Source organism: Pinus tabuliformis, chromosome 9, assembly GCF_031772625.1.
Source record: "Pinus tabuliformis cultivar Carrire ecotype Pingquan chromosome 9, CPIR1, whole genome shotgun sequence".
Lineage (NCBI taxonomy): Eukaryota > Viridiplantae > Streptophyta > Pinopsida > Pinales > Pinaceae > Pinus > Pinus tabuliformis.
In genome coordinates, this window is record NC_142307.1 from 88,177,580 (window position 1) to 88,249,668 (window position 72,089).

General features: G+C 38.6%; 2 non-coding genes across 2 annotated transcripts; both read left to right on the forward strand.

The window, feature by feature from the left end:
* Nucleotides 1–35,238: 35,238 nt before the first annotated feature.
* Nucleotides 35,239–35,311, forward strand: TRNAA-UGC (transfer RNA alanine (anticodon UGC)). The gene has a single exon. It is a non-coding gene; the product is annotated as a tRNA-Ala (tRNA).
* An 11,288-nt stretch (nucleotides 35,312–46,599) lies between these two features.
* TRNAF-GAA (transfer RNA phenylalanine (anticodon GAA)) lies at nucleotides 46,600–46,672 on the forward strand. The gene has a single exon. It is a non-coding gene; the product is annotated as a tRNA-Phe (tRNA).
* Nucleotides 46,673–72,089: the final 25,417 nt, after the last annotated feature.

Below are 72,089 nucleotides of genomic sequence, written 5' to 3' on the forward strand. Positions count from 1 at the left end.
TTGGTCTGAGAAGTTAAAGGATGCATTATGGGCTTACAGAATAACATGGAAAAATACAACTGGGTTTAGTCCATATCAGTTGGTCTATGGGAAAGAAGCCTTATTGCCTATTGAGTTCCAGATACAAACATTTAGGCTAGAAGCTGAATTGGGCATAGACTTGACAGAAGCACAACAACAAAGGATCATGGAGCTGAATCAATTGGATGAGCATTGTCAGCAAGCTATAGAGCATACAAGATTGGTACAAGAGCAAAGAATGAAATGGCACGACAGATATATTAAAACCAAGACATTTCAGAAGGGAGACTGGGCCTTATTATTTGACTCCAAGTTCAAGGATTTCAAGGCAAAATTTACCACACATTGGCTTGGGCCATATGAAATCGAGGAAATCTTTGATAATGGAGCAGTGAAGATAAAGACCATTGACCAGGACCCCACCTCATTTGTTGTAAATGGTCATAGGCTGAAAGTTTATCATCAGCCTATTAGTAAAGAGACATTCATGAAACAACTGGTAGAAGAATCAGAACTGGAAATTATGGCTCTGCCATCTTCCAGTTCAGAAAAAGAATAAAGCAATAGATATATATATAAAAAAATAATAATAAAAAAAAGAAATATATAAAAAAAAAAAAACAAAACAAAAGAGAAAAATAAATTGTTTGCTGGTGAAAACCAGGCAACTGGCACTAAGCAAACACGAATTCATAGGGGAAAACCAGGGAAACCTGGACTCTATGAATTCACTATTCTTGTTTTACTATTCTCACATCATTTCAATGCAGGACCTTTCCACAATTGACTTGAGGACAAGTCAAACATTCAACAAGGGAGAGTCTTGAAGCAAGCTTTTAGCTGTTACAGCTAAGGTATTATGTTGATCACTTTGGACCTGAAGCAAATTTGTTGCAGCAGAACCTGAAGGGACCTGAGTTGAAACATTATTCAGTGGGACCTGAAGCAAACTTAGATTGCAGCAGATCAAATCATTCCAGAAGTATTGCAAAGGGACCTGAGATAAAATAATATTGCAGTGGGACCTGAAGCAAACTTGTTGCAGCAGCACCAGAATAGAATCGACACAATATTTCAGAAGCATTGTAGAGGGACCTGAAATGAAAAATTATTCAAAGGGACCTGAACAATTCAAGAAGCGGAGCATAGTGAACACGAAGCAGTAATAAAAAGTCTACTATCCACAACATTTTCGATTCCATTCCACCTGAACAAACAGCATTCAACATTCAACCTGTACAAACAACAGCAAGGGAGTATATTCATAAGCCATTTTTGTGCTTGAAATTCAAATTTTTTTTAGAAACTTCTAGTTTTGATTTAATTGAAGTAAGTATCTGCAAATATTCATTAATATTCATTCCCAGTATATACCCTACATTCCCTATTCATATTCCATTTCATTTCATTCACATAAACTTTCCCTAGATAGTTTCTTTAAATGCAAAGAGATCACACTGGGACCACTCTTTTCACCTGCACATGAAGTCAAGCATTAGAATGATTATAATTTTAAACATGACCCCATGGTCATTTTAAAATTATAAAAACTATGTTATAAGAATATGCGCTAAAGTTATTAAAGCATTGAACATAAACATTATAGGTTATAAGGTGCTAAAGTGATTTCAAATGAGCATAACCTAATAATGTTTCAAAAGACATATAGAATGCGCATATATTAAAGGAAATGGGTATGAAAGGCATTGCGCAAATAATATAAAGACATATTTATATACCCTAAGGCGCATATCCAAATAATCAACAGCATATAACATAGTAATATAAGGACCGCGGGCAATGTAATGGTGATAGAAATGAGGCCGTGAACATGCAATATAATGGTGATATAAGTGAGGCCGTATGCATTCAACGGCAGTGGTAAGTGAACTATGGCGTATATATATATTGCAACATATATCAAATGCACCAAACCGTAACATTCCCATACGATAGTAAAGGAGCAATAAGACATAAACAAAGATATGACCAAAACTATGATATAACAGTGCGCATGCAAACGTTATATAGTTAAGTCATAAACCTTATGAATACATCGTATGGAATGGAGGAAACGAGTTTACGGCATAATTGCACACGCCATATGATAATAATCACACAGTGGTGCTACAGCCAGGTAATATGAACGATAATAATCACGTTATATCATTATCGTGAAAGGTATGGAAGCGGCCGTAATACAACAATGCAGCAGTAGTGAATGGAATAAAGACCCATATTCACCACGCAGCCCAACAGCTCAACACAGAATACGGTAGGTGACACGGTGTTACACCAGTCAGAGGGTATTGGTTGATGGAAACGGCGGAGAATGAGTAATTCAAACAGCCATACGGCCATCCTCATTGCTCAGTCGGGAGACTGAGTCAATGAGGACGGCCAGCTACCAACGTCTACCAACAATGAACCGCAGGGTATACGGAGAAAACGGTCATGAAATAACCATCCCTGCGTTGATTCAAACCACCATTTCCTCATTGCCGAGAGCTCAGAGAGTCGGGTTTGTGCCAAAAACAAAGCAAAAGGCGGAAGGAGTGAGTTGAGAGGAATTTTAAAGGGAAATTCTGAGGCGAAGAAGCCGAGTTTGGCAAACAAACAAGGTGAGAACTTGAGTGCTTTTCGCTCGGCGACTGTAGATAAGATTGAGTCCGCCATTACTCACACAGTTTCATTGTTTGACACCAGTGCGACTGTCCAAGAAAGAAGGGATTCGAAGGTTTGTTTGCGTCCCACGCGGCCAGTGACAGCCAGGTAACCCTAAAAATCCGGGATAACTCTTTGTATACAGCACGTAGGGAAGGATTGATTAAATGTTAATGCATAGACTGTGGCGTGAAAACAATAATAATCGGCCAAGCATTTAAAATCACTGGTTGCATGCATTACACGATAGAGGGAAATGAGAAATCAAATGCATCCAACACGGTGAGGTGGTTTAAATGACTGAGCGTGAGGGTTGTTGTATTTATAACCACTGTTTGTTTGAACTATAGTTATATCTATTTGTTTGCCGAGAGCCGCCAAGTCTTCAAATGCATATGTATATGTTTTCAATATGCGCCATTGTCATCGGCTGTCAAACAAGTCATGAGGGTTTGTGAATACATGGTTGCACCGAACAGAATGTCGACATATGCATTAAATTGAGATTTTAAAAGTGCTGTTGTGTGTATATATGAGTTGTAACGCATTGGTATATGCCGTGGGTATTGTCAAAAAGAACAAAGGAATGCTGTAAGGGGTGCATGTCAAAACGAGTCTTCAACCATGTTCATGTTTCACTGTGCGCATATATTCATATATTTGTGCCATTAAAATGCATAGGATTGTCTGCAAATTTGTTGCATTGACTGCAAATCCTAATTGAAATCGACTTTGCATTATTTTGTGCCTTAAGGCCGAGGGTTTCATTGACTGTGTTTCTTTAAAAAATTGTTTGCCATTTGTTTTGAGCAGTAAGAATATGAGGCCGAGCGCATGTGAATAGCCCTCTAGGCTCAAAACGTTGTCTGCAATTTTTATATACAATGATATTTTTGTGAAATGATGAGAGGGTTTAGGCCGAGAGCAAGTTGCTTGTATACACAGTCATGTTTTTAAAATTTTGAAAGGCCAGTGCAATTTGCGCATTAAACACAGTCAATATTTGTGAATTTTTGAGAGGCCGAGAGCAATTTTTGCATTATACAGTCATGTTTTTTTTCATTGTGAATAAACAAGGAATGTTTTGAGGAACTGTTAAGAGGCCGAGAGCAAAAATTTCCATTGTGAATACACAGAGAATGTTTGAGGAAGCCGAGAGCAAAAATTTTTCTTATGTTTTTATTTAAATACACAGTAACACATGTTATTTTGATTGGGAAAACATGGTTAATTCTATATGTGTATTTACTTTTCAAAAACATACAGAGGGCAGTATATTGATAATGGATATTCAGGTGTGGTGTGCCTTGAAACAGGGGTTTGAAACAGGTTTATACAGAGGAAAGACAACAGAGATTTAAAGTTGAATCAGAGAGGGTAGGTAAGCCTCATTGCTTCTACAATTTCATTTAAAAACAATCATCATTATCCTTGTCAAAATGAAGTTAGTAACAGCAGAAGATTATATTTATTGGTTCACAGAAATCATGACAAACCGGGTAGAACCAAGATTTCAAATAGAGAGTTGGAGCAAAGAAACTGTAGAAAAATTGTATCAGTCAGGAATGATAGGATTTCTACAGAAGTTTAATGGTCATTCAGAACAGATAACTAAGGAGTTTATCAATAATTTCAGTCAAGACAAAACTCAAGTAGGTGAACTCAGTATCCTCGTAACTCAGGAGTTCTTATCCAAAGCCTTAAAGTTGCCTATGATAGGAGAAAAATATCATAAGGGTTTGCATTTCAAGGAGAAATCATGGACTTTCTTCCTTGAAAAGAACAGGAAAGGCACCTTTGATAGAGCTAAGGGGATACCCCGGGAATGGTTCAATGAACCATGGGGAGAACTAGTTATGGTTATTCAGAAATTTTTGACTTGTGACCGACAGTATAGCATTGCTCATCTATACCATGTTAGATTGTTGCAGCACATAAAAGGAGATGGTAGAATAAACTTGCCATATTTTCTATATAAAAGTCTTGTCAAAATGGTTGAAACAGTGAAACAGGAGAATAAGCCAAAGGCAACACAGGTATATCATCAGGGGTTAATTAAAATCTTGGTAGAATATCAGGTGAAATCAAAGGGGTTAGAATGGAAGGAATTTATGCATAAAAATCATTTCACTGAACAATTTGTTGATATACAAGACAAAGTAGAGCAAGAAGATAAAAGCATGATGAACTCTCCCTTCTATCCTAGAACCAGAGCTAGAAATATGGCCATGCATGAGATTGATACATCTGTTATGTCTGTTCCTAGGACTAGGAATTCTATTGATTTTGAAAAGGAGGTAGAAGCATATTCTCCTAGGAAACCAGAAGAACAGGATATAGCACAAGAACCCCTTGAGAGAGATTCCATATTTGATAATGATGCAGGAGAATCATTGATGAAAACCACCCAGGATTTTGAAAAGGAACTGAATTTGGCCAAGATCCAAGACTTAACAGATCAGCTAGGAATAAGTAAAATTGTTGAGAGGCAATTAAAATCAGAGAATAAGGCACAGAAAAAGGATAATGCAAAGTCAATGAAAACAAATGAACAATTACAAGAAGAAATAAGCAGGTTGCAAAAGAGAAATGATTTGCTTTCCAAACAGGCATTCCAGTGGTTAAAAGATAAAAACATGTGGAAAGCTAAATATGAAAAGCAGAAGGTTAAAGCAGCAATGTTAAAGGCCAAACAGGAATCAGAATTTGATTGTGTGAACAGGGAAACAGATACAGGTACAGCATCTACTTCAGAGGGCAGAAGGTCCAAGAGGAGCAAGCAAGCATGGGGACATGCTTGATCATAAGCATGGGAGAGATGTTGGGCTTCAGTTTTGATCTCATTTTGCTTTGATAAACTTATCTAGTTATCCATTTATCCCTCATTTTCACTTCATCCATCTCATTTTAATGAATATTTGATGTCTAATCAGGTATTTAGCTTTAATTTATCAATTTCTAAAGTTTTTATTAAAGTTTGATTTTAAGTGCAATTTTGGCAAATTCAGAAATTCCCGTAATCACTTCATGTTGGATATGGATGCAGGCCACTTCAGCACGAATGGGATGCATGAATAGGAAGATTAGGAACTAGGACCAAGCCACCTATGCTTGGTTCCAATAGAACGAGTTTTCTTATGCCTTTTTGGAGCTAGTCAATCATGACTAGTCATCCAGAAATCCCATCTAAATAGGGTTGTTTTGGGATTCCATGATATTAGTCATATTTCTTGGGATGATGGAGTTGGATTCGACTTGAATAGGTGGACTAAAGTAGATATGATTGTTAGAGTGATTTTAGATCAGTTGGTTTCATGAACTCATTATTTAAAGAGCCACACTTTGATGGCTCAACACACTTGACATATGATACTATTATGCTGTAATATTTTTGGTTTGAAGACTTGAGTTGGAGACTTATGTTACTTTCATTTTGCTGATCAATACATGGATCTTTTTCTGATCTAAAGATTCTGATATCATCTTCATAAGTGTGCAAGGCAAGGGTGGAGGGCCCCCACTCCAAGCTAAGTACACCTCCAAGTTAGACTAGTTTTATTTCATTGCAAATCTGGTTGATGATAGCTTTAGTTTTTTAAAGTCTTATTTCAGATTGCATCATGGTTATGAATAGTGATTGATTTCATTTGTTAATGGTTTATTCATCATCTAATTGAGTTGGAAAACAAGTGTTCAAGTTGGGCATTCTCTCTATGAAATGGTGAATTAGAATTAGTCTCTTTCATTTACATGCAAATGGTTTGTTTTCATTTAGATTTATATCTTGAGATGAATGAGTTATTATGGAAAGCTTTGAGTGTCTCTTAAGTTAAGAGCCTTTTTCATGTATGATTTATGCATCTTGAGTCTTTGATTATAATCTCTAATTCATTGAAGTAATACTTGAGGTGGAAGTAGATTTCTTGAGTCAAGAACTCTTCCAAAGTTACCTCTTTTAAGCTGATTGAATCAAGAGTTTTAAGATATATTTCCTCTTAGTTTTTAATCATTTATCTTTCAAGAATTGATTATATTAGATCTTCACAAATAGTGGTTTGCCTCCAAGAATAAAACAACCCGGATTGATAGTAAATAATTGTGTTAATTTAGGAACATAAATTAGCTCAACAGTATGCCTCAAACCTCCTGTGACCCCCTCCCCCGCTACACAATCGGCGTAATGAAGGGGGGCACCGCCCTCGCTCTAACCCCCGGGTTAACTACGTGGGCTAGTCATGGAAACAATATAACACAACTCAACATTCTCCCACTTGTTGTTTTCTTTCTACAGGGGGCCACAAGAGAGTTTAGTCATTTTTCCAGCCCTGAAACGCCCATAGTCTCTCTACATCAAGAGAACTTCTCACAGCTCACAGATTTGTCAATGCATATGGAGTATTCTTCTAAGTGTCCACCTTTACCAGCAACACCTTTTTGTCTTCTATCATATCCCTTACAAAGTGATACTGAACATCAATGTGCTTTGTCTTTGAATGATATGCAGGGTTCTTTGCCAAGAAAATTGCACTTTGGCTATCACAGTTTATCCGTATAGCTCCTTGTACTAACCCCATACTTGAACACAATCTCTGCAACCAAAATGCTTCCTTGCTTGCATGAGTGGCTGACATGTCTTCTGCCTCTGTAGTTGATAGTGCCACTACAGATTGTTTCTTACTCATCCAACTGACTGCACCTCCAAATAGGTTAAACACATACCCACTTGTAGATATTCTCTGATCCAAATCTCCAACCCAGTCTGCATCAACAAAGCCATGAATATCCAACATTATATCCAATCCTGATCTTCCTTGGTAGCACAAACCATAATCACTAGTGCCATGCAAATACCTAAAAACCCGCTTCACTGTTGTCCAGTGCTCCTTCCCTGGTTTTGACATAAACCTGCTCAATACTCCCACTGCATGTGCAATTACTGGTCTAGTACAGACCATTGCATACATCAAGCTACTGACTGCACTTGCATATGGAACATGGGACATGTCCTCTTCCTCTTCTTGTGTCTTGGGACACTGTTCAGCAGATAACCTCACACCTACAGGAATAGGAACCTTCACCGGTTTATTATCCTGCATATTAAACCTCTGCAGTATTGTATCGACATACTTCCTCTGGTTTAACTAGAGCTTCCTCTTTGCCCGATCTCTTTTAATTTCCATGCCCAAAATATAGTTTGCAACACCAAGATCTTTCATGTCAAACTTAGAGGACAATTGGGTCTTCAAATCCTGGATAATTTCTTTGTCATTTCCAACCAGCAACATATCATCCACATACATGACCAAATAATAGCACGATCACCAATTAATTTAAAATACACACAGTGATCTTCTTTGCTTCTGGTGAAGCCAAGTCCCCGTATAAATGTATCAAATTTCTGATACCACATCCTTGGTGACTGTTTTAACCCATATAGAGACTTCTTTAACTTGCATACTAGTTCTTTCTTACCCTTCACCACAAAGCCTTCAGGTTGCTTCATTTAGATTTCCTCTTCCAGATCCCCGTGAAGAAATGTTGTCTTCACATCCATCTGTTCTACCTCAAAATAAAAATTAGCAGCAACAGATAAAAGTAATCTAATAGAAGTTACCTTGGCAACAGGAGAAAAAATATCACCAAAATCAATTCCCGGCACTTGGGAATAACCTTTTGCTACCAACCGAGCTTTGTATTTCTCCACTTTTCCTTCTGCATTTGTCTTCTTTTTGAACACCCATTTTCTACCAATAGGTTTCCTTCCAGTCAGCAACTCCACCAGATCCCAAGCCTCATTTTTGTGCAAAGATGCCATTTCGTCAACCATGGCCTCTTTCCAAAGTTTTCCATCCTCTGAATCCACTGCTTCCTTCACAGTTATGGGATCATCATCAGTAACAGACAAAGAAAAATTTGAACAGAAAGCAGATGGACTATACCTTTCTAGCTGCCTTCTTTCTCGAACTGATCTTCTCACAGCCGGAGTTTGTGGCTCTTCATCTTCTGATTCCTCCTCTACTGTAGAGTCTGATTCTTCCTCCTTTAGCTCAAACTCTATCTTCTTAGGTTCCTTTGGTTGGACTTCATGTTTAATAACATCTTTCACCTCTCTGAAAACCACATCTCAGTTGTACACAACCTTCCTTGTTACTGGGTTCCAAAGCTTATAACCCTTTAAACCATCCTTAAACCCAATAAAGATACACTTTTTCGATTTACTATCCAACTTGGTTCGTTTCTCCTTTGGAACATGTACATATGCATCACATCCAAATACCCTTAGATGTGAAAGATAGGGTTTCTTACCAATCCATACCTCTTATGGAGTCTTATCCTCCAACACTAATGAAGGTGACTTGTTGACTAGGTAACATGCAGTATCCACCGCCTCTACCCAGAATTCTTGTCCTAACCCAACACCACTGAGCATGCTTCTTGCCCTTTCCATAAACGTCTTGTTTATTCTTTCTGTAACTCCATTTTGCTGAGGTGTATATGGAGTAGTATTCTGCCATGCTATACCACACTTCTTACAAAATTCTTCAAATTCCTTACTGCAAAACTCTCCACCGTTATTTGTCTTGAGCACCTTTATCTTCTTTCCTGTCTGGTTTTCCACCAGAGCCTTAAATTCTTTAAACCTATCAAAGACTTCAGATTTCTTATTAAGGAAATATATCCATGTATTCCTTGAGAAGTCATCTATAAATGATACATAGTACACAAACTTACCCAATGATGGAACCTTCATAGGTCCAAACACATCACTATGCACAAGCTCTAATATTTGTTTCGCCCTCTTACCACCAGATGGGAAACTCACCTAATTCTACTTCCCATATACACAATTTTCACAGAAATCAAAATCCAGAGAGCTATTACTCATACCTTCTACCATACCTTTACCATGAAGTATCGAAGGCCCTTCTCTCCAATATGTCCAAGCCTTTGATGCCACAGCATGGTCTTCTCTCCAGAGACCACTAGATTTTCTGCTCCACTTTCAGGAACCACAGAACTGTTGCACCCATCAACAACAATGCTACCTTGCAGCTTGTACAGAGTTCTAGTCCGAACTCCCCGCATCAATACCAATGCTTCTCGAACCATCTTGCAGGTATCCTTCTCGAACACTGTTTTTACACCTGCATCATCCAACTTGCTTACAGAAATCAGATTTCTGGCCAATGCAGGAATATGCAGAACACCCGAAAGTGTTCTAACCCTTCCACCTTGCAACTTCAATTTTACTTTTCCGCGACCAACGATTCTAGCCTTCTTATCATCCCCCAAGAAGACATCACCACCATCGTATTTCTCATACTCGCAGAACCACTCTCTATGGGGAGTGAAGTGAAAGGATGCACCTGAGTCAATCAACCATGCCTCATGATCTACATGTGTACTTGAAGAAGCCAAGTACACATCCCCACCTTCATCTGAGGTGGTTTTTGCCTCTGCAGAAGGAGCATCATCAGATTCCTTTCCTTTGTCAGGAGCTTTAGATTTACAGTCCCTTTTGTAGTGCCCTTCCTTTCCACATTTCCAGCACACCACCTTTACATGTTATCCTCGAGCTTTAGATCTCCCACTCGATGACTTATTTTTGTTTCTGTTCTGGGACCGTCCTCGTACAGATAAGGCATCGTCATTCTAGCTCTCCATATTTTTCCGTCTCATCTCCTCCATCAGCAAGGATGAGACTATTTCATCAAACTGCAAGGCAGTTGCATTGCTACCTATTGCAATAACCAAACTATCCCATGAATCTGGTAGAGAACACAACAAACTGATGCACTTATCTTCATCTGAAATTTTAATATCAACAAATGCTAACTGACTTATCACAATATTAAATGCGTTCAGATGCTCTGTCACCGAGTCTCATCTTTCATCCTTAGGTTATACAACTTTTTCCGTAGGAACAGTTTATTCACCAGAGACTTAGATTGGTACAAAGTCTCTAACTTTTCCCACAAGGCCTTCGTCATAGCTTCCCCTAATACATTCAGCAATACTGAATCTGAGACACATAATCATATTGTGCTCTTTGCCTTCCGATCCAACTTCTTCCATTCTTCATCGGACACTCCCATTGGTTTAGTACCTGAATCTACCACGATCCACTAATATTTATCCACCAACAGATCCTCCATCTTGAGTTTCCACAACTCAAAACTCTGACCATTAAATTTCTTGATCTCTATCTTTCCACTGCTCGCCATCTTCTTTCACCACCAGAATTGATCTCACAGATCTCCCACTGAACGGGGTCTACCACAGGCCCAAGCGAAACCCCTCAGCAACAAAGGCGTCCCCTTGAAGCCAAGACTACTTTGATACCAAATGTAGGTTTTAACCTGTTACACTAAAAAATGTCACCATGACTATTTACAGTTAGTATGGCTCAATCAACAGTCATGCTACCCTCTTAGGCAAGTCTTATGCCTCTGCTCTCCATGTCAAACTCCAAAAAGAGAGAAAGTCTTTTGTAAATGTATTTATCTCTGGGGACGCAGGTTCTCTCAACCTTACCTGCGGGGACGCACCCAATGTTCACAAAATCTGCGTCTTTGGATGCTCTGTATGTAAAGGGGCAAGTGTGTCCCCCTGTAAAGGTCAAAATGCACGAGTTTCATCTTTAAAAAGTTACTTGTGGTCATTTCTAGAGCATTCTAGAAGGTTGTTCGACATGTATTGAGCGCCTCCAGATGGTTCATGCACTCCTACCAAAGAGGAACTTATCCCATCAATAAGGGAGCTATCCCACCCAAAGAGGGGATTATCCCATTGATGGTGGACCTGATTAACTTCCTCTTGAGCACTATAAATACAGGCATTGGGCCAGAAGGAGGGGAGGTTGGAAGCTATACATTTCTATGGGTAGATGCTGCTGGAATTAGGACTCCCATTTAGAAGCTTGTGAGGAGAGATTGCCATCTTTGCTTGTTCTATTTGGAAGTGGGTGAGCTTTGTCAAAGTAAAGGAGAACTCTTGATGGACCCTGGGAGGGACTTGCACAACACCAAGGCTCAGGTTGTATTTGTTCCTTTTGTTACCTATTAATGCAAATGAGTCCATTCTTCTCAATAACTTGTTATTTATGAGTTGTTTCATGTACTCCTTGGTCTATGTGTTAAATATGTTTTATTCTATGAGATTATCAAGTGCTATTTAATCGTTTGATTGTTAGTGTATGCAGGTTTCAAAGTGAAGGAGGAGCTCATCCGGATTAGAGGAGCTGGACTGCTACAACAGCGTTGGATTACAGGTAGGATCTAAACACTTGATTTCCCATATAGTAAATGCATGTTTAGAGAAGGATTGCTCTTGTTTGTCTTGTTTGTCACTAGAGAGTCTTAGGCTCCTAGGGAGGTTGGTTGTGTCCGCACAATCGACTCTTTCCGCCTGACAAATTGGCGACTCCGCTGGGGAATCCATTAATGTGAAAGTCTTTTCCTTTGTATGAACTTTGCTCTGAGAAAATTGGTTTATTTTTCTGGTTTTTGACTCTGTGACTTTGTTTTTGGGTGGCTTAGCTTAGAGTTAGATTCCTTTAGTTTTTCTTGAATTTTCCAGGAGGACGCACCCTATGAGCATTACACAGTGTGTCCCTGGACGCACTGTCACTGTGTACACAGAGCGGGCCCGCACCTGTTCTAACGGGTTGCCTGCGTCCCCTGCTAAAATTTGAGAAAATTCCTTTTTTGCATTTTTTCTCTTAGATTTTGCTTTTTCTTAGTTTTTACTGCCCAGATTCATTAGTCTCTTGTCAAAGATCTTCACCTGAACTTGTTTCGATAGCATTGAGTGTTTTAGTGGATTTCATAGAAGTTTAAGCCCTAGGGTTTGATTTTTGAGTAGGTCTTGTAGTGACTTTGGCGGTAGAAGTTGTCAAGCCTTAGATCTCTCTGGTTTTGTCAACATTCTTAGAAGTCAGGCCTGTCATAAAGTCTACCTGTGTGAGCAACTTACCATTGAGCTGTCTCTTTGGCAAATTTCGAAGTACTTGTTGATTAAGTCTTGAATTCCATTTTACAAAAAGAACAAAAAGATTTGAGTTTTGTTTTGACTAGTCTTTTGATTCTGCATTAGCTAGTCCTTGATTTGATTTTGGTCAAGTAAAACAACCTACAATCATCTTTGTGAGCTTTTGCCTTGTTAGGTTTGCTTAGAGTAATTTCCTTTTTGATTTGCTTGTGAGTCAAGTTTTCATAGTTTTTATAGCTTTTAAGATTGATTTTCGTTACAATAGATTTATATGCTTTATTAAAAAGAGAAAATGCAAAAATATCTCCTTTGAAAAGTTTTGTTTCAAGTAGCTTTGAAAAGTTTTGAAAGAAAAAGAGTTTTTCGTGCACGTAAGGAGTGGTCATGTTTGTATGCTTGAAAAGATAAAGAGAATTGTTTCTTTGATTGTCTTTATTAAGAAAGTTTTTTCTATAAAATTTGCATCTCTCAACTCTCTTAGTTAAGAATTTCAGTGAAAAAGGAAAAATAGCGTAAATCATCTTAGGTGCATCTTTGTAGTGGTTTGAGTCGAGTCTACACACCATTGGTTTCACTTCCGCTACCTTTTGTCGTTAAGAAAAAACCATAAAATTAACGCTTAAAGTAAAATCGACGTAGTAATTTTTATTTACTAGGGCTCTGAAACACCAATTTAGATCAGGCTAGTGTCTTGGAGTAGGTGAGTAATTAACTCTCCAAGACAACAAAACCAAACAAGTAGCTTATCTTGTGATAGATTAAATCCAATTGTCTCATTTGTACTCTGGGAAAGCTCCTCTTAAAGGAGAAGCACGAGCTCGTGTCCGAACCAGTGAGGGGATCAATCCCCCCTCGTTGGGAACGACGCCAGACACGCACGTATTACAAATGGTAAACCTCGGATTAACCATTGTCGAGGAGCCAGGGGTCACTTGTCGGTAAACCTTGGATTATTGTCAAGGAGCCGGCAAGGGGATTGAGCTTGATACTCTGCCCTTGCGTGCTGTCGGAGTTTAGACTGTTCCCCCAGGTGCATTTGTTGCGGTTGGTAACCTTAGTGACCATTATCTTTAGGATTCTACCGAGGTGACGGTGGAGGGAAGATCCCACTGTACCTGGAGCAAACGCCGGCTAGACTCACTTGGATTTTCTGGGGGGTTCACTTCACTCGAGACGGTTAAAGTGGAGGAACTTGGTCCAATCTATTCATTAAGCAGGTTGCCGGGGTAACTGTTCCACCCGCCACTTCTGTACTGAATCCGGCGAGGTTGGATTTCATCACCAACTAGCGCTTTCGGTCTGGAAGGCTACTGTTTGTGCTTGGTTTGACGCCCTAGATTCTTTAGGCGTGTGATTCAAATTTGATTGGTTCTTTAGAGACTTTAGGTGGTTTGATTTGAAATTTTACTTTGTTTTCGTGTGTAGTAGTTAAAAGTTTTTAGCTGTGGCGGAATTACTGAGACAGTCCCGTAGACTTCGGGGCAAGTCTCCTGAGATTGTTACCAGAACAGATTTGTTAAGAAAACTCCGTAGATCGCGGGGTGGATCTCCTGAAGACGTTCCGGGTCAGTACGAAGGGTTGAAGGTCCTTGTAACTCCCCCTAGTGGCAGTAGAGTAGGTTCACCTGAAGAAGGAGAATCTTCCTTGGTAGTCCATCCAGATTACCAAAGTTTAGAGACAAGTTATAATCCCGAAGCTGTTACAGTTTCTGAGCTTGTTGGTAGTTTTTCGTCTACTAGTGATACAGGCGAAGAACCTGAAATATCTGAACCTGTTACTCCGACTTCTAGTGTTCCAGATTCACCGAGAATAGAAAGAATTATCACCGAAAATCTTCCTACTGGTTTGATTGCTATAGAAGAACTTGCTCCAGAGGAAGAAATAGGCGTCTCTAACCTTGAAGGTCAACTTACTATTGATCTAAGGGAGCGTGAATCTATCTTTTACAGTCCTCCTAGAAGTACTACTTGGTACCTTTCGTTAACCAATTATTTAGACAACTCAGGGGTAGGTTTTTCTACACCTCGTACTCCTTTTCCACCTGGAGGTATTTATACTCCTGTAAATATGTCTGGTCAGTCGTCCGTGTTTACTCAAAGTCCTGAATCTTTCTTACACGGCGGTCCTTCTGTTCCCACCGGGTATCAATCACTTTCTGGTACCTTTGCGGGGGCATCTCCTCAACCCGTTGATCATGGGTTATTAGCTGGAAACAGTGGTAATATACCATTGGGTGTAGGATACATTTACATGATGTCAGGTTCAGTTCCCATTTCCCAACCTCAAGGTGGCCAATTACCGCCTGGGGGGCAACTGCAGTTAACACCTGGGGGGCAACCTCAAGGTACACAAATCGTGTCTGGGGGGCAACCTCAAAGTCAGTATGTACCTATGGTGCAATACATGCCTCAAGGTCAACCCCAGCCTCAATATGTACCCCAGGGTCAACCTCAGTATCAATATCAACCTCAAGGATGGCAACCTCAAGGGTATCAACCCCAAGGCTATCAACCTCAAGGGTACCAACCTCAAGGTCAAGGTCAACCCCAGTATCAGTATTTACCTCAAGGTTATCAACCTCAAGGTCAATACTCGAGTCAAGGTTATCAACCGCCTCAAGGTCAGTCATATGTTCCAAGTACGGGAACTGCACCTTACAATTATCAATCCTACCCTCAATCCGGTTATGGATCTCAGTATCCTCAACCTGTTACGGGTCAATACCCTGGAATGTTAGTGTGGGATCCATCACAGGGTCAACAGGTGTTGCAGCCAAGTATACAGTTGGTTCCTCAAGCTGGACAACCCGTAGTTTCTGGTCCACCCCAGCAACCGCAACCTGTCCAGTCAAATGTTCAAACTTCTGTAACTTCGGTAGTTACTCAGCCGCCAATCGCACCTAGTACTCCATCTCAAACGGCTGCTGCAACTACCGCTACATCTGCCACACTTACTTCTGGAGTATCGACGGCTCCTGTTTCTACTGTCCCTGTAACCACGCCTCAGACATCTTTACCGTTGTCTGGATCTACGATTCAAACCACGGTCCAGATGCCTGTAGGTCAGCCTGGTATAAGTACGGTTGTCACTACTCAACCTCAATTTGTTCAACCACCGTACCAGGGACAGTACCAACATGGGCAAGCTGTCCAACAGCCGGTTTACCAGTATCAACCGTATCCTGGGTACACTTATCAACAACCTCAACAACCCCAGTACGGTCCGGTTAATCCTGGTTTTCCAGGAGGATATAATATCCCTAATGCGATTCCTGTTCCTAGTTATCCTGGATATCCTCCTCCTGGGACTGGTCTTGTGACCCAGAGTTTTAGAGATCCTAACCGGCAGTTACCGTTTATCGCAACTTTGGATTTACCAGACTTGACGCGCCTAACGAACGATCCAATTCAATATCTTCAGTTCTGGCCGCCAATGCCAAATAAGTTGCCCAGTGATATACCCAAGTTCGAAGGTAAGTCTGGAGAGGATCCGTCCAATCACGTGATGACTTACCACCTCTGGTGTGCTTCAAATTCTATCTCGGATGATTCGATCCGCTTACGTCTTTTCCAGCGTACACTCATTGGTCTCGCGGCCAAGTGGTACATTGAGTTACCACGGGCCTCTTTTTACAATTTTAGCCAGTTAGCTACCTCGTTCCTAACTCACTTTCAGTTGCCGGTCAGATACGATAACGGCACGGAGTTATTAACTTCACTAAAACAATCGACGTCCACGTATATTTCTGATCACATTCATGAGTGGAGACGTCGAAGAAGGCTAGTGAAAGTTTTTATCCCGGACCAAATCTTAGCTGAATGGTTTGTCAAATCATTATTACCGAAGATTACAGAAGATGTGGCTAAGGCCGGAGTAGTTACTGAGGAGCAAGTCATTGCTCAGGCGCAATACCTTGACTTAGTTTACACTCAGTCGGGTACGTTACACGAGAAGATTCTGGATCTTCCAAAGTCGAATCAAATCGTTGCTGCTCCTTCGGGATCTCATGCCGCTGATGGTATGATTGGTATCGTGAATACAAAGAGCAAGAAGAAGTCTTCCAAGGCTTCAACTACTCCTATTATCACTTTGCCTGATTCCCCGACAGGAGAGTCTTCTCCTGAACTTACCGCCGATATTCACGCTGTAGAGTCATCTACGGCCAAATCAAAAAACGGTGGAAAGAAGAAAGGAAAGAAGAAGGCTAAAGCAGACAAGGCTCCGAAGGAGAAATTAGAAAAGTCGGAAACCAATGACGAAAAACGTAAACCTCGATATCCTTGTCTTATTTGTGAAGAGGATCATTTTACGAGAGATTGCCCTCATCGGGCCGAGGTTGTGAAAATAGTCAAAGGTTCTCCCACTCCTGCTGTGTTAAAAAATCCATTTCCGGAGCAGGAGAATAAGATGATAGGTTCTTCCTCGAATGCCAGTGAAGAACCCATTTTGATGATGTCTCATGTGAGGATTGTGACTCGATCGCAAGATTATGGTAGTAAGGCTCCTGTTGATGGTAAGGAAGCAGAATCTTCTCATTCTAACCCATCAACCTCAGCTCCTGGTTCCGATCCACTACAGATCGAAAAACCTAACCCGGACTTAGTAATTAAACCGCCCACCAAGGGTGTACTTCGAAGGTCTGCTTTCAATCCACATGCGAGAGCAGCCCAGAATTACAACATTGTTGAGGACTTAGCTGTTTCACCCTCAGCAATGTCGGCGTTAGAAGTGCTGCAATCATGCCCAGCACAACGAAAATTACTTTTGTCGGCTATCGGAGCTGTTGATGTTCAGGACCCGAACCTGATAATTTTCGATCTAGAAAATAGTACACCACGTCTCCCCCATCAAATGGCTTTCCAAATTCTAGTGATAGTCAAAAACAGGCCTATTCATCGGACTGTGATTGATGAGGGAGCCTCTACGTGTATTATGTCGATTCAATGTTGGAGATCGCTTGGTTCTCCTTCGTTGAACCAATCCCCCACCATCCTTAAGGCCTTTGATGGCCGTGGGTTCCATCCGTTTGGTATTCTACAGGAATTGCCTATAGGGGTAGAAGGTAAAACCGTTAGTCTGGATGTGGAAGTGGTTGATGCCCCTCTAGACTACAACCTTCTTTTGGGTCGAAGTTGGTCATATGCTATGACAGCGGTCGTTTCATCGGTCTTCAGAGTAATTAAGTTTCCATATAACGGTAAGATCGTGACCATTGATCAGCTGACATACTTTTCATCCGACCCAGCCTCTTCAGAGAGTATCCAGCATGTCGGTAAGACGACAATCCCTTATAGGGACGTTGGCGTAGGTTTAGTTAAAGATTCCGGTTTACTGGGAACTTTTCCTTTCCCTCCAATCAACGCAGACCCTTCATTTGCAACAATTCATATGATTACATCAGAAAACATTATTTATGATGATCCTTGGATTGTCCCATCTGAATCTGAGATAGACTCATTCGGTGATGCTATGCCTTTGAGTCCATATGAAATTGCTTATGAAGCCGTCATGTCTTTTACCGACTCGCGTTCAACCCAAATCGACCAAATGAATGTGGTCAGTGAAGAATCACTTTTCCCCTCAACCTTAGAACGGATAGCGTTTCCCGAAGTCGTGTCATCTGACGAACAACTTCGCGAAATCCTAAGTGTAGACGATCTACCATGGGAAGATCTCCATCACAGATCTTCGTTTTTACCTAAGGATGATGCTTTTGAAAATGATTTTTCATCTATCTTTACCGCTGAATATGTCAAAGACGCTCAGGATCCAACGAAACATTCTGATTCAGAGTTGAATTTAGGGAATATTTCTCGTACTATTCCCATTGATATTTCAGTGAAGCCCAGAATTGAGGAGAACATTCATATAGGTGCCGCATGTACAGAAGATGAAATCCAAACTTACAAGGCCCTATTCCAAGAATTCCGCGATGTGTTTGCCTGGTCTTACGAGGAAATGCCGGGAATCGATCCTGCCATTGTTGTTCATGAAATAAAGACCTACCCGGATGCTAAACCCGTCCGGCAACGGTTGCGTCAGATTCACCCTCGAAAAGCGGCTGCGATTAAAGCAGAAGTCGAAAAGCTGTTGAAAGCAGGTTTCATTTATCCGATCCCGTTAACGGATTGGGTATCGAATATTGTTCCGGTCAACAAGAAACAAGGAACAATAAGAATCTGTATCGACTATAGGGATATCAATCGAGCTTGTCCAAAAGACAACTATCCTACGCCTTATATCGATCAAATTATTGATGATTGTGCCGGAAGTGAAATGTTTTCCTTTATGGATGGTTTTTCGGGCTATAATCAAATCAATATTCTACCTGCCGACCAACCAAAAACAGCATTCATTTGTCCATGGGGGACATTTGCTTATTGCAAATTACCTTTTGGGCTTAAGAATTCCGGGGCCACTTTTCAACGGGCGATGTCTTACGCATTTCATGACATCAAGCACATTGTGCAACCGTACCTCGATGATTTGCCTGCTCATTCTTTACATCGAGCTGATCACCTTGTCCACCTACGAGCAATCTTTATGAGGTGTAGGCATTATCGAATTCGGTTGAATCCCCACAAGTGTGTTTTCTGTATAGAAACAGGTCGATTGCTGGGATTTGTTGTTTCAAAAGCCGGCATTCGCGTCGATCCCTCGAAGGTCGAAGCTATCATCAAATTGCCTCCTCCTTCGAGTTTGCGCCAACTCCAAAGTTTGCAAGGGAAAGCGAACTTTTTACGCCGATTCATCCCAAACTACGCCGAGGTCACTAAAGGTTTTACACGGTTGTTGAAACAGAACGCACAATTCTTTTGGGACGAGATTGCCCAACAATCTTTTGATGCACTTAAACACGCGTTGACCCATGCACCGTTGTTGCATCCTCCCAACTACAACCAGGACTACTTCTTATACCTCGCAGCTTCGCATTCCACCATTGGAATGGTGTTAGTTCAAGAAGATGAATTCGGAGCGGAACATGTGATATATTATCTTAGTAGGACCTTAAATCCCACTGAGTTAAAATATTCGCATGTGGAGAAATTGGCCCTGGCAGCCGTTCAAGCTGTCCAGCGTTTTCGTCACTACATTCTTCTCCGTAAAACTACAGTTATTTCGGATTGCAACCCTATGATTTATATTTTGACAAAACAACTGCTAGGGGGCAAGTACTCTAAATGGATCGTTATCCTGCAAGAGTTCGACTTGGAGTTCGAGAAGTCCAAGTCTAAGAAATCCTTAGTTTTTGCGGAATTGATGTGTGATTTCCCGTGTGCTGACACAGAGACTGTGGCAGAGGAGTCCATTGCGGACGAATCTTTGTTTCTTATCAGTACTGTAGATCCGTGGTACGGGGATATAATCATCTATCTCCAAACCCAAACCTTTCGGCCTGAAGCTTCAAAGGCGGAACGTCGAAAAATTCGGTTTCAATCCCAGCAATACAAAATTATTGGAGATACACTTTATCGCCGGGGGGCAGACTTAGTTTTTCGACGTTGTTTAACTCACGAAGAGGCTGAGAAGGTTTTGAATGATTGTCACTCTGGAGCATGTGGCGGTCATATGTCTGGGTATGCCACAGCTCAAAAGGTGTTGCGCGCTGGCTATTTCTGGCCGTCTATGTTTAAAGATTGTATCATTGCAGTCCGGAAGTGCCACAACTGTCAAGTGTTTGATCGCAAGATGCGCGCACCACCTGCTCCTCTCCACCCTATAATTGCCGTTGGTCCATTCGCCAAATGGGGTATCGACTTTATTACTTGTAACCCTCACTCGGCCGGGGGGCATGCGTATATCATCCTCGCGGTTGATTATTTTACTAAATGGGCCGAGGCGATGCCTACATTCGACGCAAGCGGCAAAACAGCTGCAGTTTTCGTATTCAATCATATTATAACTAGGTTTGGTGTCCCACAAGCAATCATTACTGACCATGGGAGCCATTTTCGAAACATCATGATGACTGAGCTTACAAGCCAGCTTGGTTTGCGCCACGATAGCTCTACTCCTTATTATCCGCAAGCCAACGGTTTGGTTGAGTCTATCAACAAAGTTCTGGTTATCATGATCCGACGAACCATTGGTATTCATCGGTCGAATTGGCACAACATGTTATTTTCAGCGCTATGGGCATACCGAACCTCAGTGAAAACTTCAACAGGGTTCACTCCTTTCCAGCTAGTTTATGGCTTGGAAGCTGTGTTACCCATTGAATGCGAAATCCCATCACTTCAAATGGCTGTCGAATTACTTCCAGCTACTTCTGAAGAGGAGAAACGTTTATTGTACTTAGCTAAATTAGATGAGACTCGACGTGACGCTACATTGGCAATCGAGACTCACGCGAAGCGAATGAAAGCTCAGTATGATAGAAATGTGACCCCTCGAAGTTTTTCGGAGGGAGACCTAGTGCTATTATATGATCAAGCTAACGATAAGCTAGGTGCTGGAAAATTCGTTCCTATGTGGCATGGACCCTACATTGTAAAGCGAAAGCTAGCAAAAGGGGCTTATGAGCTGGTTGATTTTGATGGGAACTCTTTGGGTAAACCCAAAAATGGACTTTACCTAAAGAGGTATTATGCTTAAATGGTGGGTATGGAGAAATTTTTAGTTAGGTTAGATTTTCTTTCTAGCTAGCGTGTTTGTTAGTTTAGTCAGTGTGCTTAGCTTAGAGAGTGTGTTTTTCGTCGTTATTCTGGCTTATCTTGGTTTTACTCTTGATATTGCAGATGTCGACGCCTCTCCAAACATACATTGGATTTGCTGATGGTGCTTGTCGTAGTACACGGAATATCTCTTCCGCAGCTTGGGTTATCTATTCGCCCTCTGACGAGTTAGTTTCTATGCATGGGGTAAGCCTCGGTCAAACAACGAACAACATTGCAGAATACAATGCAGTGGTTGAATTATTATCCGAATCTATTTCATTTGGAATTCGACGTTTGATAGTGAGGTTAGATTCTGAACTTGTTGTATTACAGCTTAATAGAGTTTATGCCATTAGAAATCCTGTGTTATTAAGGTTGTTTTTGAGAGTGCGTCTCTTGGAACGTGAATTTGATTACATTGAATATCAGCATATTCCAAGGTCTTTAAATACATTAGCAGATGCAATTGCTTCTCGAATGTTGGACAGACATTTACGATAATCATGCAAGTAAATTTAAAAACATTTCATCACATATGTTAAACAAGATAAGCCGGTAATAGTGATATATATATATAGATAGGAGTGTGTCAAAAATATACATCGTCTTCGATCATAGGTTGAAAAACACCTTATGATCGGCAAAAATGATAAGTACAAAAAGCCAAAATGTCATATGTGTCTACAAAAGTGACTAGTCAATCACTGGTGGTGCTCCGTATACGACACCACTACACGGGCTACCTTACACAAAAATCTCCTAAACGGTCCAGGGACTGCGACTACATAGCGCTGAAGTCTGATAGGAATATCATCTATGGTAGTCTCAGGCATATCCGCCGTCAGACGCTCTAGATCCTGCTCCAACTCAGCTAGTGACTCTGCAGCCACGTCCTGTGGGACCGGTACCGGTGCAACTGGATGTCTCCTCTCAAAAGGCCGAAGGTTGGCTGGGCGCTGTGGACCAACATCTGCATTTTAAAAATTTTTACTGTCAGTTTTGAGACGATATATATAAAAAACAAAAAAAAATACATAATTTGAAAACTTGTGAAAAATAAAGTACCTCTGTCATCCCATTGTTCTCCCTGTGGAAGAACCATGTCCGGATCATGTCGAAAATCTACTCCGGCATACGAAAAGTCCTGGATCGAAAAAACCTGGTCCTCTAACCAGTGAAAATAACTATCAGAGAATCGAACAATCGCCGCGCCCTCGTCAGGATGCCAGGCCATCACCGTAACCCATCGTATCAGCTTTGGCTCCCGAGGACCCAAGATATCAACAGTGAGTTGCTGAGGGATCAGCATCGGAACTCTCTCTAAGGCAAAGCTCACGACTAGAGGCCCATATCCAAAGGTCTTCAGTCGTCCGTTCTTTGCCCTAGTCAGTTGGCTCTTCATATTAGCCGACACAGCATCACACCAGTTGAAAATGGTGCCTTGGTAACAATCAATCGCCATCCGCATTTGGGACCTGGAAGCAATATGTAAAGCAGTTGCGCCGCAAATTCTGGTAACCGTGAAAGCTATAACTTTGAGTTCACGCAGAGAGATGTGTTTGATTTCCACGCCTTTCGCATGGTGTGCATTGGGTGTGCACCAATCTGCCCGGAGACTAGCAAGGGATTGGCCACCCGGCCTAGTCCCGGCTAGATTGAGTTGCTCGCCTCTATTCGGCAAGCCAGTGAGAAAGTATATGTCAGAGGGCTCTATCTCGAGCTGGTGCCCTCCAATGTAAAAGCATTGCTCTTGAACGTTCCATCTCTCAACCAGCCATTCCAAGAATCTTACCTGAGCCCTCATGCCAGGTATGGCCCAGTATTTATATAACCCGCATGCTTTTAGGGCATCAAGGGAAGGTTGATGTTCGATTGCAGCTTCATCAACCTCCTCGTGCTCTCTTTCTCTCCAATCCAGCATGGTAAGTGCCCTACACACGAATAAATAGGCATTAGAATTAATTTTAGGAAATTTGAATGGTTGATTTTGGAGTTTGGGGTTTCAAATTCCGCGTTTTGCGGAAGACGCACCCCGCGTTTGGAACACAGGGCGTCAGGACGCAGCTGGCCTGAAGGTGGGCTGCGTCCCCCGACCTTTTTCCTGTACAGGAAAAAGTCGGGGGACGCAGGTCACCCGAAGGGCACCTGCGTCCACCGCAGAGCGCACTTTGAAACCCAAAACCCCCCAAAAAATCAAAACTAAAACCTAAAATACAATTTTAATCGGATGAAATTGAAGAGTAGGATGTTGTAAAATACCTGGAAGAGACGGCGTTCGATTCTGACGGTCGGATTTCCGCAGCAACCACGGGAAGTTTCTTGCCAAAAGCCCTTTTTTCAACCTCAACAGTAAAATGGTAAAAATGACATGGTAAAAAGTCTTTTTATAGGTTTTTTGGATGAATTTGTTCATTTTTCACCATGAAAAGATGTTTTTCGATGTATTTTTGCCTATCTTAAACAGGTATGAGTAATGTGTTGTTTTTGTGCAGGACAAAGGGATTTAGAGGGAAAATTGTCATTTTTCACGAACCAAAATATCAGAGTCATCTTTTAAGCCCTTTTCTGACTCCTAAAAAATGAAAAGATTGCCGAGCGTTTCTTTTACACTCGTTAAAACGGAATTAAAAGACGGTCCCCTTATAGCTCTTTTCTGACCATAAAATCAGGAAAAGATTGCCGAGTTTTTGTCGTTTCAAACTCGATACGGAAATAAAACGACGTGTCCTTGATCGCTTTTTACTTTTCAGGTCAGTGGCACTAATTATGAAAGTACTCCTTGGTCGCAAGATCAAGTGGTTCCCCCAGGTATTATTTTATACTTTTTCGGGCTTGAGGGACACAAATCTACGAAAAAGTTCAACTTGGAGTCTTCTTAAGTTTTTCAGACTCTCTAAAATTGAAAAACGCCGAGTTTCTCCTATACTGGGCTCGTTAAACATTTCACAGTAAAGGACCTGTTCAATTACAAACGGGAACGAACCGCTCCTTCCTAGGGTTCGAATCAAAACTAGGATGGACTCATCCGAAGGATGAGCTTATAATCAAGCATATGTTATCCTCCTCAAGCTTGTTAAAAATAAAGAGGTACTTGCCAGAAATGGTGGGGGAAAAGAGAGAAGAATGAGCCTATTTGTTACCTTTTGTCTCAGAAGAAACTTTATTACCACTCTTGAACACGACACTTTTCATTCACCTGGGTTGGGAAATCCTTTACCTCACAGTTGATCAAACCACTTTGAAAGTCTTCAGCCGGGTTCCGGGGATTAACTTTGAGTTATTCATCACCAAGCCATCTGTCGTGTCGTTATGTCTTCAAGAGGTCTGCAAGCAAAACTTTCATCTGCAAAATACTTGTCATCCATTTGACCATCCCTGAGTCAGTCCTTACAGCAACATTTCTTCAACTTGAACAATGATTTCGTGTTGCGGGCTTGCCTGCAACAGGTCGCTTTCTATCGACATCAGCACATTATCTAGAGAGATGACTTAGAAATCGTCAGTACCTTGAAGTCTGCATGCATCAATGGCAGGTTTCTCGCCTTTGACGTCAGTTTACATCATTGACTTTCGATCGAAGGATTCCGTGAAATGTTCGACATCGACTCATGCATTCACATCTCATGGATTGTACTGGGTACTTTGAGAACCATTGACATTACTGGTGGTCTCTCTCACGCTTGTTAACAGTTTACATCATCGACTGGTAATCAAGTGGTTTCTACCATGTTCGACATCAACTCATTTATTCGCATGGCTAGAATCGTACCAATTCGGGAAGTAGAAATGAAGACCCTGGATCTAGTTTCCACCATCCAGGCTGCGAGGAGTTTTGTATTCATTATCTAAGTAGACTAATCATAAACAGATGGATGCGCCCATACTGTGTCTACAAAAGTCTATGATTATGATGTACTGAAAGATCATTCCTGTATCAGAGTAGTTAGTCTGTTAGTTAAAGTTTTAATCTGAGTATTGGAATGCCTACCTCAGTGATGATATAATCTTATACATGTATTTTGTGTTGAAAATTGCAGGTTCTGACCAGGCTCTCCACGAGATAATCCTTGAAATGATAAAGCGCTTCACCCTTCCTAGATAATACAAACCCTAATCTATTACAGGCTTCGCACTTTAGGGGGCAATCTGTTACACTAAAAAATGTCACCATGACTATTTACAGTTAGTATGGCTCAATCAACAGTCATGCTACCCTCTTAGGCAAGTCTTATGCCTCTGCTCTCCATGTCAAACTCCAAAAAGAGAGAAAGTTTTTTGTAAATGTATTTATCTCTGGGGACGCAGGTTCTCTCAACCTTACCTGCGGGGACGCAACCAATGTTCACAAAATCTGCGTCTTTGGACGCTCTGTATGTAAAGGGGCAAGTGCGTCCCCCTGTAAAGGTCAAAATGCGCGAGTTTCATCTTTAAAAAGTTACTTGTGGTCATTTCTAGAGCATTCTAGAAGGTTGTTCGACGTGTATTGAGCGCCTCCAGATGGTTCATGCACTCCTACCAAAGAGGAACTTATCCCATCAATAAGGGAGCTATCCCACCCAAAGAGAGGATTATCCCATTGATGGTGGACCTGATTAACTTCCTCTTGAGCACTATAAATACAGGCATTGGGCCAGAAGGAGGGGAGGTTGGAAGCTATACATTTCTATGGGTAGATGCTGCTGGAATTAGGACTCCCATTTAGAAGCTTGTGAGGAGAGATTGCCATCTTTGCTTGTTCTATTTGGAAGTGGGTGAGCTTTGTCAAAGTAAAGGAGAACTCTTGATGGACCCTGGGAGGGACTTGCACAACACCAAGGCTCAGGTTGTATTTGTTCCTTTTGTTACCTATTAATGAAAATGAGTCCATTCTTCTCAATAACTTGTTATTTATGAGTTGTTTCATGTACTCCTTGGTCTATGTGTTAAATATGTTTTATTCTATGAGATTATCAAGTGCTATTTAATCGTTTGATTGTTAGTGTATGCAGGTTTCAAAGTGAAGGAGGAGCTCATCCGGATCAGAGGAGCTGGACTGCTACAACAGCGTTGGATTACAGGTAGGATCTAAACACTTGATTTCCCATATAGTAAATGCATGTTTAGAGAAGGATTGCTCTTGTTTGTCTTGTTTGTCACTAGAGAGTCTTAGGCTCCTAGGGAGGTTGGTTGTGTCCGCACAATCGACTCTTTCCGCGTGACAATCGCGTCCATGGTATTGGACGCGATGGTTTTCAGTCCATGGTATTGTATGCGATGGTTTTCGGTCCACGGTATTGGATGCTTCGGCATGTATAAATATGTATTATAACATTGAAAGGAACATAATGAAAAATCAAGCTGGTAATCCCGGTTTTGGGATCCAGGGGAAAATCCGATCCACTAATATTTATCCACCAACATATCCTCCATCTTGAGTTTCCACAACTCAAAACTCTGACCATTAAATTTCTTGATCTCTATCTTTCCACTGCTCGCCATCTTCTTTCACCACCAGAATCGATCTCACAGATCTCCCACTGAACGGGGTCTACCACAGGCCCAAGCGAAACCCCTCAGCAACAAAGGCGTCCCCTTGAAGCCAATACTTCTCTGATACCAAATGTAGGTTTTAACCCCGTATAGAAATTACCTGCATATGAATTCTAAAACACAGAAAATAAACAATGCGAGATCATAACACATAAAACACATATACACAGGGATTTTCCCCTGGATCCCAAAACCGGGATTACTAGCTTGATTTTTCATTATGTTCCTTTCAATGTTATAATACATATTTATACATGCCGAAGCATCCAATACCGTGGACCGAAAACCATCGCATACAATACCATGGACTGAAAACCATCGCGTCCAATACCATGGACTGAAAACCATCACGTCCAAAAACATGTGGGAAAATCATGCACAAAACCATAGGTGGGTCCGCCCAAACTAACATAGGGTCCAAAACCAAAATTTTCCAGGGCGTTGCCCCAGACCCCATAAAGTGGGGTTACGTGTATGCCTCAGACCCCCTATGAACCCCCCCCCCCCCCCCCCACGCTACACAATTGGCGCAATGAAGGGGGGCACCGCCCCTGCTCTAACCCCCCGGTTAACTATGTGGGCTAGTCGTGGAATGAATATAACACAACTCAACAGAGGGTGTTACAGGACCATAAAATATTTGCTTGAGTTTTCACACATGAGATTCGAGATCAAAAGTCTTGAAGGATTCTGGTTTCTCAATATACACCTTCTCCTCAATAACTCCATTGAGAAATGTTGTTTTCACATCCATCTGATGGATCTTCCACCCCATCTATGCAACCAAAGAAAGGATTGATCTGATGGATGAGTACCTTTCTACAGGAGCAAAGGTCTCCTCATATTCAATCCCCTCAACCTGAGAGTACCCCTTGGAAAAAATTATGGCCTTGTACTTTTCTATGCTTTCGTCTGCTACCTACTTCACCTTGAAGATCCATCTCGAACCCACAATTGATTTGTTTGTTGGTCTTGGGAGCACTTCCAAAACACTATTCTTTATAATGGATTTGTACTCCTCCACCATTGCATCAATTCATACAGGTTTCTTTATTGCTTCCTCGAAACACAATGGTTTAGTATCTATTAGATCAGTCATTAGAGCCATGTAGCCAATGTACTGATCGGGTGACCTTCTCTGCCTGCACCGATTTGAAGGGGCACCCACATTCTCCCTCTCATCCTATACAAGTCTCTCAGCTTCTGTGGTTCTCTTCCTACCTTCTCTGGATGGTTTTGCTTGAGTGTCTGTCTCCACTCTCTTCTCCTCAACTTGTGGTCGCTCCACAACATCCTAAGCCTCCTCCTTTGGAGCTAATAGCTCCTCCTCTGGTGGGATCTAAAGCTCTCTCTCAAGAGAGCATCAAATGGCTTTTTCTTCATCAATTTTTATATCTATTCACACAATTGTCATTCTGAGGGATAGAAAATAGACACCGTAATTGTGGGGAGTTTCTGTGTAACCCACAAATACCCCCAACTCTATTGTCATCTCTAGCTTATTCCTTGATTCTTTGGAGACATGGAAATAAACAAGGGCTCCAATAATTCTTAAGTGTGACACATCTATCTTCCTCCTCTGAGAAATCCTCCTCTAGTGTGATCATGCTAAGAATCTGATGAGGACCCATGTTATGCAAATAGACCATTGTGTTGCATGCATCATCCCAAAAGTGCAAGGGTAGGCTTTGGTCATGCAACATTGCCCACGTTGCTCCAACATTGCTATGATTCTTCCTCCCAGCTACCCCATTCTATTGTGGGTTGTGGGGTGTTGTCAACTCTCGTCGAATGCTTTCTTTTGCATAGAAAATTTTAAACTCATTCAACATGTACTCGCCTCCATTATCACTCCCGAGAGCCTTGACATTCTTCTTGTTTCTTTCTCCATCATTGCTTTGAACTCTAAGAAATTGGAGAAAGTATCATCCTTCTTCCGCATGAAGAAGATCCAACACTTATGCGAGAAGTCATCAATAAAGATGACAAAATATTTGTGCCTGATAGTGGAGGCTATCGAGAAAGGTCCACAAACATCAAAGTGGATCCTTTCAAGGAATGCATGTGCTCTGTTGTCTCAATCATTGAAAATGACTTTTGTGTACTTCTCCAAGGTATACCCTTTGCATGTATCCTGCTGCTCTAATTCTCCTTTGGGGGAGGCCTATGGTAATATGCTAGATGATATTCAAAGCTCCATGATGCAAATGGCCAAGTCTTCTATGTCAAAGTTCCATGGCTTCACGACTCCTCACCTTCTCTACCTTTGTGCTCAATGAAGCACAATCGTCCACATCTAGGTTATAGAGGTTTTGCACACGAATCCTGATCTTCTTCACTTGTCACGTGGCTACGTGTCTCAGGAATGCCTTTCCTTTGTTGAATATCACATCATAACCATGGTCTTCCAAAACTGCAACGAAGATAAGATTCTTCTTTAGACCCAAAACAAACATCACATCCTTGAGTCTGAGAGGGGAGCCTGACTCCCTCTGAAAGGTGACTATACCAATCCCGGTCATGTTGTACCTTCCATAATCTCCCATATCGATGTGCATCTAGAGATCTTTCTCCTCCAAATCATTGAACAAATATCTATTCCCATTCACATGGAACGAGGCATCATTGTCCAGGTACCACATGCTTCCCATCACTGTGTTGGCCATGCATGCAATGAGAGCAAAGTCAAGCTCGAACTGTGAAGCCAAATCTTCACATGTTTCTCCTCCTGAGGTCTTATTTCTTGTCTTATTGTGTGAACACTTCATGGCATAGTGCTTGAATTCATGACAGTGAAAGCACTTCATTATGGACAAGTCTTTCTTATTTCCCCCTTGACTAGATTCTGCTTTGGATTGGGATTTCTTCCCTTTCCCTTTCTTTGCCTTTCTAGCCAAGGAATAGTTCTTCTCATCCTTTCCCTTGGATGAAGTCCCATATCTAGTATTTCGCCTTATTTCCTCCTCTACTAGGTGAGACCATAAGCACTCCCAACTTGGTAGTTTCTCCCTGCCATTTACCGAATCTTGATAGCTATGCCAACTCTTGGGAAGGCCCAAAAGGGCCAAAGGTACCAAGTATTCTTCAGGTAAATTAATGCCGACCTTGATAAGTTCATCATGACACTGTGTAAACTTTCTCAGATACTGCAGAATTGTGTCATTCTTCTACATCTTGATTTTTCGAAGTTTGTCCTTGAGTGCCAGCTTCATGTGGTCCTTGTTATTCTCAAACAATTATGTAAATTCTTTCCACATCGCAAATGAAGTCTCTTTTTTGTGGAGATTCAAGACAATATAATCTCGTACTCCCTTCAATATGATTCTCCTCATTTTGGCCACATCTTTCTTCCATTGAGCAAGATTAAATGGTAGTCTTCCTGGGACTTTAAATTGTCCATTGATTGGGTTAACAAGGAATGCATTTTTGAGATTCTTGAGCTTCACAATTGGATGAACAGGATCAGATCACTGATCAGGTCATTCTCAAGGATATTTTTCTTCCATATATATCATGAACAAAATCAGATAGTGGATCATCTTTCAAAAGAAGCTTCTCTTCTATTCCAGGTGTGATCGAGCATTTTTTATATGAAAATGATTTGTTCTTACTCTCATGTCATATACAGATATAAGGGTTCCATTATTAGTCTATCATTTTGGTATATGTATATCTCTCTCTTTTTTTAAGAGTATAGAGTAAGTACTTTAGTGATATGCAATTATATGTTTATGCTTTTTAAAGTTATGGAAAGTGATAGGAATAGGTATACAGTTAGAGATTAACATAAATATATGTGGGTAAGATGTAGTATTTTTGTCTGGAAATGTTAGTGACGTAGTTGGAATAGCTTAAAACATATGTAGTAAGTTATTTTTTCCTTTTGGAAAAAGAAAGGTACATCAAGGAGTTGAAGCTACGGGTCAATGAATTGAATAGGGATCTCGTAGAGATGGAGGTCAATAAAGGGGAAAACCTTAGTGGAGAAGCCAATTTGGATATGGATTCAGAACCCATGCTGCCCACGGTAAGCATTGGTCACAATGAACTTCTCTATTTCATTTTTTAGACTGAACCTTTGATCTGAAAACAAAATTGTTGAACACCTAGTGACCATGGCGAACGAAGAGAGGACGAGGGGGCCATAGATCCATGTTGCCTGCCAGAAATGGCCCCACTTTCTTGTCACGATCCTGGAGGCTGTGGAAGTGTTAGGCCTCAATGTGTTGTAAGCTCATGTCTCCTGCAAAGATTACTTCATGAATGATGCATTGGGCAGAGAGGTGATAATATTAGTACTTATTTTCTCTGTGCACAAAATCATAAATCTAAAACTAATCTGAAATGCTTTGAAAGTTGAGGAGACTTGAACTTGGTATTTATGAACGAATGCCTTGCAAGACAAGCAAGGCAACACTATGGATCCCAATCTTGTGAAGGCGACACTTCTGCAAGTAATTGACAAGATGAACCCACAAAACGGAGATTGCTCTCCCAACATCGATGTCACTAAGTAAGGAAGAAGTTTGTAATAGTCTTACTAAAAAATGTAGATGGGGAGGTTTTGTTGTAGCTCCAATACCAATTGTTGTAGATCTAACCCAGAAATATTATAGATCTGATATCAAAACATAAGATAATGCAAAGAAACCCAGAAATAATATGAAATGATTCTTTATTGTCAAAACCCTTAAGGTAGGGCAACACCATACATTCACTCCTTAAGGAAGGAGAGCACTCCACAAGCCATATGCCTGTTCATACAATAATACTTCTCTTCATCTTCATATCTCTCCATGTGGAGTCTCTAGCCTCTATATAGGCCTCATACATACAATACCATGGGTCATTACCATGGTTCCATCATACCATCAACTAATACCATGGGCCCATTACATTATTATTAACTACTTGTGGTCCCTTACATGACATGGGTTAACCACCTTATTTATTACTATGGCCCATCCCATTATTACATTATTACCTTGGGTACCTCCCTTGGTACCCCATATTACCCCCTCTAGGTATATAACATTCCACCCCCCTAAGCATGTTTCGTCCCCGAAACATGGGAAAAACACAAATAATAAGATCTACTCAAAAGAGTAGTCCACTGATACCATGCACGTGCATCTAGCCATCCAAGAGAAAGGTGAACCCTCGATCTCGCTGGTGCCTCGCTCGCTTGAGATGGAAGTTGACCGTGGCAGCTCTTCTGTGTTGATGTGTAGTAGGTGGATCGTCTCTCCTTTCTATCCATCATGTGACTACTTGGTTTCCATGATGGTTGTCTTGCGGGGTGATGTGGGTGATGATATGTTGAAGTTTTAACCCACGATGGCTTTTGCTTGACTTCACCCTGTTGTGGTGTCTTCTTTTTCAATATGACTTCAACCACTGAGCCCTCCTCTGATGTATCATCACCTGTAACCTTTTCTTCTGCAGCCTCTATTTGTGTTTGATTGTCGATCATCAAAGGCTCATCATCTGATATGTCAGTCCCTTGAACATCTTCTGCTTCAGCCTCCATGTGCTCTACCTATTTATAGATGGAAATATCCTGTAATGTAATTTTCTTCTTTTTATACCATAGCTTCAAGAATTTCTTCTGTACATTAATATTGATGGTACCCACTGATTCCATCCAAGGGTACCCCAAAACAACATCCATGTTATCCATCTCTGAAGCATAAAATCATGCAACACATATTTATCCATAGAAATCTTCAAATCCTTGTACACTTGAACATCCTCATGATCCACCTGTGTATGTTCAATTTGTTTTGCTGGGACTTGCAATTTTTTTGCCAATTTAACACTGATAAAATTATGTTTACCACTAGGATTGATAGAAACAATGATCTTCTCTTTTTGAATCAATCCATGAACCTGCAATAATGAGACACCAGTAGAAGATAACCCCTTACGTGGCTCATTCTCCTTTTTTCTAGCACGAGACCATTTGTCTAAAAAGACTTTTTCAAATTCTGCATCTGAGAGTTTGATCAACTGTTTGTCATAAAGTGAGAAATACCATTTGTAAGCCTCATCTTTGAAACCAAACCACACTGAATCCCTCCAATGTTTTGCCCATGCGGACTTTTTGTATTTTATGTATTCTTCAATAGTAGGACCATCATCTTTTCCTATAAAATATAGAGTCGCCATGAAGAAAAAATTCACTTACTTGGAGAAAATTTGTACTTGTCACAGTTTCTTCAATATTGCTCAGAATCTCTATTATAACCTGTTTTTGGAAATGGAACAACCATTCTGCATCTGCCCATGTGATAGAAATCCTGATTCAGACACTGGAATTACAGATCTGCGCTGCTACTTTCCCGTCGTCACCCAAAATTTCTAAAAAAGGAGCTGATTTTAAATCAGCGATATCTCCCTCATCCGGACTCCGATTCGACTGATTTGTTTTTTGAAGTTGGGTATTTTTTCTCAAAGAATCCAGATCTACAATTAGATTTTGCAGATCTTGTACCAGGACGTCTAGATCTGCGCTGCAAAATCGCTGCCCTGAAAATTTTCTGCAACCCCACTGATTTTTAGATCAGTGATATCTCCTTCATCCGGACTCCGATTCAACTGATTTTTTTTTTGAATTCAACTATTTTTGCACAAAGAATCCAGATCTGTAATTATATTTTACAGATCTTGCACCAAAATGTACAGATCTGACCTGCAAAGTCGCCGCCCCCGAAACCCTGCAAAAAAAAATAAATAAATTAAAAAAAATAAAAAAAAAAATTCTCCACTGTTTGCCCAAGAAAGTGCTCTGATACCAATTGTTGTGGCTCTGATACCAATTGTTGTGGCTCTGATACCAATTGTTGTAGCTTCGATACCAATTGTTGTAAATCTAACCCAGAAATATTATAGATCTGATATCAAAACATAAGATAATGCAAAGAAACCCAGAAATAATATGAAATGATTCTTTATTGTCAAAACCCTTAAGGTAGGGCAACACCATACATTCACTCCTTAAGGAAGGAGAGCACTCCACAAGCCATATGCATGTTCATACAATAATACTTCTCTTCATTTTCATATCTCTCCATGTGGAGTCTCTAGCCTCTATATAGGCCTCATACATACAATACCATGGGTCATTACCATGGTTCCCTCATACCATCAACTAATACCATGGGCCCATTACATTATTATTAACTACTTGTGGTCCCTTACATGACATGGGTTAACCACCTTATTTATTACTATGGCCCATCCCATTATTACATTATTACCTTGGGTACCTCCTTTGGTACCCCATATTACCCCCTCTAGGTATATAACAGGTTTGGTCTTATAGGTTTTATAATCCAATCTCGGGCAAGACTATGTACGCTTGAGAGTTGTTCCAGAAGCTTTCTCTCCCAACATCGATGTCACTGAGTAAGGAAGAAGTCTGCAATAGTCCCACTGACGAATATAGGTGGGGAGGTTTGGTCCTACAGGATTCATAATCCAATCTCAGTAGGTATGTACACTTGAGAGTTGTTCCAAAAGCTTGCTCTCCCAACATCGATGTCACTGAGTAAGGAAGAAGTCTGCAATAGTCTCGCTAATGGATGTGGGTTTGGAGGTTTGGTTCTACAACTTTCATAGTTACTATGTAAGTTTGAGAGTTGTTCCAAAAGCAATTTCATCAAGTGAAAAAGAAAGTGTTTTCTTACCCAGTAGGTATAGGATCGTCCTAACGAGGAGACATGCTAAAAAAATCCAATCAATTTAGGGCTCATGTGGCCTAGCCTAGGTGAGATCCCCTAGTGACTTTGACCAATTAGATACCTCAGGTCAACGCGGGTCAAACCATAGGAAAAATCTAAAAAATCACAAACAACTTAACAAACAAACAGACACTTTTATTTTAGACCTCTTTCATTCATTTTTAAATTAAAAAATATAAAATATTTTAAATTATTAACGTAAATATATCCGTACACTTCGCTTAAGTGAGAGATTTACTTTTTCAATATTATATCGTTACAAAATTAATTCACTCTCACAAATTGGATTAAAAACCCGCAGCCAGGAAAGGATTTCTTAATTTAAAAGAACCACATGACCCGGACTTTCTATTTTTCTTCACGGTAACATATTATTATTCGCTGCAGGCTGCCATGAGTAACACGGACTCAAGTAATCGGCGTGCCGCTATTATTAATGTTTGCACCTACCTCCGTACGTTTATTTGCGCTATGATTTTCAAGTTTTGACCTAATATTACAAGTAGGTTCAGAATTTCAAATTTATCTTGGAAATTCTCTCTATGTAAAATATTTGGAGTTCCGCGTGAATTTCCGATCGGAATTCAGCGAAAAAAAAAATGTTCAAGTTTTGGTTTTGTTAAAGATTTTCAGTGGGGATGTAGCTCAAACGGTAGAGCGCTCGCTTTGCATGCGAGAGGTACGGGGTTCGATACCCCGCATCTCCATAAATCATCTATTTATTCCGTGTAATACGAATAGTCGTCTTCTCGGTGCGCATGCACCCTAATTTGTCTGTATCGCTCTGAGTACATGACTAAGGCAGCAAACAGAAGCTTAAAATTTTACGATCCACGCTCATAGCTCAGTTGGGGTCGCGTGTTCGATCCACGCTCACCGCATTTTCTTGTCATTAAGGAATCTGAAATCGTTTTTTGTCTGTGCCCACCGTGGATACAGAGTGTTTGAACAAGGTAAATAAAAGTGAAGCCTCGTCATTTTCCGGGCTCAGTTTCACTCAATTTAAAAAAAAATTACAACATATGGTACACTAATTTTGATCTGCTTTTATTTTATGATGGCCAAATATTGTTTCTAATCTAACTGATATCGATTGTGGTGGGTTTCAACGTCTTTGACGGGTTTAAATTGTGGCCAAATACAGTTTCTAAACTAACTGATACCGACTCTGGTGGGTTTCAATTTCTTTGATGGGCTTAGACTATCACTGCATGGAGGCGCTGATTTATGAATGATGAATTTACTTATATGAAAGTAACACAACATACAAATATATATTCACTGTTACGTTTATACATTATGTTTTACTTGCTCAACCATAGAGCCTAATTTCAAGATCATCGATAGAATGGAACCTGTGATCTCTCAAATAACAGAGGTGTTTTAACAACTGGGACTTGACCGACTGAGTCTCGACCAACTAAACTAACCCCTTGAAGCTACAATTATAATGTTATTTATATAAATAAAATTTCATTAATTATGATTTAAGTTTAATTATTTGTAAATTTTAAATTAGATATTATTAACATGGCCTCCATCTCTTTTGTAGAATGGTGATATGCCTTAATTAATTATTCATTCAAGCATTTAAATTTGACCACAACTTTAATAATATATAAGTTGAGATATGGGTCAAAGCATGGAGTTGGGTTACACTTTTTGGCGAAATAAGGGCATGTTTTATTGAAAAATAAATGCTCGATTGAGTTGTTGAGGTGCTTAAAAATAGCTCAAGAGTTATGACTCGATCGAGAGTTATGGCTCGACTCAATCAAGTTGCACGATCCACCGTTAGTGTCATTAATAAAAACTTGGTAAGGCCACTAGCAAGTTAACTTTTTAATGGCTCAATTGATCCTTTGAGCTCGATTGAGCCATTGGTTAACCATATATGTAGTTTGATTGAGCATTAAAGAATCGAGTTGTATGATCCACCATTAGTGTCATTAATAAAAACTCAGTAAGGTTGTTAACACGTTAACTTTTTCATGGCTCAATTAGGCATTTGAGCTCGATTGATCCATTGGTTAAACATATATGTAGTTTGATCGAGTGTTTCTTTAACGCTCGATGGAGCAATTTGAATTTTGAATTTAAGTGCTCGAACGAGTGTTAGCATTTAAAGTGCTCGATCGATCTCTTGAAGTCCTAAAAATTGCAATTTCAACACCTCTTCTGCAGATTTATCTGCAACCCCATTTTGTACCCTATCGGATTTAGGGCAGAAATTTTCCTTAAGTGGCAGAGTTGATCACATTGGATTCGTGAAAGAATCATCTATCCAATGGCATATGAATTTGACACTTTTGAATTCATATGATATTTTTCATATAATTTCTTTTAAACATAACACTTGAATTTTTTTTGGACAGTTCAAAGGGGCTGAATAAAAAATCAATAACATAAAATATACATAACTAAAAAATTTCAAAAAATACCACTATATTAGTTAATGAGTCTTCTTCAAAAGGTTAAAGAGTTGAAAAAATGCTTACGAGAACACATGTGTCTCCAAAAAGCAATTGAAATATTACTTTGCCAACTTCGAAAAATAATAAAAAATATAGTTTTGCATTAAAAAATCAAATTTTTTAATATTAAAAACTTAGTTCTCTTAGCGTAGATCATGCTCATATATATATATATATATATATATATATATATATATATTAAATTACACTTTTTAGACTAAGTTATGCTACGTGAACACACACATATCTCTTAATTTTGTGAAAATTTGCAAGGACATATATTGCATTTAATGGGAAATTGAAAGATCATAGGACACTAAAAATTTTAGCAAAAATATCAGTAGGACAACAACATAATTCTCCACATATTGTCCTTTTACTCTAAATCAAAATTCGTACTTCTTATATGAATATTGAGGGGTGCAATTCGATCAAAGAGGAAAAATTTGAAATTTCATCGCTACATTTGGCTCGAAAGTGTAACACATCTTCATGCTTTCACCCATATTAACAATTGCATATGATACTAAGAGAGCTCCAGAAAGAAGAAACAATATTTTAAGAAAATGTTGATTCGAGTAGTACATAATGGACAAGATGAGGGTCATTAGTTACATTTTTCGCAGAAATGAATCGATTTAAACCCAACTAAAAAATTTCAACATGTTCTATCATCAAAACACCTATCTATTCTTATTTCATGTTGACATTATTGAACACTTAGGACTTTAATCCCAAACAAAAAATACCACTACCACATATGTCTCTTATAGATTTCATACACAACTCACAAAATTGAAATATTAATCTCACATTATAAACATGCATGGGACCAATGTGATAAAGAGAGAGGGATTCAATACATTGTGTTGCAGTGAACATTGAACTTATCATGAATATACACATGACTAATCTAAAGGTTGTTCACTATGTTCTCTTTAATGCTTGCATTTAGACAATAGTGTTCAAGCCATTAACCAAATTATATTCTTCTCAACATTAACACCTAAATAAATTTTAGCCAAGGGAAATGCACTTTACAAGAGCTTGGGTGAAAAAGGTACTAGAAAGGGAGGTATTTGGGTTCTCGTATATGCACTTAGGTAATGATGAATGGATCAACTGTGTTATGGGTCTTCTCTTATCTTTGAGAAAACTAACGTCTTTGGCAAAAAGGAGCCTTTGGCTAAGGTGGAAATAATGGAAAATTATAAGGTGAGAAGAGTTACTCATTTGTCATTTAAGCTAATTTAAGCCCATAATAGACATCAACCCTCCCCTTATGCCTTCATAGGTGGGGGATCCAAAGTCCATTGAAATATCTAAGAAAGGTGGTGAAAGATTGGTTAACTCCATTGCTTTAGCTTTGATAATATCTTAAGGTGGTTGAACTAGCTAGGATTATGATAGGAAGAATTAAGAGGAGGTGGAACTCGAGTGTGTAAAATTGTTACGTGAAGGCATGAAATTGATTTTAGATTAGAATATGATTACAAAACAGATTCAACTATATTAGGTGATGAAATTGGTAGGCAAGTTCTATGGTAGAATTTTTTTTGGAAAGTTGATTAGCATGTGTATGAGAAGGTATGGAAAGAACAACTTCTTGATGATCTTATTTCCATTTACTGGAAAGGGATAGATTACCTTGAGTCTTTTAATGTCAAAGAGACAAAGACAACATGCTAGCAAGGAAATGGTATTTCAACAACACTATTTTATTCCTCAAAAACTGACTCCCCTATGTTGGCATATAAAAAATTTGGGTGAAGTTCCATTATCTTTCTTTGGAGTTGTAGACACAAAGGATCTTAACCTTGATAGGAAATAGGTTGGTTAGGATGTTAAATATGATTGAGAAAACAAGCTCCTTGTACAAGATTTTTTTCGCTAAAATTTGTGTGGAAATGAACTTGGGATGTGGGCTACCTAAAGGAACATATATATGGGTTGGAAAATGAGCTACCTAGAAGAACTTATATATAGCTTGGGAGATAGGCTACTAGAAGGAACTTATATATAGGTTAGGTAAGATGTTGAATATGAATGAGAAAGAAAGATCTTTAGACAATATCCCTTTAGCTAAGATTTGTGTCGAAATGAACTTGGGAGATGGGCCACATGAAGGAACTTATATATGTTTGAATTTGTAACAACCTTGTGTTAAAGTTCCATGTAAATAAATAATGTATGGACATTATAAAAGAAAAAAATCAAACCAAGGTCATGAGACACATTACAAGCAGAATTAGGGGAAAAACATTACTTCGGGATCGACTTGTGTTTAATTATTTATTGGCTATGGAAATTGGCATTGACAACTTAGAGGCAAAAGACAATAAATGAAAAATTATTTATTATAGGCTACCAAGGAAATGTGGCAAAGTGCAAAAGAAATAAAGGAAAATGAAAGAAATTCCACTTTAGCAAGTGGGGAAGATGAAGAGTTAAGAAAATGATAAAAATAGTGAAAGAATATGCATGCAAAGGAAAATGAAGAAAAAGGAAAGGAAAAAGAAAAAAGAGAGAGAAAACACTTTAACACTCTCTTGGAGAAAGTGAGAAAAAAGAGAGATCACACCAAAGAACTTGGAGACAAGCAAAGAAAGCAAGCAACACAAGAGAAAAAGCACTCATTAGGAGCATTTTTGTAGGTAATAGTGTGCATGTTTGATTATCTTGTTGGGATATTTAAAAAAAAAAAAAAGATGTTGATTTTTATTAATAGGAAATGAAAACCAGTACATATTGTTCATAGTTATTCATCATTCTAGTCTATCATATGATAGGGATAGTGAAAAAGTTCATAGCATCCAAGTTGAAATTGTATGTCTCAATGCTAACCACACAAAAGCACTTCCAATATAGTAGTAAAAAGAAAAACATAAATCATATACTATGTCTAACATGCGGTGATAAAAAGAGAGCAAAAACTAATAGTAACAACCATGGATCAAATTGCAAGAGGATTCAAAATCCAGAAGTGGTGCATGTATTGATCTACATGTAATTTTTGCTATCATTAGCATGGAGATTTGTCTATTGGAAAAAGTTTACTCAAACTAGTTCAGATTCAATTCTCATCACATTCAGTGTGATACTAGTGGAAGTTTAGTATAACTAACCCAAATTCAGTACGATTGTCATCATATTCAATAAGATAAAAACATAAATCATATACCATGTCTAACATGCAGTGATAAAAAGACAACAAAAACTAATAGTAACAACCATGGATTAAACTGCCAGAGGATTCAAAATCCAGAAGTGTGTATGTATTGATCTACATGTAATTTTTTCTATCATTAGCATGGAGATTTGTCTATTGGAAAAAGTTTACTTAAACTAGTATAGACTCAATTCTCATCACATTCAGTATGATACTAGTGGAAGTTTAGTATAACTAACCCAAATTCAGTACAATTGTCATCATATTCAATAATATTTTCATTACCTTACCCCATCTGGTCCAGATATAAGACACTATCTGATAAAAAGGGCACCCATCGTTTTTTATACCAAGGTTCTATATGCGGAAGCTAAAAAAAGAACTGTAATGTAATATAGTGTCACTGACCTATCTAGTGGCTGTCAGATTTCTTTTTCTCCTTTCTATTCTGGACATTGCTATGGTGTTTATATGTCATCTAATGCAGTAAAGCTTAGATTTGGCTTATGAATTTTGTGAATGTTGAACAATATCTATGATTTTTTGAGACAAAATTCAATCTATCAGGCTTATTTTTTGAGTTTTTTGATGCTCAATCCCTCCTTATTTAAGTGATAATTTGCTGTATTTTCTTGGGCTGTGTGGTATTGTGGGCAAATTCAATCAATTTTTTTTGAAAACTTTAAGATGAAAGCTTAAAGGCAGTCACATCAAGTTGGGAACCCTATAAGGAGTACATTATTAGTCCCTGCCATCTAGCAATGGCATGGGACTATTGTAATTGAAATTTCAAACTTAGTATTAGTTAAATTGTTTTTAGGCAAAGCTTTTAGTTCGACACTGCATATTTTACACTGCATTCTATTTCGCAGTCTTATTTGGCCTCTTCCTGAGGCGGGGAGGCAAAACCATATCATATATTTATCTGTTTGTTTGACATTTTGAAACTGGTTGCTTGGCATTTTGAAACTGGTGAACTAATGTAAGCATATATATTTATCTGTTTGTTTGACATTTTGAAACTGGTTGCTTGGCATTTTGAAACTGGTGAACTAATGTAAGCATTAGTCGATAACATATTTCACAGTCTTATTTGGCCTCTTCCCGAGGCAGGGAGGCAAAACCATATCATATATTTATCTATTTGTTCGGCATTTTGAAACTAGTTGCTTGGCATTTTGAAACTGGTGAACTAATGTAAGCATTAGTCGATAACATTAAATGATAACTCATAAACAACCCTATAACATTAAATGCTAGCTCATAAACAACTACTACTGGCATATTAGTATAATTTGAAATTCACATTACAATTTGGAGACAGGTCATCCTTGCCGTGTCAAACCATGCCTACCATGTCGTGTCAAAACTGCCCTGCTATGTCAAAATTGTAGTTTGCATGAAAGTAACCGACTTTACTTGCTTGCCTTAAAATGAAAGCAAAGCATTTATTAAGGAAAAAATGAAACCAAATCATCTCCCATACAAAGACGCAATACAAAGACATAATGAGTTTGGTTAGAAGGTGAAAAATGAACATTCTTGGGTTCTCTCCGACTTGTGCCTCTGCGAAATCTGGAACATGAGCAAGAACATGTGCCTCTGCAAGTGGAACATGAGCAACAACCTGTTTGACCTTTGCCTCTGCGAGTTCTGGAACGCCTCTCTTGTTTCTCCTCTCTATAGCAACGTATTATGGTTCTTTTGTTCGACCTGTGCCTTTGTGAAATCTAGAACATGAGCAAGAACCTGTGCCTCTACGAGTGGAACATGAGCAAGAACCTAACACCCAGCTATTAGCAAAGCTATGTATGCATATTGACAGTATAAAGGAGCATAAACCAACCACTGATATAACCACTGAAGATACACATAATTGCATATAAGCCATAGAGAAGGGAGGAGCTTAACGCAAGAGCGGACCATCAACATGAACATAGAGAGCTAATTAGAATAGGAATTAGCCGCAACAGATAGGGAGAAACAACACAGAAGGGAAGGAATGGGTGATTCAAGTGATTTTGTTTATCCAACCGTTGTTTCTTATGATTCAATTGCATATCCTCTAGTTGGTTTAAACTTTAGCAGATTCCAACAATTTCCATAAATTTACAAATTTATTTGCAAATTTTCATTCAATTTTCACTCTATAGCTTAGCTAATGCAAATTTGATTTGATTGTTTTCAATGAAAACAAAAACTAAAAAAACAAACATGAAGCTAACTGTTGGTTTTCTTTTTAAGCAATCCGCTTCAACCGGGAACAACTGGGTATAGTACTAGGATAAGATATTTACCTCTATTAATGAAGCTTTCACATCATTTAAGGAAGCAAACCAGCTCTCGATTAATCATGTGATGACTGTTGTATGGCATCTTATCCACCTGAATATGACCCATCCTACAGAAATGACTTATTTGGCTTGGCCATAATCCACTTCCCCTTTCAACCCGCTAAGGTTTCGAAACTATAATCAATTTTCTTTTTGCATTCAATATCTGAGATTGGCTGGTAAAATAACCGATCCATCCTGAACCAGGGTTAGACTAGTTCCTCCCATCCATTAGCTGAATGCACGGTCTAAAGTCTGAGGGCACTGGACTAGAGCACGATGGAAAGAACAGGGCAAGCCAGCCATCCTCATAAGAATCAGTGGTCATTGAAAACACTGCTGCACAGGCATATGAGACCATCTCAGCTAGAGTCTCCTTTATACAAACCTCTCGAGATAACATTGTTCAGATGATGAAGACTCTGGAAGAGACAACATTGTTTTGATGATAAAGACTCTGGAAGAGAACGAGGCTAATATCAAAGCTTTGGAACATGCTAATCAAGATTTGAGGAACAAATGTGATGTTGCATCTGCTAGAGCCCAAGACTTGCTCGCTTTAAAAAACTGCGCATTGAAATCAGTTAAGGAGCTCCACACAACTCATAATGAATTGTATTGAACTATACGCTCATGCAAATGAGCTATGGAGAAGCTTCATCATTGTTGTCTTATCTCTTTTTATCAAAGGCTTATGATCATATTTATTTAAGACTGCATGTTCAGAGAACACGTGGTTCAGTAAATAAACACGTGGTATCTAACGTTCAGGTGGTCCTTTCAACAAGATTAACAGTGGAAGTGATGTATGCAATTGAAAACCAGGGTGGTGGAAGCGATGTCTGCAATTGAAAACTCGAGTGCAAACCCAATTCCAAACGCATAACCTTCCATCTGGATTGAGTATGGCTCCTCTTTTGGATGACTGTCTGAATAGGTGGCATTGGTCCATGAGGTTTTGGATGTGAACCTACAACTGTCTCTGCACGAAGCCAAGTTGGTTACTTACCTAACAAATCTCGATAGCTATATTATATAATCTTAGCTATATTCACATATGAGCCATAACATAGAGTGACTCGAGAAATCCCATCCACCATTTCAATTCTTGGTGTAATAATGACCTGCTGGCAGCCCATCTTTGGTATAGAATATATTCGTTGCTTCGTTACAACACCCACTCGTACTCAGAGATTAAAGCCTTAGGGTAGTTCCCCCACATTCGCTTTATATGTACCCATGTAGGATCAACTTTTTATGCCAAAGTATATAGATGACTTGTGACATTGGGACTCGTATCTATATTATACCCTCATTGGATTTATGGGATGGGAAAACTACTCTTTGTTTTGTTGGGGCCGAGCTAATATGAAACTAGTATATATGCATACCGCGTTCTATCCTTACACATAACAATCTCTCATTATGCTACACTAGCTATAGGATAATTAGCGTAGGAGCAACTATAAGGAGCGATAGGGTTTCTTGTAAGCGGGTAGGCCAGTAATACTTGACCTAATAAGAATGATAGGGCTTAACCATATATGCGTAGAAGAATTAGGTGGGATGAATATGCTAGAATTAGACAGGGCTCTAATTATATAGGAGTTCGTTCGCCCGACTTATTAGTGCCATGATGTGATCTCTTCGTTCTGCTGGGTAAATCTATCAACTCTCCCGGGCGGTTCACTCTTTGATGAATTTCCAACGAACAATTCACTCATATTTCGCGGCATAGGAGGGCTAAAAACCACTAGGCAGATTACCATTATGAATTTTTGCCATCAATCAGCGCCTGTCAAACACGAATCATAACTGTATCATAAGCCTATTTATATTGATAGGGTGCAACATACATCATGATCGGGAGGGGATGATATGAAAATAGTCGTGCTTTCCTCGGCATGGTGCAGCGGCTTGGTCTGCTATAATGATGGCTTACTCAAACTCTGAACTAACAGGTGCGTGCTGCTCCCAGAATCTTCAAGATGCCTTCTTATGCTGAAAAAAACATCTCAGACATATGGACTTATAAAAACATTGGATTTCTCTTATTGTGTCCATCTGCTACTCGGGAATACTACTACTGAATTTTCCAATATCACCCTGTATATGAAGTTATTGTGTGCTGGAAAGAATGCCTCTGCAAATATCAAAACACATCTGCATTTTGAGGGGTAACAGGACCCAATAATGCACTTGAAGAATGTTGCCACTAAACTGCTCATCATCTAGGAAACTATGATACTGAACTGTCCATCCGAAAAAGAAGTGTTGTTTGGTGATCCTGAACGAAATTTGAAACAGAAAATCTATGAAATCCTTGAAGGCTTCAACTCTTGAAAATAGAACGAAAAATTGTGCAATGCTGCAATTCGATTTATGTTTTGTGCTCACACTCTTTAAGATCTTCATCTACAACATTTTCCTTTAAATTTTCAAATCCCTATTTTCATTTTGCTCTGTCACTGAGGGAGTTTCTGGTATCAACATTGAGGGTGAACAGGGAGATTGAATGGCATCCAATGCATGGTCGCTGCCATCATTAGCCTTGACAAGAGATTGGGATTTACAAGTATAGTCACGGAATAGCTCGACAGTTCTGAGAGACAATGGTCAAACAACATTATGTTTGCACTGTTTGCTGCAATCTGAAATCTCTAGTTCTCATTGTCTCTCAACATTATGTTTGCAATATTTGCTGCAATCTGAAATCTCCAGTTTGTGGAGCCAACAACCAATGATTCGAACTGAAAGTCTCCTCTGTTTGGCACCTCAAAGCACCGTACTTGCTTACTGTTTCCCCGTTCCTTTCCCAGCTCCTGGCGCAAGGCAAGGACTCGCTGCCATGCAACCTCCCCTGTTTAAATTTAGCCTCTTTATTATGGTTTTACCAATTCAGTGCAAGAGTTTATATTGAACATTGTTCCTCAACTTTACAAGTATAATGAAGTTTTATTAATAATGTAAATAAGGATATAGGTGAGTTTGTCGGTATAAGAACAATTTTAATTACTAGGGAAGCTCATGTGTATACAAATGGAGAAAATATTACATAACAATAAAAGGAAAAAAGTTCTTTATAAATATATGAAAGAGTTTATGAAATTTTAATTTAGACTAGATGATATTACATTATTTTATTTACAAAATTGGAAAATAGATCTAAAATTTTTAATATAATAATAGCCGTTTTTAATAATATAATTTTTTTTTTTTTTGCTATATTGGAAATAGAAAAATTTTAAAAAAATTTATACATAAATAACAATATATTTATTTATTTTTACAAAATGTTCATTTTCTATTGATATATAAAACCAAAGTCATTTAATGGCCTGGATGTTATTGATTATTTGCATCCATAAATTGTGTGCATTTAATTTATTTCGTGGAAACCATATGTGTAAATATGAAATTATATAAATAATTAATTTCAATTATATTTTTATTTTAAAAATATCTTTAACTTTAACATAATTGATTTTAAATAACAACAAATATATATTGAAATTTATAAAAAAAAAATATTAAAATTTATAAATAAAATATATTGAAATGTATATGAAGAGAAATTATTATAGACAGGATTTTTTAATAATTATTTAAATAATATTACAAATAATTTATTCATATTAAAATTAAAATATAATTAATAATAATAATTTTTATTTCATAAATATTTTTCATAATTTTTAATAATTTTATTTTAATTTAAAAATAAGATATAAGATTCTATTTTTTTTCATAATTTTCTCATTAAATTATTTTATTTAAAATTTATATAAATTAAAAAAAAAAATCATATATTTCTGGGCCGCTCTGATTGCACAGTGAATGATGGAGTTATCAGACACATTTTAAAGGTCTCGTGTTCGATCCACGTTCACCGCATTTGTATCTGTCTTTAACAAGTGCATTCTTCTAATTTGTCTGTGTGAGCTGTGGTTGCGGAGTAAACAGCAGAGAAAAGTCGGTAGATCCAGGTACAGATAAACTTAAGTTTAAGTGTTTTATGTGCGGGGATAGCTCAGTTGGGAGAGCGTCAGACTGAAGATCTGAAGGTCGCGTGTTCGATCCACGCTCACCGCATTTGCCTGTCTTTTAAGGAATCTGTTCGTACGATTATAGACAATTAAGGAATTTGCTGGCACTGTTTTCCTCTTTACTTCTTGAAGGTCGCGTGTTCGATCCACGCTCACCGCATTTGCCTGTCTTTTAAGGAATCTGTTCGTACGATTATAGACAATTAAGGAATTTGCTGGCTCTGTTTTCCTCTTTACTTCTTGAAGGTCGCGTGTTCGATCCACGCTCACCGCATTTGCCTGTCTTTTAAGGAATCTGTTCGTACGATTATAGACAATTAAGGAATTTGCTGGCTCTGTTTTCCTCTTTATTTCTTGAAACATATGGTACACTAATTTTGACCTGCTTTTATTTTATGATGGCCAAATATTATTAATAAACTATAACCGACCTGCTTTTATTTTATGATGGCTATGATTACAATATTATTTATATAAATACTAATTTGATTAATTATGATTTACACTTAATTATTTGTAAATTTTAAATTTGATATTGTTAAAAAGCATTGTTCCTTAACATATTAATGCTTCTTACATTAAAAGTTGACATGATATCAATCCCTTACATAGAATGGTGATATGCCTTGATTAAGTGTTCAAATTGGACCGCGATTTTAATAATATAAAAATTGAGATATTAACAATTGCATATGAGAATGAGAGAGCTCTAGTAAGGAGAAGCAATATTCTAAGAAAATGTTGAGTCCAATAGTATAGAATGGACAAGATGAGGGTCACCTAGTTACATTTTTGGCATGTGGTGTTGTCAAAGGAATGAATTAATCTGACCCCAACTAAAACATTTCAACATATTCTATAATCGAAACACACAACTATTCTTATTTCATATTGACATTGTTGAGCTCTTAGGACTTGAATCCCAAACAAAGAATACCACCGCCACATATGTCTCTTGTAGAGTTCATACACAACTCACAAACTTGAAATATGAATCTCACATTATAAACATGCATAGGACTGTTGTGGTGAAGAGAGAGGGATTCAATACATTATCTTGCAGTGAACATTGAACTCATCATGAATCTACACATGTCTAATCCAAAAGATGTTGGCTATAATCTCTTTAATACTTGCAGTCAGAAAATAGTGTTCAAGCTATCAACCAAATTCTATACTTCCCAACATTAACACCTAAACCAATTTTAGCCAAGGGAAATACAATTTGCAAGATCTTGGTTGAAAAAGGTACTACAAAGGGAGGTATTTTGGGTTCTCATATATGCACCTAGGTAATGATGAAGGGATCAGTTCTGTTAATGAGCCTTTTCTTATCTTAGAGCAATCAAACATCTTTGGGAAAAAGGAGCCTTTGGCTAAGGTGGATATAATGGAAAATTAAGGGGTGATCTGAGTTAATCCTTTGAAATTTAAGCCCATAATAGACATCAAAACTCCATTTATGCCTTCAAAGGTGGAGGATCCAAACTAGATTAAAATATCTATGAAAGGTGGTGAAGAATTGGTTAACTCCAATGCTTTAGCTTTGATAATATCTTAATGTGGTTGAGCTAGCTAGGATTGCAATAGGAACAATTAAGAGGAGGTGGAAGCCAAATGTGTAAAATTGTGATAAGAAGGCATGAATTTAATTTTGGGTTAGAATATGGTTATAAAATGGATTCATCTATACCATATGATGAAATTGGTAGGTAAGTTCCATGGTAGACTTGTTTTTGGAAAATCGATTAGCATGTGGCTGAGAATATATGGAAAGAACAACTTGGTTATGGTTTTATCTTCCATTTACTGGCAAGGGTTGGATTACCTTTGTCTTTTAAGTGAAAAAAGACAAAGACAACATACTAATGAGGAAATGGTATTGCTACAACTCAAAAACTCGACTACTCTAAGCTAGCATACAACAAATTTGGTTGAAGTTTCATTCTCTTCCTTCATATTTCTAGACACAAAGGACCTTAGCCTTGATAGTAAACACATTAGGTAGGATGTTGAAGCTCCTTGGACAAGATTAATTTAGCTAATATTTGTGTGGAAATGAACTTGGGATATGGGCCACCTGAAGGAACTTATATGGGTTAGCAGATGAGCTACCTAAAGCAACTTATATATAGGTTGGGAGATAGGATACTTGAAGGAAATTATATATATAGGTAAGACGTTGAATATGAATGAGACAACAAGCTCATTGGACAAGATATTTTTAGCTAAGATTTGTGTCGAAATGAACTTGGGAGATGGGCCATCTGAAGGAATTTATATATAGGTTGGCATTGATTCTTCATTAGGAGATTGACTATGTTAATATGCCTTTTCAATGCTCCATTTGTCATATCTATGGTCACCTTAAACATACTTTCAGTAAGAAGGATTTTTCTAATAATGTGAAGAAGTAGAAGAGCACATGGAGAATGTGGCCCCGACTCACAATTAGCTTGAGGACGATCGTAACAGGAGCCACATGCCCTCCTAGGAACAAGGTGAATCTATCTATAAGGATATCTCTTCTATTATTGTGGAAAAATACCCAAATATTTAGCCAACAATCGCATCATTTGATTCTAGTGATAATTGCTTGGAAAAAATCCAAAAACTCTATCTGGTTTTTGAATAGATTTATCCACTTGTTTATGATTTATGTATGGTAAATGGGGTAAATTTTCAACCCTAATCATGAAGCATGCCATTAAAGGAATATATTTTTTTAGCAAACAACTTCCACAACTTTTAAAATAAAGATCTCATAATTAACTCATAACTACTTAAAAGAAAGATTTCATATTTAACTCACGACTAGTATTGTTTTTTCTGTGGAAAAAAATCTCAATTTTCATTCATAATGATGTAAATTACATTTTGTAGATGCATTTGAATGCGTTGTTGTAGGATTCTATAGCCCCCCTTTTTTGAGATTCATAATCTACCTATATCAGCATATGATTGTTTATATACATAGGAAACAAAATTTTCCTTTACTATCTTCAACCTTTACATAATTCAAAAATATGAAATATATCACTCCTTCCTTGGACAAATCAAAGTTGTTATGAGAATGAGTTTTGATACTTACCTATACATATAAAAAAAATTGCATCAAAAAATGATTTGTGACTGCAAAATGTGAGTTGGTGGACCCCATTTTGTGAAGGTTATGTGGTAGAACTCAAATTGGATTCCTTCTCGGTTTTCTTTTATAAGCCATTACCCATAATCCATTTGAAGAACCTCCTTAAAAAATGAGTCCACATGCATGTTTATGTTCCTGTATACATGGTAACATGAGCATACATCATAAGAAAGCTTGATTCACAAAATTTCTTCCACTAACACCATCAAATGTAAATTTAAGCATCTTTGTGTTCCATTGAACCAATTGATAACATTCATAGAATCCTCGAAAATTTGTATAGATATACATTCTTTTTCAAGGAAGAAAAGCATTAGAAGATTCAAAGCCATCAACTTTGCATAGTTGTTTGTGCCTGGTACTAGACCCATAGATAGTGTAAAAAAATGGTTCTATGAGAGATGGAGTACAACCCGCCCCCACAAGTACTACTAGGGTGTTAGCATGCCCCATCAAAGAAAGCCCAGCCAGGGCTAAGAGAAATCAATCGATTCATCCCTTGAAACCGGAAGGCCTTGAGTTTTTGTTGATTATGGTAAAAGGAAGAAAATAGCTATCACATTAGTTGCAATTTTGTCTGTATTTGTGGATTTTTCTTGAAAGATAGAATTGTTCCTTGCTATCCATAATCCCCAATAGATAAGGAGGGGAATTGAACCATAAGCTTTGATAGTCGTATCTTGAGCCCAAGCCTACTGAGCAACAATACAAGAATCCCCCTACCAATGTCTTCTCAAGCCCAACTGATTGCGCACATCATTCCATACCCCTTTCAAACAAGTAAAAATTACAAATAGGCACATCACAAATTCCTCACCTTTCTTGCACAGGGTACACTAGTTGGGTCCCTCTAGGTGCCTCTTCTTGATATTATCCCAACTAGGTACTTCTTCATTAGACACCACATGAGAAGAAAAAAATTTGTTGGACTCCTCAGTTTCCAAAGGTATTTCCACCACTAGACTTGTTCTCCCCTAACATGATCAAAGATGAGGTGGAGATATCCCAATTTTGGAGTATAATCCCCAAAAGGAGATAAATTCCATCGAAGATCATCCTTATTTTTTGTCCGCCTAATATGAGAGAACCATAGCTCAACAATATAGTCATTCCAACTATTGGCGATGCCATTCAAAATGTCTATCCACCCCACCGAGGCCCAACCTTGTTGCTAGATATTCGTAGAAAGTGGGTCAAAGACTTGATTGAGAGTAATGACCCCCCCAATGTTTAAAAAGGCATCTAGCTCCTATGTAAGACAATATTCTTGCCTAGCATCGAACCAAGGATCCTCTTCGATTTTAACATATGTGCCATCCCCCACTATCCAAGCTAATGCTCCTTCAATAAGCGAGAAGGGTTCGATTACCACTTTCCAATTTACAGAAATGCAAGCACGATACTTCTTTTTATTTCTAATCCAACCCACCAAAAAGTTAGGATGGATATAATTCTTGAGAACCGGATTTGTCCAGAGGTTGTTTATAAAACGAGATCTCTATTGAACCTTCCAATTATCCTCCTTTTGACAATCCATTTTGCTTTTTCCACTCTTTTTGTTACACTTTCACTTCATTCCATCTTGTTTATGAATTAAAGGTCGTCTAGGTCATGCAAATGTCAATAAAAAGGTAATCATCCATCAATAGCTCAAAGACTATGTTTTCTTGATGAAATTGGTTTAAACTAGGTTATAACTACTAAATTATACACTTTCTACAGCTATGTTGAATTTCCTCAGCCAAATCCTAAGTTCTACAAGCTCACACATGTTAGAGGATAATCAAGTCTTACACTGTGTTTTGTCACACCTCCTGTTCACTTCCTGTTCCACACCCTGAAGTGCCAAAACATTGACAACTGTGAAGTGCACTCATCATGAAACACATACTGAAACATCCTCGAAGAATGGAAGAAAATCTGCCCTGAGTCAATTCTGGAGAAGGTTGACTGAAACCCTAAATTTTAGGACCAACACTCTTTGCTCCACTGCTTTTCCGTGCTGATGGTAGGCTACAGTTCTTTGACCTAGCACTACCAGCACAGGTTTTGATATGAAAACTTGCATTGAACCTCTTCTGGAAGGTTTTCTCAAAATGGAGGAGAAGCTTCATATGCTGAAAACTTTAAGAAACAATGAGCTGGATGTTGTTGGGTAGAGATATGGTCAAGCTCTCTCATTTAGAGCTCTTGATCCTACCTTTAAGGGCCTTCCCCTTGAGATGTGGACCTTCCTCCCTCTTTTGTGGATCCCTAACTCCCTCTCCCTTCCTATAAATCAAATCCCCTCCATTCCCAAATGGTTGGTCATTGATTGCTTACATTCCTATGCTGAGATTATGCCTAAATGTTGCCCATCTAACTTGGAGAAGGAGTGCTTGAAGAGTCTTGGCTTGGACTTGGACATCCACCAAAAGGAGGTATCCAACATCAAGGAAATGGTTGTATGCTTCCCTTTTTTATTCATTAATATATACATTTGATGTTCACTTTCCATAAATGTCTAAATATTTATGCATTTAGCTTGATACTCCTTGATCTATCAAGTAGTTTATGTTTGATATATACTATGTATGCTCTTGTATCTTGTATTGTCTTTTGATCTCTTTCGCAGGTGCTCGGATGTAAGGAATAAGTAAGGAGCGAGCTTGAAAGCTAAGGGATTGAAGCCATCACCAAACGATTGAGCAATTAACATCAGAGTGAGGTAGGTTTCTCTCTCCCTCTACATTTTAAACATAAGCTAGGAAAGTCTGCATTAGTTTGCTCAGTTTTTTGCTAGACGCACTCATTGGGCTAGAGAGATCGCCTCTATCCACAGAAGGGATTTATGTTCACAACAAAATGGTGACTCCACTGGGGAAGCTATAGCCTTCTTAATCTCTTTTCTTGATTTGGTCTTGTGATCACTTTGACCGACCATTGAATTATCAATTAGTCTAGGTCTGTATAGGTCTGCACATTGAATGATCATTTCTTTAGAGTGTTAGGTTTGGATTCTTTTTTGCAATTATTTTTAATTTTTCCCAATTTTCTCTCCCAACACGTTTTGACCTGAACAATCACACTTCCAACGCATTTTTACTTGAAACAGTCATGATGAAGCCATTTTCATCACATTTTTGGTTATGACAGCCGTGCTGATCTCAAAAATTTGAGAAAAAATAGGGTTTCTACCCTAGGATCTAGTGTGTCCTGGCCTCTGAAAGTCTTTTCCTGTCCTCTGAGTCTGGATTTTCTAGTGTTTTTGTCTGATTTTCTTGTTTAATTAGCAAAATAGTCTCTTTGACCTTGAAGTGCTTGAAGTGAGAATTTGATTGAGTTCTAGGGTTTCTAGGTCAATTAGTCACCACTTACTACTTGTTGTGTCACTGAGATATTGGTTTGTTGATTGATTGAGTCTTGTTTTATGTGGAAATCATTGAAAACATCAGCTTGCATTTGTTTTAGCTTGTCTTTCACAAAGTTGTTTTTCAAGTTGCATTAGGTCATTTGCATTTGGAAATCATCTTTGTTTTTCATCAAGCATAGATTACATTGTTTGATTTTCAAGCTGAATGGAGTGCATCATTTATTTGTGCAAAAGGAAAAAAGTGAAAGATATTTTCTTTAAGTGCTTTTGAATTGTATTTGGTGTTGCTTTGGTTGATGAATTAGTTGCATTAGAGCATTTGAATCAATTTTTCACTTTGCTTTAGTTGCATTAGAGCATTCAAAAATAAAAGAAAAAACATCATTTGTATAAGTGCATCTTAGTAAAAGTGAAGATCATTTTTCTTTCGAAAAGTTGCATTTAAGATAGTGAAAAGTGAAGATCATTTTTATTTTTGAGTAATACATTTTGGAAAGTGAAAGTGAAAGTTACTAGAATGCATGTTGTTTGATGCATTATTGATTGAAATTTCTTCTCTTGATTAGTCTAGCTTTCATTGAAGTGGTAAATTACCTTTTTCTCATATAGTTGCATCTTAGGGATTCAGGTGACATCATTTTGAGCTCAAAATTGAAACATAATTCAAGATAAATGTTAAAATTTACTCAATCAACCTAAGGAGAATTTGGAACTTAACACAAAAATTTAGAGGTTTAGGCTAGATATGTGTCCTGGTGTCTATAAACCTAGAAAATGTCGTTATTTATGAGAATTGTATCTCGGCGATGAAATCTCGTTCCACGTACGGAATTATATAGGATTTTTCTCTAGTGCTTTCGAGTATATCGGAGGTGCTCCACGTATGGAAAGTATATGGGAATGCTCTCATCGAACGATTATGCATTAGACAACTCTAAAACGGACTTGTGCTCCCCGTACCATCACATATATATTGGGAAACCCCACTAGGTTTCTATCCTTTATCCACAAGTAACTGAGTTAGCTGCCTTCTAGACGTGATACAACAAACACAACATTCAGGGAGATTGGTCACCGTAAGTTAAGTCCTTGGTTCTGCCAAGGTGTATATTGCGGTTCACAGATACTTGGTAAACCCTCTAGCCTATCTTACCCCTCTTTTATTTTTTTTGTTAATTTCTAAAATTAATTACTTGACCGTGGAACAACATCCTTCCTATGGAAATACTCCTTAGTAGATCTTAGGTTTTCGTAATGATGGAAACATTTCCCAAGTCTACTAGTCAAGGAAACCCCTCTAATGGGAATCCTAGTCCTTTTCCTTATTTTGAAAATATTGGTGCCCCCATATGGCAACATTGTCCCTTCCTGGATTGACCATTGGTCTGCCAGTTTGGTTATTTTTGACCTCGGTGATTTTGAGTGTCCAAACTTCTTTTCAACTGAGTTCTCCTCCAATTGAACAACATGAACCTCGTGTTGATCCTAAAGTTGAACCCTCACCTTCTTCACCTATTTCTTCACCCCGTTCTTCCTCTTCGCCTGGTGAAAGTATGGATTCTAGTAACCAGGATGCTAAGAAGAAGAATAAGAGGATGACGAAGAAGAAGCAAAATAAGCAAGGGGGAAACCAAGCAGTCATTTCTACGGATGCAATTGATGTAGAAAATATTCCAACCATCCCTAGAAAGTCAAATTGCCTTGCATTTTATGTAAGGCTGACCACCTTCTTCGGAATTGTCCTAGTATTCCCAAGATCTTAGAAGTGTGGTCCATAGGTTCACATCGACCTTTGTCATCAACCTCTGGAGATCATGCTGGTGATAAACCTTCAACTAGTGATCGTAAAACCCATGGGAAAAAGGGAAAAGTCAAATTTCCCTATAAGTTGTGTGAGGGTAATCATCCCATTCACCTTTGTCCTTTTATGGATGAAGCTTCCAAAGAGTTGGAAAACCTTACAACTTCCCAGTCTTTTCTTCTGGCTGGTTATCGAAAGATTTCCTCTAATCCTTCACTAGTTGATCCAGTGATTGATCAAAGTCATCTTTTGTCAACCTTGCTCTCTCTGAAAGTGAGTCTCGTGAGTTCGTTCTCGACCAACCATTGGTTGAGAAAACGATATACCTGGCTCCACTTTCAGTTAATTGTACCTTTTCGGTAGAGAGTGAACCTCCTACCACTCAAGTTCTTATGGTTTCTTTAGTTTCGAATGAACTAGAGGGAAATCCTACTGTTCCCTAGGTGCATGAGAGTATTTCTCTTGTTCCCATAGAGCAAGAGGGAAGATCTCATGTTCCTACGACACCCCGTCCGAGTATTTTAGTCACTTATTTTGATTGGAGTTGACTGGTAGGATATTGTCTTCTGTCTTATGTGCCTTTCCATATCACGATACAAGCTTATAATATGGTTGTACCTATCATAGTCATAGATGAGGGTGCATTTTTTAGCATTTTGTCCTCAACTACTTGGCAAGCTTTAGGCTCTCCTCATATTGTCCCCATCACCCAGAATCTGCTAGGTTTTAACAGAGGAACCAATCAACCGTTAGGGACCCTTTCTAAGTTACCTACTACTTTGGTAGGTAATACTGTCTATATAGACATGATGGTTGTCCAAGGCTTGCTGGATTTTAATTTACTCCTTGGTTGTGGCTATGTTTATGTCATGGGAGCTCTTGTTTCTTCCCTCTTTGGAATGATGTGTTTCCTGCATGAAGGAAGAATTATGATCATCGATCAAATTTCGTTCATTGGTCCTGAATCAACCATGATTGTTGGGTCTAAAATGCGGATGCAAATTAGAGTTTCATTTACTATCAATCCGGGTAAGTAAACTTCAAGGATCATCCAATATATATGGACTTAAGACAAACTAAACTAAGCTAGGTGAAGAAATATTAAAGCTCCCTTACAGGAGACTGTTCACTAATATCTCAAGCATATAAATCAGAAACTTAAACTAATGAAATCAAACATTAAATAAAAAATCAGATTCATTGAAGGAAACATTAATACTTTCTTACAAAAGGTCATTCATTAATATTTCAAACATATGAACCTAATAATTTAATCTAATGAAATTCACAAACATAAAATAAAAGCTTACCAAAACAAAAGTGTACTTGCTAGGCAATGGGGATCCTTCCAAGGATTCACAAGCACACCAAAAGAGAAGTCAAATGTAGAGGATCAAAGAAGCTCCATTTTATTCATCATAATCTTCAAAGTACAATGGCTAAAATCTCATATGATCCTAACCAAAACTATTCTAAATTCTATCTAGATTAACATTACTAGGTTACAATGAAGGACTAGGTTCTAAGATTCTAAAAATATTAAGATTACAAATGAAGATTAAGATTACAAATGAAGGATATAACACTCCTATTTATACAAAAGCTATGATAACAGACTTATAAATGTAGATCCACTATTTCCTCCTTTGATCCACATATTTCTCAACCAATGGTGACACATAACCCTATCCTCCATGATTTCCTCCATGAGCTCCATGATCTTCTCCATGAGGTCCATGATCTCCTCAAATTCGAATTTGAACATAGAGTGCCACATAAAGATGCCTTGTGATCTGAAAATCACCCGCTGAGTGATCTCAGTTAAGAATTATTAATTGAAGGTATTACAGACTCATTTGCTGGTGTGTGTCTATGTTATTTAGGCAACGGATCGATCAGATTGCAAATACACAGACACTTGAAATGGAAAACGGCAAAGAAATACAGTAAGCAAATATAAGAACACAAGTATTTAATAAGAAGTTCACCCTATCCTCCAGGGCTACATCTCCGGTCCAGCTCTCAGTGGTGGCCTTCTTTTATTGTGTCTTAAAGTAGGGAATTACAATGAAGGAGCTCAATATGAGTCTCCTGAAACAAAATTTGCTTGGCGGGGTGGTTCTTGGATTCCCCAAGCCACTAGAGTGCACAGACTCTTTCCCTTACCAGCTCTTCGACCTCTTTGGTCTTTAATGGAAGGAGCCCAATGTGGTGCTCAATCCGGACAGATCCTCTCAGGGATGGCTTGAATCTCTCAAGCTCTCTGGTGCTCGACGTTGCCTTTGGTCAGCTCGGCCCTCTGTCTCCTTTCTGCTTTTTTGCTTCATTGTATTTCCTTTGCTTTCTCTATCTTCTTCCTTTTCTTCTCTTCTTTTCTTCTATCTTCCAGTGTCTTCTGCTTTGTCTGTTCATGGCTTTAAAGCCATTCGAGCCCATGGCTGTTTGATTCCCCTTCCACTTCCGTCAGATCACCTGCTGCAACTTCGCTTGGAGTTCCCTGTTTCGGCATCATCATCAAGCTCACAGGGAGTGGCCACTTGTCCTCCTACGAACTACACCAGCTTTTCCCTCGTCGGTTCAATTACGTCGTGGAATGAGTCATCTGCCACCTCGGTGGTCAAATCGAACCTCAAATTCTTATAGATCGCAGCTTATTCCCCTGTCAATTCCAGTTTCCCCCTCGGGCGCGATCTCAACTGTTAGATTTGGGGCCTCCAGATCTGATGCCATTCACACATTTCATGTGGTTGACTTGCTTGATTGTTAGCGCGTGATAAGCGGTGGTTTTCTCTCTCCTCCGCTTGCCACGCATCGAACGTTGAGTGGAATCGCTCCATTTTCACAAAAACTGCTTACCATCCAAGGGTTCCCCCTATAAATATCGTCGGTTTTTGGAGCATGGGTCCCACCTTAGCCTTTAGCATTTTCCCCATGGTTTTCCTGGCTCCCATGTGATCGAGTGCTTGGGGCCTCTTCTCCTCGAGGGGTTTTTCCCAACGCATCAAAAACTGCCTCCTTTTCCCGATCCGAGCTTCCCAGGGCTAGTTTCACCTCCTGTGCAGTCTCCATGGGCCTCGGTCAGCACGCTTTGACTGAGGTCCTCGTCGTTCCACACTAGTTGCTAACTTCCACTATTTAGAGGTGTTTCTGATCGCTGCTCTTAATTCTTTGAAGCCTGTCCTGACTTGATACAGTCATGGCTCTCTGATAACCCTTCTTGGATCCAATTTGGATCACGACCTTCCCACTGAAGACCTTTTGGACCTCCAAAAGTTGGTTTTCAAGTATCGACTAAGTGAGGGTACTGTTTTCTCACTTGTCCAATCTCAATCCACTTTGCACTGCTCAACTTTGAACCTTTGAGCCCTACTCTAAGGTACTCAACATCTCCTTTGCGCGTTGTCCTCACCTTCCTGTCCAGCACTGTGTCTTCCTGCAATTCATTAAGATATTCAGGTAGTAGGTTATCAATAGAAGGCAATTGACTCTGCTATTCAGGATCCTCAATCATTGAAGGTTCAAACAATCTCAAGAAATTTGCATTTACGACTGAGTAGATGTGCATGTAAGCTGGTAGATCAAGGCGAAAAGCATTCTCACCAATCTTCTCAAGTATTTTGAAGGGTCCATACCTGATAGGCTTTAGCTTTTTACCTTCACCTTGCATCCTATCCTTGCTGATATATAGCCAGACCTGGTCACCAACTTGGAAACTATGCTCCATCCGATGCTTTTCATGCCTAGCCTTGTATTTGGCTTGGCTCTTTTCCAGTTGTTCTTGTACTGCCTGGTGGATCTCCTAGATTTGTTCAATGAACCTAGTTGCCTTGTCCACATCATTGTGTCCATCAACTATGGTATCTTTACCAAAGACAAAATCCAAAGGAGACCTTGGTGTGAAACCAAAACAAGTCTCAAAAGGAGATCTCTGTGTAGAAGAATGCTTTGCTCTATTGTAAGCATGCTGCACATAACACAAATGTTCATCCCAAAGCTTAGGATGTTTGCTGCAATATCCTCTGAGTAACTGGATCACTGTCCTGTTAACTACTTCTGTCTGGCCATCAATTTGTGGATGAAAAGATGTGATTTTCTTTAGTTTGGTGTCCATCAGTTCCCACAGACTTGACCAAAACTTTCCCACAAATCGGGTGTCTCGATCAGATACAATGGAAGTGGGTAATCCAAAATGAACCCATACATGTTCAAAGAACAATTTTGTAGTATGTTCAGCTGTAATATGTTTATTACAAAGTAAAAAATACACATTTTGTTGAACCTATCCACAACAACATATAGATAATCATGACCTTTCCTAGATTTAGGCAGTCCTCCAACAAAATCCATGGAAATAATTTCCCAAGGGTGAGAAAGAACTGGTAGTGGAGTGTAAAAGCCTAGTTTTCTGTTGCTAGGCTTGCTTTTAGCACACATAGCACACCCTCTTACATATCTAGAAACTGTCTCATTCATTTTTGGCCAATAAAAAAATCTTTGCCGCTGTGCAACGGTTTTACTTACCCCAAAGTGACCTGATATCAAAGAAGTGTGTGCTTCTCTAATTATATTTACTCTCTCAATTTGTGGAATGCAGAGTCTCCCACAATGGTATAAGAATCAGTCCTTTACATGATAATCCAATTCTTCTACTCTTTTGCCTTGACTCAAAGTTGCATATACATCTCTAAAGTCTATATCTTGAGCATATTGTTTAGTGTAGCTTTCATGTAGCACAAAATTATGCTTAAGTATAGTAGATGCATTTATAATGGGTCTAGATAACATGTCTACAACTTTGTTACGTATGCCCTTTTTATATCTGATGACTAAATGAAACTATTATAGAAAACCCATCCATCTGTTGTGTCTTGATTGCGGCAACTTAGTTTGGGAGTGTAGATATTGAAGTGGTTGATGATCAACATGTATTACTGTCTCTTTGCCCATTAAGTAATGTTTCCACTTTTTCACACTCTAAACTAATGCATACAATTCTTTATCATATGTAGGATAGTTAACTACTGCAGGATTAAAATTCTCAGAATGATAACATATGGGTTTACCATGCTGTGTCAACGCTGCTCCCATGGCATGGTCACTGGCATTTGTTTGGATCTCAAATGGTCTTTGCAGATCAGGCAGTGCTAGTACAGGTGTTGTACTAATCTTTTCTTTCAAGGTGTCAAAGGCTTTCTGATGTTTGCCTCCCCACTGAAACACCTTGTTCAATCCCGTTAAAGCATGTAAGGGAGCTGCAATCGAGGAAAAGTTAGAAATGAACTTCCTCCAATATTGTGCTGCTCCTAAGAAGCTTCTCACTTCTGTAGCAGACTTGGGTTTAGACCAGTTTATAATGACTGCCACTTTAGAGGGATCTATTTTCAATTCACCACCCCCTACTATATGACCCAAATAATTCAGAGATGTTTTTCCAAATTCACATTTTGAGAGTTTAACATAAAGTTGTTCTCTTTTTAAAACATCTAGTGTCTGCTTAAAATGCTTTAAGTGTTCTTCCCATGTTTTACTAAAAATCAGAATGTCATCCAGATATACAATAACAAAATCATCAAGAAAAAGTCTAAGTACATCATTCATTAATCTCACGAAAGTAGTAGGATCATTAGTTAAGCCAAAAGGCATAAACAACCACTCATACAACCCCTGCTTTTTTTTTAAAGCAGTCTTCCATGCATCTTGCTCTGCAACTCTGACCTGATGGTATCCACTGTGCAAGTATAGCTTGGTGAAATAAACAACTTCCTTCAATTGATCCAAAAGGTCATCTATGCGAGGAAGGGGATAACGATTTTTGATTGTTATCTTATTCAGTGCTTGGTAGTCAATGCACATTCTCCACGAGCCATCTTTCTTTCTCACCAAAACGATTGGTGACCCACATGGTGATGTGCTAGGCCTGATGAACCCTTTCTCGAGCAACTCCTACACCTTCTTCTTGATTTCAGCATTCTCTAAAGCAGACAACTTGTACATTCCAATGTTAGGCAATGGGGCATCTTGCTGCAAAATAATATCATGTACTATTTCCTTTTTGGGTGGCAGACCTTTAGGTTATTGAAACAAGACATCATACTCTGAAACAACCTTTTCTATATCAACTTTCTGTTTAGCATTACAACCCTCAAATACATTGGTTTTATCAGGTTTCTTTTCCTTTACAACCATCAGTAAGAATTTCTTGCATGAATTTATCATTCTTTTCATCTGCCCTGAGTTTATGAGAGTATAATTATTCTTGAGCTTATGAGCTCTTACAAAGTATTCGATTCCATCTTTAACAAGTAGATACTTGTTCTCAGCTCTATAGAAAATAGCTTTTCTATCATACAAGTAAGGACTTCCTAAAACAATTCCACATATATCCAAAGGAATTATGTCTAACTCAACCTCATCTACAAATGCTGACCTGAAAGAAAACTTGAGTTTGCACTGTCTAGTCACTTGTAGTTGTGCTTTATCATTCAACCATCCTAATGGGTATGGTTTCTTGTGAGGTGTATTTGCTAATACCAACTTCTTGACAATTGCTTTAGAAGTTAAATTTACTTGTGAGCCACTATCAAACAAAGTATCAACCTTTTGATATTTGGAAACAAATCGAATATGGAAAAGCTCATGTCTTTTCCTCTCATTCTCTTCATCAATAATAGATTAAGCAGAATTACTAGTAGATGCTTCAGAATTCTTACCTTTTATACCTGTGGCTGCAATGGTTGTTTCATCTCCCGAGTCTGACCCCAAATCTTTCTGAATAGCTGCAGCAGTCTTCTTCTTCTTGCCCTCAAACTTCTTAGGTCTCAGCTCTGGATGTAGAATCTAGCAATGCTCATCATCATGCCCATCCTTTTTACAGTGAGTGCATGAAGCTTTGCTTTTCTGTGCAGTGTTAGCCTTCCTTGCTTTCCACTTCTGCTTTCTTTTCTCCTTGCTCTTGCTTACAGTGGGTTTGGATGGTCCCCCAACTTCTGGATTTCCATTATTTCCTCTAGCTTCTAGATGATTAGCTTGTACAGATACCTCATCTATACTAGTGGGATTAAACATGAGGATGGTATGCCTCATGTAGCTGTGTAGACCAGTAATGTACCTCAACAGAGTCTCTGGTGAGTCTAATGAGATTCCTAGAATCAATGCTCTCTTTCTAAATTCTTGAGTGTACCCCTGCACACTTTTCCCTTTCAACTGCCGAAGAGTTTGCTAACTCATCATGGCTTGTTGCATGTAGGCCAATGGATAGAACTACTTTTTGATTGCAGAAACAAATTCACTCCAGACAGAGATAGTCTTACCATGTCTTTTCATGTCAGCTTGGGTTCTACCTTCCCACCAAACCAAGGCAGTGCCTCCTAGGCGTAGGCTTGCCAGATGAATTTTGCTCTTGTCTGAATCGATGTTCTGTACTCTGCAATAAACATCAATTTTTCTAATCCAATTGTCCAACTTTTCAGCATTTAGCTCTCCATCATATATAGGCAAATCAAATTTAACATCTAGTTTTATCAAAGATGCTTTCTTGTTATGCACAGGGCTATTAGGAGGTGTGATGAAGTTTTCCTCTTTCCCTTTTCCTTTGGAGTGGTCATGGAAGTGAGACTCATCTTCTTCTTTGTCTTGTTTAAAACCTAATGAATCTTCATCCTTATGTTTTCTAAAGTCCCTATAAATTTCTTCTACCATGGACTTTATGGCTAGGAAACTTTCTATGAACTGAGGGTCTGGCCCTATAGAACCTTCCTCTGACATTGTCTTCCGAGGATAGACTCTCCCAATTTCAGGATTAGTTTCGACCAACTCTCCTTCTCCTAATTTGAGCTTTGATCTAGTGAGAATTCAACAGCTAAACCTACACAAGCTTGTCTAACCTTAACAGCCTAGAGCTCTAATACCACTTGATCTGAAAATCACCGATGAGTGATCTCAGTTAAGAATTATTAATTGAAGGTATTACAGACTCATGTGCTGCTATGTGTCTATGTTATTTAGGCAACAAATCGATCAAATTGCAAATACACAGACACTTGAAATGGAAAACGACAGATAAATACAGTAAGCAAATATAAGAACACAAGAATTTAATAAGGATTTCACCCTATCCTCCAGGGCTACATCTCTGGTCCAGATCTCAGTGGTGGCCTTCTTTTATTGTGTCTTAAAGCAGAGAATTACAATGAAGGAGCTCAATATGAGTCTCCTGAAACAGAATTTGTTTGGCAGGGTGGTTCTTGGATTCCCCAAGCCACTAGAGTGCACATACTCTTTCCCTTACCAGCTCTTCGACCACTTTGGTCTTTAATGGAAGGATCCCAATGTGGTGCTCAATCTAGACAAATCCTCTCAGGGATGGCTTGAATCTCTCAAGCTCTCTGGTGCTCGACGCTGCCTCTGGTCAGCTCAGCCCTATGTCTCCTTTCTACTTTTTGCTTCACTGTCTTTCCTTTGCTTTCTCTGTCTTCTTCCTTTTCTTCTCTTTTTTTCTTCTGTCTTCCGGTGTCCTCTGCTTTGTCTGTTCATGGCTTTAAAGCCATTCGAGCCCATGGATGTTTGATTCCCCTTCCACTTCCGTCAGATCGCCTGCTGCAGCTTCGCTTGGAGTTCCCTGTTTCAGAATCATCATTAGGCTCACAGGGAGTGGCCACGTGTCCTCCTATGAACTATGCTAGCTTTTCCCTCATTGATTCAATTCTTTGGTTACATCATGGAATGAGTCATCTGCCACCTCGCCGGTCAAATCGGACCTCAAATTCTTATAGATCATGACTTATTCCCCTGTCAATTCCGGTTTCCCCATCGAGCGCGATCTCAGCCATTAGATCTGGGGCCTCCAAATTAAATGCCATTCGCACATTTCGTGCGGTTGACTTGCTCGGCTGTTAGCGCGTGATGAGTGACGGTTTTCTCTCTCCTCCACTTGCCATGCGTCGGGAGCTGAGTGGAATCGCTCTGTTTTCACCAAAACTACTTACCGCCCAAGGGTGCCCCCGATAAATACCACCGGTTTTTGGAGCGTGGGTCCTGCCTTAGCCTTTAGCCTTTTCCCCATGGTTTTCCCGGCTCCCATGCGACTGAGCGCTCAGGGCCTCTCATCCTCGAGGGGTTTTGCCTAGCAATGCACAAAAACTGCCTCCTTTTCCCGATCCGGGCTTCTCAGGGGCTAGTTTCGCCTCCTGCACAGTCTCCATGGGCCTCGATCAACACGCTTTGATCGAGGTCCTCGTCGTTCCACGCTGGCTACTAACTGCCACTGTTTAGAGGTGTTTCTGATCGCTGCTTTTAATTCTTTGAAGCTTGTACCAACCTGATACAGTCATGGTTCTTTGATAACCCTTATTGGATCCAATTTAGATCACTTTGGAAGCTTCCTTTGTACCTACACATGTCAACAAACTCATTCTAATTGTTAGGTATAAGTATATGGATATTATTTTCTAAAGTTTAACCACGAATTCACATAAAAATACTAAGAATTAATAATGTTTTGGAAAACACAATGGTAACCCAATTAATGATGAAAGTGAAGTTGATGTGGTGACATGGTGGTGGAATAGAGGTGAGAAAATGTGTGAATGGAGTGAAAGTGGATGTATTTTAAGGATAATTCTTAGGCCCAACAATGATCCCTAAATGGTTCTTGTGTGCAAGTGGTATCATCCTCGCAACGATTTAATTACATGGCCACTTGTTCCATGTCCACATCTACTGATGATCTAGTAGGTGATGTAGTACATCATGTACTGGGGTCATTAGAGCTTCATTTTTCATTTGGGTCCTTGGATATGTATCCCTTCCAGAGTGTTGTTCTCCCATATGATAAGAACCTCTTGGAAGCCATTGCCTCTTTTGGTCTGTGATGAAGGTCCTTGGATCATAGTTCCTTGTCTTGTGTTAAGCTTGTTAAAAAATGAAACAAGGGCCATGAGGATAGTTCTTTTACTATGTCAACCTCGTTAAAAAATGAAATAGGTCCCCATGAGGATAGTTCTTTTACTATATCGACCTCGTTAAAAAATTAAATAGGTCCCCAAGAGGATAGTTCTTTTACTATGTCAACCTCATTAAAAAATGAAATAGGTCCCCATGAGGATAGTTCTTTTTCTATGTGAACCTCGTTAAAAAAATGAAATAGGCCCCCATGAGGATAGTTCTTTTACTATGTCAACCTCGTAAAAAAATGAAATAAGGTGTCATGAGCATGGCTCTTTTCTTGTGTCAAGCTCGTTCAAAAATGAAACAAATCCCCTTCCAATTCAAGTCTTTGATTAGATCTCGTAAAATCCAAGTCGAAGCTTTCACTTGATCTTGTAAGTGAACCTTCATACCATCCACTTGTTAGTAACCAGTAGTCTTCTCAGTGAATGAAATCAAGCTTGGGTGGCATGTAACTCGAATTGAGTCATTATGCTGGGGGCATTCAAACCAAACTGAAGCATATTTTATCTTTGTTTCAATTTTGTGTAAAAATGAAACCAAACCCAAGCATAGTTTGTTTCTGTTTCAACCTTGTGTAAAAATGAAACCAAAACCAAGCATAGTTTTTTCTCATGTTTCAAGCTTGTGAAAAAATGAAAGCATCTTCAAGTATACTCAAGCATAGTTTCCCATGTTTCAAGCTTGTGTAAAAATGAAACCATTCTCACTTTACGTCTCGTGATTGCCATTTTTATCAGCCTATTTTTTCCAGATGAGCCTTGGTCTTTTCATTCCATCGTCACCATATCTTTGGCCGATCATATGTTTGCACTTGGTTGTTTTACTCTTGCCTGAGGAACATCTACGATGAGTGGTATGATTAGCCAACCTCTTGACATTTACATGTTTTGAGCAGTTCCATAATTACCGAAACTAGTTGTTATTCTTTCATACCACTCATTCCTCCAGGTGGAGTAATCTTTCAGCTCTTTTCAGACTCTATAAATATGAAAATATTCTCGAGCACTTATCTTTTTGAACTCATTAAAGTAAATAAAATGACGTCTACTCAGTATAAGTTTAACCCTTTTCCAGACTGAGATAGACTAGTGTATGAAAAAGGAATTCCTTAGTCAAACATGGCTAAGCGATTCTCTTGGATATCGTTTTCTATCTTTTAGGATTCAAGAGATGATTTAAGAAAAGGGACCTTTGGATTTTTTTTTTCAGCTCTTTTTCAAACTCTCTAAACATGAAAAAGGTGTCGAGTTACCCCTCCGTCGGACTCGTAAAACTTAAACGACATAGGACCTATCACCATGACGAGGCCGACTTACTCCTTCCTAGGGGTTGTTAAACTTACTAGGATGGATTCATCTAAAGGATGAACTTATATGACAAGCATATGGTATCCTCTTCAAGCTTGTGTAAAAATAAATAGGTACTTGCTAGAAATAGAAGGGGAAAAATGAAAGTGAACATCTCTTGTATTTTGTGTAAAGGAAGCATGTCGCTCTTGAACATGACACGTATATGTTGCTCGTGTCAAGTTTGGGTTATCCTCACTTCATCACTTACTTTCCTGGGTTTGGGAAATCTGTTTACCTCTAATTCGATCACCCCTTTTATCACTAGGATCTATGATCCCATTTTGAGTCAAATGCTGCCATAATCCGGACTGGTGTCACTGATATGTTCAAGAGAAGTCCTATCTGCAAAGTCAAACTTCCTATACTTATTTGACCCTCTCTGCAACAATCCTAAAACACTCCTATCATTTTTAGATATCATATGTTTCATGTCGATGATGTGGGAAACATTATGGCCCTCCTTTGACAAATCACTTCCTGTCAACTTCAACTCATTATCCAGGAAGATGATCTAGAAACTCCCTTTTAGTACCTTTGGAGCTTGCATGCCTCATTGGAAAGTTCTTCGTATTCGACGACATGCTTACATCATTGGCTTTCGATCAAATGATTATGCAAGTGTTCGACTTCATATCACATATTCACACTTGTAGATTGTGCTGGTGTACCTTGAGTGCCATCATCATTATTGGTGGATTCTCTTGTGCATGTTAATGGTTTACATTATTAACCAGTAATTAGGTGGTTTCTGCCATGTTCGACGTTAAGACATCCATTCACATGGTTAGATTTACACTTTGGTCAGGATAGAGATGAAGACCTTGGATTTCATATGATAAATCCAGGTTGCGAGGAGTTATTGAGTATTCATGATTGTATGCATGATCCTTTTCATACGGATGGTTGTTTCCATGCTATGGATCCATATACATGATCCTTTCTAGTCGGATGGTTGCGTCCATGCCATGGATTCATGTATTGTTAGATTCCTATTCATGTATCATTAGGCAAGTTTATATCATAGATGTCAGATATGTATATGTATATGCTTGATTTGTAGGTCTCCTGACGGTGTTTTTTCGATCCTTGCCTTAACTTGTAAAGCATTTCACCCATCACTCCTTGTTCTGCCTTCATGCTTTAGGGGGTATCTGTTACACAATATTTTTTCACACCACTTGTTCACTTCCCGTTCCACATCCTGAAGTGACAAAATATTAACAACTGTGAAGTGTACTCATCATGAAACACATACTGAAACATCCCTGAAGAATGGAATAAAAACTGCCCTGAGTCAATTCTGGAGAAGGTTGACTGAAACCCTAAATTTCAAGACCAATGCTCTTTGCTCCACTGCTTGCCCATGCTGATGGCAGGCTGCAGTTCTTTGACCTAGCACTGCCAACATGGGTTTTGATATGAAAACCCACGTTGAACCTCTTCTGGCAGGTTTTCTCAAAATGGAGGAGAAGCTTCGTATGCTGGAAACTTCGAGAAATAACGAGCTAGATGTTGTTGGGTAGAGATATGGTTGAGCTCTCTCATTTGGAGCTCTTGATCCTACCTTTAAGGGCCTTCCCCTTGAGATGTGGACCTTCCTCCCTCTTTTTTGGATCCCTAACTCCCTCTCCCTTCCTATAAATCAAATCCCCTCCATTCCCAAATGGTTGGTCATTGATTGCCTGCATGTCTATGTTGAGATTATGCCTAAATGCTACCCATCTAACTTGGAGGAGTGCTTGAAGAGTCTTGGATTGGACTTGTAAATCCACCAAATGGAGGTCTCCAACATCAAGGAAATGGTTGTATTCTTACCTTTTTGTTTCATTAATATATACATCTAATGTTCACTTTCAATAAATGTCTAAATATTTAAGTATTTAGCTTGATACTCCTTGATCTATCAAGTAGTTTATGTTTGATATATATTATGTATGCTATTGTATCTTGTATTGTCTTTTGATCTCTTTCACATGTACTCAAACGTAAGGAACAAGTAAGGAGCAAGCCTAAAAGGTAAGGGATCGAAGCTATCACCAAAGGATTGAGAAATTAGCATTAGAGCGAGGTAGGTTTCTCTCTCCCTATGAATTTTAAACATAAGATAGGAAAGTCTACATTAGTTTGTTCATTTTTTGCTAGAACCACTTATTGGGCTAGAGAGATCGCCTCTATCCACATCAGGGATTTATCTTCACAACACCAAGACACATGGACGGTTTCCAAATGTCACCTACATGGACATCCACCTAATGGTCATAGTCAGAAGCTCACTGGATAAGTAAATTTCATTGGTCAAACTTGAAGTCAACATGGTTGTGGAATATTGGTTTTGCATAAAGTATTAAGGAACCAACTCTATACCAAGCGAGTATGGAAAGTATCAAGCGATCGACATCTAGAAGACTATGATTTCAACTGATGATGTGTCAATAAATAACTCATGATAAAAATAAAGACATTCGCTATGATTTCATTTTGATCGATACTCATTTCTCGACATTAGTTTCTTAAAGTTGTTAACCCCAAAGAGATTATAAAAATTCTTCATTTTGGAAGTGAAAGACATCTAATTAAGCTCAACATTGTGGTTATTATCATTTCCTGTTATAGACTCAAAGTAATACAAGATTTTGTTCATGGAATTTTTTTTATCATGTTGGCGATTCAAATTTGTGTGATCTAAGTTTTTTAAAATATTTCACTCGACAGGAGAGCCCCTAGGGATGTGTGAGAGATAGTATAGTTGTCTTTCTTTGTTTTGATTTAATTTCTTTTTCTTTGCAATTATATTAGAATTCATTTCCTTCAGTTATTCAGTTCGATTAAATGTTCTATTTTTCTTTAACGCTCTGTTTTTCTAAATAGAATTTCACTTATCTACTTTTGGTTCTTTACAGGTCAAGCACTTGACAATAAATAAATAAAACATCAAAATGTTTCCTTTAATTGTCTTTGTTTCTTAGTCTTAGATTTAATTGTTTTCTTTGATTAGTAATAGGTTTACGCTTGATAGATCATGACTAGTCTTGGTTATGAATAAACACATTAGTAATCTTTGAAGGCTTTTTCTTGTCAATAGTTCATTACTTTTTTATCATTTCTTTCTAGAATAGTTTCAATTTCAAGTTTTGTAGAATAGCTCTAATATTAATTTGATAGTTGTATTACCTTTCGAGTCTCTTAGATTAAATTCGTTTCAAGTTTCATACATCAGTTTTATAGTAGAATCGCTTGAATTTCCATAGAATATATTTCTTTCCAATAACTTAGTTTTCCTTTTAAAAGCTCATAGAATAAATTTCCTTTTCAAGTCCAATATTATAGACTTTATTTCCTGTTCAATAGAATAGTTTTCAATTCCTTGTCCAATAGAGTAGATTTTGAAGATTTCGTATTAACATAGTCTACTTTGAATTCATTTAATTTCCAAGTCTTGAATTTGATCTAGGCCTCTAAGAAAAAACATGAGCATACCTTTACTAATATCCTGTCATTATAGATTTAATTTTCTTCTTGCAATTAGAATAATTTTATTTCAATGAAAAGTCGATTTCCTAGCATATACAATGCAATTGCTCTTCACAAGTTCATGAACCCTAGATTGATGATTTGATGCAAGTAATTTAATAAAAAATTAAGTTACCCAATAGTATCCACCTAACCTTTGCGACCAAGGCCTTAGCACAAAGTGGAATATTTTTTAGTCCCCATCCACTCCACACCTTTGGAATCGAAATTTTATCCCATTTAACCCATGTCACCACATACTGATCTTTTGATCCTACCCATAAGAACCACATGTAGGTATTTTTAATTTTTTCTAGTACCCCTTTGGGAATCCATGAGAGATACGTCCAGTCGATGATAATTTCCCCCAACATTGGTTTAATGAGTAAAATCACAGCAACTAGAGACCCATTTCATACTCCATGATTTTATCCTCTTTTCTAGGTTTGCTACCAGACAATTCTAATTAGACTTGAGATAAAAATTAGGCTTCAAATGGAAGCCCAAATACTTGAAACCTTTATCAAAATTTGTTAGAGTAAATGGAAGAAGATTATTTAAGTTTAAAGCATCAACTTCTTCTAGAGCACGAGGAGATATGGTGATTTTGATCTATTTATTTGCATAACAATTGTTCAACTAAATAGAGCCAATGTAGAGTTTAAAAACCTAAGGGATTTCAAAGAACCATCATTGAAAACCAAATAACATCAACAAAAAGAAAGTGTGTGATTGAAAGGTCTTCAAAAAACTAAATCCATTTGAATTCTTCCCTTCTTTTAGCATCTGCTAGCAACCTACTTAGGCCTTCCACCACTAGAAGGAAGAGAAGGGGTGATAGGGGATACCCTTTCCTCAGACCCCTTTGAGCATAAAATAATTCTTATGTTGAACCATTAATTAGAACCACAAAGGATATTGTCATGAGAAAACCCATAACTCATGATAGAAAAGAGACCTCAAACACCAGATGAGTCAGCAAGAGGCCAAGATAAATCCAACTTGCCCAATCAGAGGCTTCTAACAAATCAATCATAGGCTTTCATAACCACTCATTTATGTCTTATCATCTTTAAACTATGCAACCCTTCTTGAGTGACACCAATGACCTCATGAATTTTCCTTCCTTCCAAAAATCCAAATTTCTCCCTAGATATGTCCTTAGATAGAACGAGCTTGATTCACCATGTTATCACCTTAGCATTCACTTTGTAAATGCAATTTCACAAAAAAATGTGTATAAAATTATCAAAAGTCCTTAGATTGTCAACCTTTGGAATGAGGGATATGAAAGTAGCATTAAAGGAAGCCAAAAGTTTTCCAGATACCCTAGATTCCTCCACCACCCTCATAAAGTCTCCTCCAATCAGATCATAAAGACCAAGAAAGAATTAAATAGACCACCCATCCAGTCCATGAATTTTTTCCTTCTAGAAGCTATATAAACCTATTCAAGCTCCTCCTTTGAGACTTCCTCCCTCAAGAGTAGATTGTCCTCTTCGTCCACAAAACTTGGAAAAATTTGGGCTATCCTAACAATTTAAGCAATTGAGGTTCCTGCTTTAACATGGTAGAGTGAGCTGAAGTAATTATTCCCCATGCCATACAAACCCTCATAGGAAGAGACATTTAGTCCATTTTGGTCCACCAAATTCCAAATGGTATTTCCATTTTCTTTCCTTTTGCATAATCCTAAAAGAATTTTGTGTTTTCTCACTTTCTAGCCAAATTGTTGTACTTTTCAACCTCCATAGTGCTTCCTTTTCCTCCAACAATTTATTCTTTGTTGATTATAGTTCTATAAGCCTAGATTTGGATGCCTTTAAAAGGAACCCCCTTCCTATAATTCAATGATTTTAATAAGTTCCTCTTCCACCTTTATCAGTTCCTAATTTTCCTTGACCCACTTAAGGTTTTCTCATTCAATATTAGATTTTTTGACAGAAGCTGGATTTCGAGAAAAATGGGAGGCAACTGATAATTCAAAGGATGGATCAAAAGGAGTCCAGTTTGTGTGAACTAAATCTTGGAATTCCTTTTGTTTTAGCCATTTATAATTGAATTTGAATGGACTACCAGGCTGCCTACCATTCCCTTTAATCTCCACTAGGATTGGATAATGGTTTGATTCATCCCCATTGGCAATCCAATTTTGGACCATGGTTTTTCCTTCCAAAAGACCCGTGGAAATTAAAAACCAATCCAACCTTTTTTCAACCCTGACCTCTCCAACTTTCTTATTTATCTAGGCTGGATAGATATTTTTTTTTTTTGTAAGATGAGGTGGGACTCTTTCTATTACTATATAGAAAATAAAACAGAACATAGTATCAAAACATAATAACTCGCCCTCAT